We start from the raw sequence: 67,517 nt of genomic DNA on the forward strand, positions 1-67,517 counted from the left end.
TTTGATTTAGTTGTGGATTGGATTTATAATATGAGGATTATTAGTTCCAATTTCGGTTGATATATATTGGTATATCTTTTTCGTAGATATATATGTATATATAACTATTGGTTCCGTTATATATATATATATATATATATATATATATTTGTGTGTATATATATATTTCGAATATATATCCAATAATATTTTATATATATTTCGTGTGTATATATATATAAATATTATTTTAGAGATATTAAATCGATTTTGGTTTATTATCACCAACAATAGTAACTGGTAAATAGTACATGTAATATACACAATTTAATAGATATTTGACATGCACTTACATTTAAAATTTGTGCTCCATTTTTTGGGTTGATACATAGGCTTACACTAACTTTATAGAGGAAACGATAGAATTGTCACATGTTGAATTAGAACACGGCCTATTGGATTACTAAATTATAGAATTTTGATGTGTGAAATGATTATAAATTGAATTTGATTAAATTGAATAAGATTAGGAATATATAGAGACATTAGATGTGGAGGAGCTCTTATGTAAAAATAGAGTTAAATCTCAGTTATTGATTTTGTCCAAATCAACCGTCTATAATGAAGATTTTTTTTTTTTTAAAAAAAGAAGTTAAAAATGCAATTGTATTATGATAATTTATGCCCCTCCATAATATGTCAATTATCAATATCACCCTTGAATTATTGGTGGTGCAAATGTTGTCCATCAAGTTTCAAAATGGTACATATAGTGCCCTCCCGTAATGTAAATGTTAGTTGCCCCTCATTTTCAAAATGATACATATATTGTCCTCCCGTACGTTACATGAGGGGCAATATATGTACTGTTTTGAAAATTGAGGGGCAACATTTACACTACTAATAATTCAGGGGTAACATTGATAATTGGTATATTATGGAGGGGCATAAATTACAATTTTCCCTTTAGTGTTTATCTTCTAGTGCATATTTTCTTTTTTCTTTAGGTGCATTATTTTTTTTTCTTTGATTGCATATTGTTCCTTTTTCGAGTGCATGGTGTTCACAACTTACATACTGAATATTCAAAATTTGAATTATCATTCAATATGTAAATTGTGTATTTTGGATTTGAATCTACCTGGCAAATGGACCCGGGTCCATGGTATAACCGTTGATCTAATGATGCATTGGATAAAAATAAAGAATTAGAAAGAAAATGAATTGAAAGTAAGAATTCAAATTTTATTATCAAAATCTACTATATCTACTATACTAATAAGAGCCCAAGAGAGTTAGGCCTATAATGGGTAGAAAAAATGGCGGTCAATTTTTTTAATCAAATGAATGGCTCAGATTGATCAGATTTTAATTTTTCCTTAAGATTTCCTAATTTATTCTTAATGAATATGATTATCCGTTAACTTTTCCGTTAAATATTATCTTTTCCGTTAATTTCTGTTAGTTCACCGTTAACTTACTCATTAATTTCAATGCGAAAAGTCTTAGGTTCGAACTCCATCCCAACCAAAGTTGGCATAATTAGTACTCTATTTTACTCTTATTAACTTAATTAATAATTTAGTGATACAAAAAAAAAATACATATTCATTTCTTTAATTTAGAATTATATGTCTACAATGTCTTTATTCAACAAAAAATATTCATTATCAATAAATTAAATAAGAGAAATAATTTCATTAGTTATATTGTCTTTATTTTTCTCCAATAAATTTTTTTTTACATTCAAATTCATCAATTGATTATATTCGCTATATTGTCCCTACAATGTCTTTATTAAAAAAATATATAATATTCATTATCAATAAATTAATTAAAAGAAATAATTTTATTAGTTATATTGTCTTTATTTTTCTCCAATGTAAAAATTATTTAAATTCAAATTCATTAATTGATTGATTATATTCACTACATTGTCTATTAGCTTTTTGTGCACTATTTTTTAATTAAATATAAAAGTTATAATACAAAATAATGTTATATATTTATTCACCAAGTATTTTATACCATGAAAAAATTTAAAAAATATATAATTAATAAAGTCAATCATATTAACTACTTGAGGAATTTGTTAACAAAGAGAGTATTCAAATCACGCAACAAATTGAAGTGAGAACTACCTCACAATGTCCTTGTTTAACAATCAGCAATTAGCGGTTAGCGTTAGCGGATTATATTTGCGGATTTGACCAGCGAATTATATCAACGGTTGGTAAAAAGAAATTTGAAAAAATTAACTGTTTAGATTAACATGTAAAATGACCTAAGGGTATAATAATAATAATAATAATAATAATAATAATAATAATAATAATAATAATAATAATAATAATAATAATAATAATAATAATAATAATAATAATTGTTTTAAAAAAATAAAAATATAAAATTAAGCCAATCATATTAACTACTTGGGGGATATATTGACAAAAAGTGTATTCAAATCACACAACAAATTGAAGTGGGAAACTACCACGCAATGTCCTTGTTTGGCAATCAACAGTTAGCTCTTCAATATTAATATATATTTAATATTTTATGCCCTAATTTTTATTTATCTCCCTTATGTCCCGTATTTGGTTTCAACCATACCTATACAATTATTTTATTGACAATTATAATTAATCTTTGAACAAATTACACTTTGGGTCCTGTGAGTATTAGGGTACTGGCAATTTGAGTACAGGACTTTCAAAACTCTCAATTTAAACCTTTATCTATTCATTTTTTGGCAGTTTTGGTCCTCCGGACCAAATTGCCGGCCAAAATTGGCCGGAAAATTTTTTAATCGTTCGAATTGTTTTTGGGTGAGGGTAAAAACGTCATTTGTTACTGTATTTATTTGGGGACCACCTCGTGTTGGGCTAAAAAACGGTCACCAGAGGGAGATTGTCTTCGACGGCTGCTCGACGGTTTCCTCGACGGCGTATTTATTACTCCACCTTCCGACCGGTTTCCTCGACGGCGTCTGCACTCCTACTCGACCTCCTCCGCTTGCAATCAATGGCTAATTCGTATTCATCATCTTCCTCTTCTAATCATGGCAACGAGTTTTATGAATTTGGGGAAAGGTTTCCAATTGTCCATTGTAGGTGTGGTGAGCAACTGAAGATACGCACTTCATGGACAGCTGAGAACCCAGGTCGTAGATTTTGGCAATGCGTGGGTGGTAATGTAAGTTAATTACTTTTGAAAGTCTAATTTTTGTGTATACCTACGAAATGCTCAATTTGGGTTTTTTTTTGTGTTGTTTAAATTAGTTTCAAACCCTAATTTATGAACATCAAATTTCTAGATATTTTCTGTTTTAGGAATTACTTTAATCACAGTTTTGTTTTGCATTTTGTTTATTATTGCAGAGGAAGGTGGGATGTGGTTTTATTGATTGGTATGATACTCCAATGTGCTATCGTTCAAAGCGAATAATTCCAGGATTGCTAAAACGCATCAACCGACAAGATGAAGAGATACGAAAATTGAATTCGAAACTTAGAAGTGAACAAGGTTTGAAGTCCATGAACAAGGTGTTAGTAGTCTTGATTGTGTTATTTGTAGCAGTAGTTGGTAGTAGGGTTTGGTAATGTATGTAGTTTGGTTGGTTTTGGAAATGTATGAATTGTGGTTGGTTTTGTTCATGTATGAATTGTGGTTGGTTTTGGTCATTAAGGAATTAGTCTTGGTTTTTGGATATATATGTTACTGAATGAATTCCAGGCTTTTGGTCCTGCATTACCATTCATGTATGAATTGTGGTTGGATATGTATGTTGGACAAACTTATGGAAATCACATGCTGCATTACCATTCACAAAAAAGCAGTGTACATTGATTAGTTTGATACAAAACAGCTAACACAACAAAAACACAGTTTAAACAAAACAACAAAAACCATTAAGACCTTAACTTATCCATCATGTTTCAAAACACAATCATAAGGCAACATAACAAGCACCTAGTTGGCAATCACTCAAGGTCAATTGGTTCACCCTTATTTCCAAAGAACTTGGATTTGAAGGTGGTCTTGCTCCTGGTATAATAGGGTTTTTTCCTATTGGAGGGCCTCAATTTCCTTTTGCCCTTACTGTCCTTGGATTGGCTTTGGTCCTGCTCATCTAGCTGCTGTGCTGCTGGTAGGTCATCTAGCTCCTGCTGCTGCTGGTCACCAGAGGGAAAGTGGTCTTCTGTCTCAGCTACACCCTCATGAGGCTGGTTGTGCCCTGAAGGAAGGTGGATGGGGATTTGTCTTGCACTATAGATGAATCTTTTTTTTGGCTTCAACTGGGAAAAAACAAAGAAACATGATAAGTAAACTCAGGCATAATACACCAAAACTAGGAAATGTAGTTGAATATCTAATGAGAGGCCACAAAGTAAACCTTTTTATTTGGATTTGTAGGACATTTCCTTGCATTGTGGCCAGGTTGCCTGCACAGTCCACAATGTAACTGAATGTGTTGTCTGGACACATACTTTCCATCTATTGTCAATTCAGCAGCTGACCTTGCCCTTTGCTTTTTGGGCCTCCCAACCTGCAAATCAATTTAGTCAAGATAAAGTGAATAGAATAAGAACACATTAATGACTAGGCAAAGCATATATACCTTGGCAGTATACAAAGGAGGCAATGGTGGGGTTCTGTCACATTGTGGCCAATCATTTGGACCTGTCATAGGGTTGATACAACCACCATATACCTTCAAGTAGGTCTCTTTGGAGTAGCAGGGATGGACATAGTCAGTAACTGAACCCTTTCCATGCTTTTTCCATATAGCACAAATGGCATGTTTGCATGGAATGCCAGTTAGGTCCCAAACCCTACAGGAACACTTTTTTGCTTCCAGATCAACCTCTTGTTGATCCCCATATAAATGGCTTACTTCAAACTTATGGAAATCACATTGTGTTGCATGGTATGTTGATGCATCCTTCTCAATTTTCTTAAGCTTTCTCACAATTGCAGGACATAGCAAGGCTTTCCACTCTGCAGCTTTTTGTCTTTTCTCAAAGAACTTGCCCATCAACATTTTCCTTAGTATTTCAAGACATTCAATAATGGGTTTGTCCCTTGCATCCCTTATAGATCCATTCCATGACTCACAGATGTTATTGACCAACATGTCACAATGAGACTGTGTAGAAAAGTGAGATCTAGACCACTCTGTTGGACTCTTATCACCAAGCCATTGGTATGCATCTTCATCTAAGCCCCTAAGTTTACTTAATTCAACATTGAATGCATTCAAAGTGGTTGCCCTAGCACAAGCCCACAGGCAGTCCTTAAGGGCCTTTCCTTGGAAACCTGCCACCTTCATATTTGCATGAAGGTGCCTCACACAGAATCTATTCTCCACACCAGGTAGCTCACTCTCAAATGCAGGAATCAACCCTTTCTGTTTATCACTAATGAAGCAATATTCATCCTCAACACCTCTAGTTATTTCCAAATCAGTTTTCAGAAGTTGTAGAAACCATGTCCAAGATTCCTTTTTCTCCCCTTCCACAATAGCATATGCTAGTGGAAATATACTATCATTGCCATCAATACTAACAGCTGTTAGTAGCATCCCACCAGTTTCAGTTCTAAGGTGACACCCATCTAAACCTATTATTCTTCTACAGTGCTTGAATCCTTGCTTGCTAGCTTCCCAACACACATACATTCTCAAAAACCTGGAATTGCCACTTTCATCAGTTAGGTCACTGAGTTTTACAGGACAGGTTGTCTTGGGGTTTGTTCTTTCTATTTCTGCCTTATAACTCCATATCTTCTTAAAGGTATCTTCCACTTTACCTTGCCTTAGCTTCTTTGCCTTCCAAATAGCCCTATAGGCCTGTGAATTGCTAACATAAAAACCCTCCTGACTGCACACCTTATCCTTGAACTTCCTCATCATCCAATCAGGATGGTCTTGCAATTCAGTTAACCACCTTTTAGCCACCACAGAAGACTTAACCATACCATTTTCCCATACCCAACTACAGTCTTCATGTTCATCTGTCATATTCAAAATCCTCCATGTCATTGAACCAAGTACTTTCCTCAACCCTATTCTCCAAGGACACCCCTCCTGTGTACATTTAACAATTACCCTCTCCTTGTCATTTTTCAGAGTTTTAATCTCTTTGCCATTATTGAAAGCATAATTTTGCACAGCCTCTCTAAACTGTTGTTTAGATGCAAAAGTCATTCCTAACCTAAACTGTGGGTCCTTCATGTCTGTTGCAGCTCTAAATATAGGCCACTTACCCTCAACATCACTATCAGAATCAACAATTGACTCCTCATCTGAAAACTTAATTTCCACCTCATCATTGGTCTTAACTTTTTTTGTTTTCCTATTTTCCACAAAAGCATCATCCACAGCTCTAGCTTCTGCATTTGCAGCCTTCTGCTTTTCTGCCACCTTCTGCTGTTCTCCAACCTGCTCTTCTACCTTCAAACACTCTACCTCAATTGCATTTTCCCAATCACTTTCTGTCTCCAGTACTTCCATATCAGCATCAACCAAGTCCACCTCATCCATTGTTTCAACCCAAAACTCCAACATATTGCCTGGGTTGTCCTCATTCAATATTGTTATTACATCCATGTCAGATTGCAGCAACTTCAAACCATCATTGGAAAGGCAATATATTAGTGCTCCTACTTCACTATACCCTAAATTTTTAATCATATCCTTCAACATTTGTAAACAAATTTCCCTAGCTTCCATTCTGTCATAAACCTCTACATCACCACCCATATATTTAACCTCACCTACCCTATTTATTACTCCATTATGGAAAAGGCAAACAGAAAAAGGACCAACTCCATCCCCTGTAAAGAAACCATTTACACATACAATAGTCAACATACTGGACCCCACAGACCACAAAGCAATAAAGGTATACAGAAATTGCTCCAACTCCCAGTTTATGCACATGGAATCTTGACAAAAGTATTAGTATAGTGGTGGTGCCCACACAACACAACACAACACAACACAACACAATAATACTTGCAGAAACTTAGTGGTGGTCCCCGCAGAACAAAACAACACTACATAACCCTATTCTATGCATATATAAAGCCCAGGACAAAACCCTAGATATGCAGAAACTTGCATTCAACTCCACACACACAAAAAATAGGCAACCCAAACAACAAATACGCTCAGACACTTTCAATTTCTTCACATTTAAACTCCGAAAAAAAAATTTCTTACGTAGTTGTAGACCCATTCCAGTCGCAGATGATGAAGCTCGCCCTCTCCAAACCCAGAAGATGATGTCCACAATCGAAGCTCCAGACCACTTCACACAATCGCTGCTCCAGTAGTGGAAGATGAAGTTCTTTGGATTTTCCCCCCAAATTCGTTGCTTTCCCCCCAAATTGCAAGTGGTGTTGTTGACTAAAAGACCGGAAGGTGTTTTCCCCCCAAATACAATAACAAATGACGTTTTTACCCTCACCCAAAAACAATTCGAACGATTAAAAAATTTTCCGGCCAATTTTGGCCGGCAATTTGGTCCGGAGGACCAAAACTGCCAAAAAATGAATAGATAAAGGTTTAAATTGAGAGTTTTGAAAGTCCTGTACTCAAATTGCCAGTACCCTAATACTCACAGGACCCAAAGTGTAATTTGTTCTTAATCTTTTCTATATTATCTTGCATCTGTAAACTTAGATTACCTATTTAAATATGCAAATTCAACATTCAATTATCTATGCATGAACAATTCCAATATAATCTTGTCTTTGATATACTTTAAAGTACTTATTTAAAAAAAAAAAAAAACATTGGACATTATTCCAATCGCGCAATGAGCGTAAAAAACTAGTAATATAATAAACCACAAATTATAATAATTAACTTGTTATTATTACTCACAGTTTCATGTACAACACCCAACGCCCTAGCTACACCTTCCGTCCTCTGATCTCGGTCATTCTCACCACTCCATTCAGTTGCACTTGTTCTCATTTATGCGCGCCCATATATATACATTTTACTTGCACTTAGATGTACTATATAAAATTGTTACTTACACTTATAACACAATTTACTCCATTCGTTCCTGTTAAAAGTTCGTTAACATCTGTAGCACTAAGAGAGAAGATTGAGGCAGTAAGTATTAAAATGTCTAATTGAGTTATAAACTAACATGTTTGGTAGGTTGGTGATGATGAATTATTTAAGATGCACAAATTAAAGAGAATATAATTTATATTATAAAATTGAATAATTTTTATGGACGGGGAAAATAGAAATGTTGTCTTACGCTAAGAATGGGGTTGGAATAAGTACTTCTATAATTCTTCCAAAAGGCTGAATCCCAACCCTAAGAGCCCCCCACTAAGTACTTCCATAATTGGTAATATATTATGTAACTTGACTACTTTTAGTACATTATGTGCCTATATATACAATTAACATATATATATATATATATATATATATATATATATATATATATATTATGTCCATGCAGTTAACTTATATATTATCTCCTTAGCTTCCATTCAACGCGTTCCTTGCTTTCTTAATCGACAAATTCTAATGCTCTTTTTCCACTTTGTTGTGTAAATGGGTGTGACTATAGATAAAGATACACAAAGTAGTCGCAGTTCACAACTTTACAACCCATAATACGCATAGAATGAAATAAGATGGGGTAAAATATAGCCAAATAGAGGTGTTATTATAACAATACTTAGTGGAGTAGAAAGTATTTTCTGAATTACTATAAAAATTTCTTGTGTCTTATTTTTACTATTACTCATTTGTTATTTGAAAACTAACCTTATATTTACACAATTACACACAATCACGTTAAAATAACAAAACAATTGCTACGATTTTTTTAGACAAGCTTAAGACTTCCGCTGCAAGGAAAGATAGTTTCATAGCTTAGATTTCATAAACTCAAGCTTACTTAGAGTTGTTTTTAAAAATTTAAAAACGGTTCAAAATCTATTCAAACCCCTTCAAGACCAACAATATAATCAGGGCCGGATTTTGGGCTGTGTACAGCACAGGGCCCCAAATTTTAGAGGGCCCAATATTTAATTTTTTACTTAGCTAGTTAATATTAAAAAACATAAAAATTACAATTAATTGTAAAATATTACATTGGGGAATGGTAAAAACATATGACTATTGTGTTTCCTTTGGGAGGGCAAAGGTTCAATTCTTGCTTGTGACATCTTTTATTTTTTAAAAAAAATCCTTTTATTATTATTAGAAAAAAATTAGGCTTTTGATAGGGCCTCATTTATTTTAAGAACGGGGCCACACAAAACTAAAAACCGGCCTCCTGAATATAATTTAGGAAAAAAGGGGTGAGATTGTGGTCCCCTAAGTCATAGTGCAATTGAGCATCTAAATAAAACATCCTTCATTCGAACCCCCTAAATCAGTTAAAATGTTAATAAAGTCCTAAATTAATCCGACCTATTTGGTTAGTGCTTATCGTGCTACACGTATCTGATTTTATTTTTTTAAAAAAAAATATAAGATATAAAATTAAAAGAAAATATTTAACAAAAATCATAGATTAAAAAAAAAACAAACTAATTCCCTTTTATTCAAATTACATATTTCTTTTTATTTGCAAACACAAACAAAACTGTAGTAATATTCATACTATTAATTTATTTCTCACATTTTCATTGTCATTCTCTAAACGTTCAAAATTGAGCACAAATTTCCATTTTCAAAAAGCCTATATACATATCTTTTTGTTGTATTTGGAGAACAAATTAATCATCGAAAATGTGAATTTGACATCTCTAAAAGATTCCAGCATAATGTTTTACTGTCAAAAGTCAATTACACATGAATGAGTAGAGTTTGTTTTCTATGAATACTGTCATAATTTCATTTTCGAGTTCTTTTTGCTCCCTAGTATTACCTACAAAAATAAAATAAACTAAACTTTCAATTACATGATATATAGACTCTCATTATTGTTGCATTGTAAGCTTCCACCATTATTACATTTCTCATATAGTAAAAATATGAATTAATCTCATTTGTCTATCACAATGAGTAAATCCCAATTATAGTGGGGTTATATTGAGTCTAACTAATTTTCCCGCCATTCACTAATTACTGCATATAAACGTGTTCACCGATATGCATTCACGAAATATTAGAAAACACACACTCAATTGTTCTGTACGTCTGTCTAGGAAAATACGGATCAGAGTACGTATTAGAAAGACTTTATTGATCAATGGATGTTGAAAGTGCATTTAGGGTTAGGTTGGGCATCAAGAAAGAGCAGGATATGGTGGGGTTGATCGAAGCTGCGGTCAACGTTGCGGCTTTGATTGATCCTGAAAAGCTTAAGAAGCACAGAAGCAGAATCATGAAATTGTTGTTTGATGAGAATCCAGGAAATGCCGCAGCTCATGAATTATTGAAGGTTACTTCTCCGCCTGCAAAGCACACATCCCATTCCCCAGAAAGAATCAAGAAATTAGGGTTCAAGAAATCTGTAGAAAAAGAGTTGTCATCTCAGGTTACTGCTCCTCCAGTGCCGCCATTAAAGATGGTGGGTCGTCAAGATAAGTCGATGGAAGCCACAAAGAAGATGTTAGGGCGCAAGAACCCTAAAGAAGAAGAAGAAGCGGAAAAGATGGCGGCCAAGAAGAGGAAGATAGATTTCCCTGAACCAAAGAAGCATTGCGACAGTCGCAGTAAGGCCAAGCTTCCCGGCGGCCATGTCCGACAACGTACGGCTACTTTCCAGAATGAATTGAAGGCCCAACATAGTAAGCCGAAGCCAATCTCCAAATATTAATATTATAGCCACTGAAACTAAACTATGTAATCTAAGAACTACGTGTGGCTTGATCCCAGAATTCAAGAATATCAAAACCTGGGTACGTAGGCAGCCTTGATAGATTATTACAAGGTTCAGCTGCGATTTTTAATCATTTTTTATACCCTCATGTCCATGTAGGCTGATTTATTCTTTTATATTATTATTAATATTCACCTTTCTTAATTATATTATCTCTATCCATTAAATTCCCAAATTCCTCTCCCTATTTTTCGAGAATGATATAAAATATCTCCACACTTCCATAGCCGAGCTTGTGAACTTCTATGAACAACATAGGGTTTGCAAGGTTGATGGAAAAGTAGGTCGATCAATTAGGAAAATCATGCATATCGTTTTCTGTTGTAATGGAATATCTTTTAGTTGTAACTATGGTAGTAATGGAGTGAAATGATTTGTGAATTGAATGAGATTAAGAATGAGACTTATGAAAATGTAAAAATTTATAAACATCACACCAAATACTATAATATCAATTTGAATTGTGATATATATGAAGAAATTAAAACGTATAACAATTAATTACAATCCGTATCTATATGAACAAATAGAAATTTCTCTTACATACATTAAACTTGGAAATTGGTTTTCTCACCGCGTAAGTTTTAACGGGTTTTGCACCAAATCAAATAATAAAAAATTTGGTTAGGTACAGTTTCATTAAAAACAATTTACTTCTTCCCGAGGGTATTAAAAGTATTGATCAAATGTTGATTTTTCAATGATATAATAAATTACTAATGTATATATTTAAACACCCAAATATAAACGTTCTCGGCGAACTTGAATGAAGAAAAACAGTACACTCTGAAATTTATAGAAGTGTTGACAAAATTTTAGAAAAGTAGAAAGAGATCACAAAATTTTAAAAAGAGTAGAAAGAGTTACCTAGGGTGAAAAGTGAAAACCAAAAACAATAGAAAGAATCAAATTTGGTTTAATTACATTTCTCTTCAAATATTATCGTTGTATCAAACGGGCTGTAAGTACTAAACTCAAATGGATCCTAGAATCTGAGCGACTAAAAGCTCTGAAATCTTAATATGTCTGATAATTTATATTAAGATTTTAAATGTTAAAAAGCACCAACAATGGCAATTAGAGAATTTATAGCCTGCAGCTGCTTGCGAGTTCTATTTTCAGTTTTACCATAACCAAAAAAAACACACACACACACACAATTAAGGATGCATGCCATATACCTAAAAATAATGCTATTTTGGGATTCATTAAGTTGACTCCTTTGATGTTGTGTTTTATGCTTTACATTATTATTGAGATGATCATAAGGATGGATAATACGGGCATAAACTTTCAAGTTGATGGATACACGGTTAAACTACCTAAAATTCAGTCAAACACTTAAACCCCTCCATAACCCCCACATAAATACCCCATTTACTAGTTACTACCTCACTATTACACCTTCACTATCTATTAAATATCCTATATATCAAACTAACATAAAACTTCTGAAAACCATTAGCTATATATCCAACTAGTAATTCACCCGCGCGATGCACGGAAAAAAATTATGTTATTATAAATATAAATAAAAAATAGAAAAACTAAAATATTTTAAATTATTTAATATAATAATATTTTTTAGCTTCCATTGGTCAAGTATTTATTATTTTTATAGAATACAAAATTAAAATTAAAATTAAAATTAAAATTAAAATTTTGTATGGTTAATATAATCTCTAATTATGTGCATATTCAAATAAACTTATAGAGATAATTTACATAATTACATTGATTTATTCTTAATTGTATTTCATCTATATTATAATTTTCACAATACAAATAATAACTAAGATAATTACATTTGGAAAGCAAATTTCAAATTTTGTATGTGTAAATTTAAACTCTAATTGAACACATTTTTTATATGATTATATAATATATAGCTATTTTATTTTTCAAAAGTATATTTTTTATATGATTATATAATATATAGCTATTTTATTTTTTAAATGTTGTGCTTTTTTTTAAATTTTTTTTTATAATAAAGTATGGTGTTGCATTAATTGTAACATTAATTATTTTCCAAACCATATAGCTTTATTATATAAGGGATTAAACCTCATTATCACTCATAAATTCTATTAAATACTTATTTACTACCCCCATTGACTCACCCAATGGATACTTCTTATCTTATCTTCCTTCTTCTCCTCCCAAGATACTTCTAATCTTATCTTATTACTATAAAAGAAGGGAGGAGCAAAAGGAAAAGGGACCATCTTCACTCTTCCTCACATTAGGAGAAGACTCTATCACTCTTCCACATTATTCTTCTTCACATGAGATCACTCTTCCTCACCACTCTTCGACTCTTATGAATGGTGCACTCCATCACTCTTCCTCACACAAGAAGGCTCCATCTTCATTTTTCCATTCTCTCAACAAGAAGATTCTCTTTCTATGTACAACTATATCTTTATTCCTACACAAACATGTAAAAATTAAACAATCACTCGTGACAAAATAAAAGTAAATTATGTCCAGCGAGACTAGCTCCGTTAGTATAACCAATCACCTTAGAGTCTTGCTTCAGCGGCGGTGTAGGAATTTGAATCCCACTAAGAACCTGGGCAGTCATTAAAGACCTTGACTAATCAGAGGAGATGAAGACCCTTTGTGAGTAGAGTGTACATATAGGGGTGTGGTGGCTCAAAATTTACCTCCTCCAATGACTCTTGATAGAGGTTCTAGGAATTTAGGATTAGTTTAGCATAATATGATATATTCAATGTATTAAAGTAAAATAAAATAAAATATACTTAATTACATTTTTTGTCATAGATTTATAGGCCAGTGGACTGTCAACTTTTAGTCTTTTAATTTTTTATTAGAACATCCTTATTTGGTCCTAGACTCCTAGTATTATTGTGGCATGACCATTTTTAGTTTTTCATCAACAAAATCGTTGAAATGTCGTTAAATATAAAGACATTTCAATCTTTTTATACAAAATAAGTTGAACCACTATATATATATATATATATATATATATATATATATATATATATATATATATATATATATTTTAAATCCATAATTAAAGACCGAAATGCCATTATATTTAACGATATTTAAACTGTTTTGTTGATAAATGACAAAAAATGGTTATGCCACAATAATACTATGATCAGAAGTGAATATTCTGATTAAAAAAAAAAGAGAGAGAGAGAGACTTAAAGTAAACAATTGTTATGTCGTGGAACCGTGTCCATCTTGCAAGGTGGACATGGTTCTATGTTCATAATTACTAAACTATATGTTCATAATTATAAAACTCTATGTTCATAATTTTTGAACTTCATATTCACAATTATTGAACTCTATATTCACAATTACTGAACTCTATGTTCATAATTATAGAACTCTATATTCATAATTTTTGAACTCTATATTTACAATTATGATAGTTTTAGAACCGTGTCCACCTTACAGGAGTAAGAGCATAATTTGCCTAAAGTAAACTGTCACCAATAAATTTAGGACAAAAATGAAATTAACTCAATAAAATAAAATAAAAGTGTTATAAAAAAAATAAAATAAAAGTGAATTATGGAGTGAAAGTCAATAGTTATGCTGTGCAACCGAATGTACCATGCGCATGGTACATACGATGCAAAACGACGTCGTTTTGACTAAAAACGCGCGTCTCACTTTAAAAAAAAAAAATTTAAGTTCGATTCTCGGCAATAGCATTATTGTGGATATATAGTTATAAATTTGTGGATATATAGTTATGAATTTATGGATATTTAGTTCATTCATTGTGGATATTTAGTTCATCCATTGTAGATATTTACTTCATTCATTCACTGTGGATATATAGTTATGAATTTATGGATATATAGTTCATTCATTGTGGATATTTAGTTCATTCATTGTAGATATTTACTTCATTCATTCACTGTGGATATATAGTTATGAATTTATGGATATTTAGTTCATTCATTGTGGATATTTAGTTCATTCATTGTGGATTTTTACTTCATTCATTCATTCATTGTGGATTTTTACTTCATTCATTCACTGTGGATATATAGTTATGAATTTGTAGATATATAGTTATGAATTTCTGGATATATAATTATAAATTTCTGGATATATAAAAATGCTATTGCCGGAAATCGAACCTGATTTCTTCTTTAAGTGGGACGCGCGTTTTTTTAACCAAAACGGCACCGGTTAGCATAGCATAATTTGCGAGTGAAAGTGGTGTGGGCCGTGGAAGCAAGAATGCGACAGATTAGCCCAAACATGACACGAAATGCAAATTCTGAGTTTCTACTTTTATTAGTCTACACTTTGATGCTTTTGGTCAAATATCATTCTTCTGCTCCCTACATTCAAATCAAACGGTCCAAAATACTCATTCGTCCTTTTTGAAACTAAACTTAGAAAAACAAAGAAAATGAAAAAGTATTACTCGATGCTCAATAATCCAAAAAAAAAAAAAAAAAAAAAAATTCCACCATGACCATACTAGTTGAGTAGTTGTGTTAGACCCTACATACTTAAAGTCAGTATTTTAACATTAATGAGTGTAAGTCCTCAAGAATATTTGTTGAAGTTTATAAGTTTTTACGAGTTGTAATTTTTAAATTTAATATATTAATACAATGTTTATTGTCATTTTTTTTCAAATTGAATGAACCACTTTTCTTTTTTTTTTTTTTTTTAAAAGGATTTTCTGTTTATTGTTTAACAATTATTGTCTATTTCTTAAAATGCAAAAATTAAAGAGAATATAATTTATTAAATTGCATATTTTTTTTGGACGGAGAAAATAGAAATGTTGTCTTACGCTAAGAATGGGGTTGGAATAAGTACTTCCATAATTGGTAATGGGATGGATATGTGCAATGTGCTTCCTTTATTGCAATTGATAACACAAAAAGGTCCAAAATTGCTATCATTGCAGCATCAATTCGGTCTTGGAATGACCTTCAAGATTAGACGGAAGCATCGCCAATAAAGTCCCCAAATTGACAGGAACGTTAACTCCGTTAAAGTGTAGCTATTAGTATCAACTATCACGATATAGTCTTATAGCTTGCATTTGTATATTTAATGATTTATAAAGATGTTTTACATAGAGATTATGGGTCCTATAGAGAGAAGGGACTCGGGTGGCCGCTAGCTAAGCCTGACTGCTTTACTTGGAGTACTTGAGGCGACGCGGTGCGTAGGCCGTATAGTACGATGATCTTATGACAGAGTCCGGTCTTTCTCTCCTAGCACAAAGGGCGTGCTAGATTTTGGATGGAGGAGAATGTCAAGCACAATTAGCTAGCTTGCTATAAATGGGTAGGGACAATAATAGTGTCAAGGCTAGTTTTGCCATAAACATTAAGATCTGGGCGAGTTAGGTACGCCCACCCAATTAAGTTCGAGAAACTTGTTGCTAGTTTTGGAAGCAATTCAAATGGCACAATTGGTTAGGAGCTATTTTCATTTCCTTGATGGCTGATGAGCCCATGGCAAGGCAAATCTAATTAGACAATGTGTAAGGATAAGGCTAGTCCGCATGATAAAAGAGACCCTGAGGGCCTGGGACTCCGCACGAGCATTGGGTACTGAGCTGAACTCTAAGGCCATCTCCAAAACTGCAAATATTAGCACCATCCCACCATCGCAGCAAAACAGACTTCTCCAACGTGCATCATCTCAGCGGCAAAACGCCAAAAATTTTGGCGTTCATGACAGTGCCGCGCCATATATTTAATTCCCGATTTGCCCTTGCTTTAATTTGTTAATTCCTTTTGCTTTATTTTGTTTTTTATGGATGGAATAGAGAAATGTAAAGGTTTTAAAGTAATTTTAAAGGTGAGACACATAGTACAGGATAATTTGACACCCCAGTATTGACTATTGAGAGAAGAAAGACCGAAAGAGGGAAAGAAAATAACATTTGGATGGTAGTGAAAATGATAATTAAGCCAAACCCAACTCCCAACACCACACCAACGGGCAATCCAAATTCTTGCAAACATCCACTGTGCAATGCCTTCTTCCCATGGACTTTAGCAAATAAAACCTTTAAATTAGCTGTAAAATATTTGTTTCCATAAAAGCAATTCTAATCTCGACAACAACGTAGTACTATTTTGGATAAGAAAATCCGATCGATTTGCCCCCTTTTACTCCATAATCAATACTACTGTGATTACGTACTGTCAACGTACGTTCTCACTTCTCACCATCTCAGAATCAAAAATATATTTTAATCTGGGCATGCTTATTGCCAATCCCAAGAGTTCATCAATATATGAGTATGAATGAATTAAACTATTAAAGTCTATATAGTACAGTTGAACCAGAAAATCCAGAAATGAATTATGGATGAATTTAATGCAGGCAGGCAGCGGAATCTCTCATTCTCTCCCCAGTTCTACCTAATCCTCTACCAAAATATTGACTTAATCCACTTTTCCCACTTGAGTTGTTCAACATCTTAAACCGAATTCAATCCGCGTTTCAAAGTCTTAACGGAGAAGCTAAATAAAGATGGGAAAATGGGATTTGGAGGATAATGATAATGGAACTAATTTGTTTCTTAAATTTTTATCTCCTTAACGTTACGATTACATGCGTGTAATCCGTTTCCGCTAGGCAGTTCACTTCCGAGAAATAAATAAAAATCAAAATCCGGAAATATGGAAGCGGAAAATTTGAAAACGAAAAAGGAAAATCAATCCTCGCCTCCAGTTAGGTTAGTCTTCGAAACCGGTTTTCTTCCAAATCGCGTTGCGGACTCTACTCAGGTCTCTGCCTTTGAGGGTGCGCCCGATGCCCTCGTGCACCGAGAAGGAGGCGATTCGAGTCCTCGCCAACTGCTGCGCCACGAACTCGTGCGGCGGGACCCGATCGCCACCGTCGCCGCCGCCGTCCTCCTCCTCGTCGTCGAAATCATCGTCGCAGTCCCTCCGCCGGTTCTCCCTGTACTCGTCCTTCAGTATCTTCGACCAGTCCGGCACGTTCACCGGCAGGGACCCCGGCGCCGCTCCGACCACGCGCGTGCCGCTCACGGCCGACGGTTTCCTCGCGCGAGAACTCGGAATCGCCTTCCGGCGCTCCGGAGAGGCGGAGTGAGCCGCGTTCCACACCTCCGACTCCTCAAATTCAAACACGGAGTCGCCACCGATCGGCGCCTCGCGGTCAGTCGACAGGAACCGGTAGTTATTCCTCGGGAAATAGCTCCTCGATGCAGCCATTGCAGAATCACACGCCAATCGATTCTTATAAACAGAGATAAATAGAGATTGAGATCATATACTTTTACACGAATAAACGCTGTTCTTCTTCCTACAGATACAATGAATTCTCTAACCCTCTCTCTGAACCCCTATATCTGTAGCCTACCATACTAACTATGCCTGAGCCTTGAGGTGTGATCTGCTTTTATAGATCTTTCAATGGATAAGTTTCCTTTCTCTCTCTTCCCCAATATACATTTGTCATTTCTCACTCTTATCTGTGCAAAAAACTTCGACTAGACGAAATCACTATTGTATCCCTCAAATATTAGCAGTCATTTCATACAGGGCCCACTTTCATTTACCCAATAGCGGATCTGGACCGTCAATTTTTGTTTCCTTTAATTTTGTCAAACAAGCCAATCTCAATCAACTTAGTTTCACAATTAGTTGATAGACACAAAATTTTAAGTTTGACTCTTATGTATGTACTAGTTTTTTATACGCATTGCGCGATTGGAATAATGCCCAATGCTCTTTTTAAAATAAGTACTTTAAAGTATATTATCCAATGCTTTTTTTTAAAATAAGTACTTTAAAGTATATTAAGGCAAGATTATATTGAAATTGTTCATGCATAGATAATTGAATGTTGAATTTGCGTATTTAAATAGGTAATTCTTCTCCCAAAGGTTGAGTCCCCAACCCCAAGGGCCCCCCCACACTCCGACCCGACAGAGCATTGTGGGAAGTTGTAAATCACGGTGACTCAATGGTTCAGCAGACATGGCCAAATGCTGGTACGCACAAGGAATCTGCCCACTTTGGACATAACTCACGCATTGCCGCCGCCGAGGTTCAAACCTCGGTCTCTTCTCCCAAATACTACCCACTAAACCATTGAGCTAAGTCTGTGCAGGTTAAATAGGTAATTCTAAGTTTACAAATGCAAGATAATATAGTCAATATTGATTATAATTATCAATAAAATAATTGTATAGGTATGGTTGAAACCAAATACGGGACATAAGGGAGAACAAATAAAAATTAGGGCATAAAATATGAAATATATACTAATATTGTTTGAGGAGATTCCGACATTAGGATTTGTGGTTAAGTTCTATTAAGACTTTAATATTAGAATTAGATTAATGGTGTAGTTATAATTCTATATTAGACTTTAATATTAGAATTAGACTAACGGTGAATTAACGGAAAAGTTAAATGGATAATCATATAATTAAGGATAAATTAGAAAATCTTAAAAGAAAAAAATTAAAACCTGAACAATATGAACCATTCATTTGATTTAATAATTTGGCGGTCATTTTTTCTACCCAATGTTAACAATTAAATAAATTCGCTGGTCAAATCCGCTAACGTTAACTGCTAACTGCTGATTGTCAAACAAGGACATTGCGAGGTAGTTCTCACTTCAATTTGTTGTGTGATTTGAATACTCTCTTTGTCACAAAATCTCTCAAGTAGTTAATATGGTTGGCTTTATTATTTATATATTTTTTTAATTTTTTCATGGTATTAATAAAATACTTGGTAAATAAATATATAGCATTATTTTATGTTATAACTTTGATATTTAATTAGAAAAATAGTGCACAAAAAAAATAATAGATAATGTAGTGAATATAATCTATTAATGAATTTGAATGTAAAAATTTTTACATTTGAGAAAAATAAAGACAATATAACTAATGAAAATATTTCTTTTAATTAATTTATTGATAATTAATAATTTGTTTTTCACTGAATAAAGACATTGTAAGGACAATGTATCGAATATAATCAATTAATAAATTTGAATATAAAGAATTTTTATATTGAAGAAAAATAAAGACAATATAACTAATAAAATTATTTATCTTATTTAATTTATTAATAATGAATAATTTTTTTTTTGAATAAAGACATTGTGAACACATAATTCTAAATTAAAGAAATGCATATGTATTATTTTTTGTTGTAACTACTAAATTATTATTTATATAATTTAATAAGAGTAAAATAGAGTACTAATTATGCCAACTTTGATTGGGATGAGGTTCGAACCTAAGACCCTGTTTTTTTTTTTTTATTGAAATCAATGAGTAAGTTAACGATGAACTAACGGCAATTCTTAAAATTTTAACGGAATTAGTAATGGTGTGTGGGTATTTTAGGAAATTTTAGTGTGAAATTTAAATCTGATCAATCTTTTAATCAATCTGAGCCATTTATTTGATTAAAATCTGTGACCGCCATTTTTTCTACCCATTATAGGCCTAACTCTCTTGGGCTCTTATTAGTATAGTAGATATATATAAAAAAAATATTATATAGACTCTTTTTTCTTACTTCAAACTTCTATCATCTCACACAAATTTTTGACGTAGACATTTTTCATGAACCCACATAATTTTTTTTTGAATGCTACTAGCTCTATTACAGGCTCGAACTCACAATCTTCCAAATGGAAGTCCAACCCGGATACCATTAGACCACATAGTCCTGGTCATGAACCCACATAATTAAAAATATCATATCATTATTTGTCACATTATAAAATAAAAGTGAGGGAGTAGAATTTGTACTACATGTAATATAACTCATATATATGTGTGTGTGGGGGTGGGGGAGGGGGCAGAGGGGGTTCGATTTCCATGATAACAATGCCCCAAGTAAAAATTTGAGGACAAAAATTCATAAATATTACAAACCCTTCATTTTTTTTTTCATGATTTCCTATTCATCAATTTTGTAAATTAATGATTTAGATTTGTCAACAGATTCTCACCTAATGAGTCCTTCTAACATGAGAACACATTTGAATCGTCCATCAAAGAGATTTTAATGGATCATATTTTTCTTTATTTTTGATATCATTATTTCTATAATTTATTTACGTTGGTGAAATTGTAATTGTACGTGTGTGCATTTATAATTGTATTAATTTTGAATGCATATCTTTTGCTTCATAACATAAGTTAAAAAAAAAAAACAAAAAACAAAAAACAAAAACCTCAAGCAACATATATTAATCCAGTAAAGACGAAATATAACTGGGCGCAGAAGAATTCCACACTCTAAGGATAAAAGAATACCCCATCGCTCGTACATGCACATGAGCTATATGATTCGCTGAACTCTTGACATAGCGAACCACAACGTTCCCGATATCAAAAGCAAGTGAATGCCACTTCTTAACAACAAGTCTAACATAAGATAAATATTAACATAAATTAAGAATTAAAACTAGTACATGAATTTAGACAACCTGCTTAATCATTGCGTTCTTTGATATATTTGTGCATTTTATTATTGTGCAGATCTTAACATTGTTGGTGCAAATTTACATCACTATTTTTATGCGGCTCACTGACCGCACGAAAAGACACAGGCGCATTTGAACTTTATATATATATATATATATATATATATATATATATATATATATATATATATATATATATATATATATATATATATATATATATATATATATATATATATAGAATTAGGTTCTGGTGCGGTTAGAGTGCCTGGGTGCAGTTGTGCAGTTTAATCTGGATCATTCATCTCGCTTAAATCAACGTCCATAATTGTCAAAATTTTTATTAAAAAAAAACGCGGTGGCAATTTTATAATTTTTGCATGTAGGTCAAAATTATGGTGAGCGGATCTGTGATTAATGTGCGTGGGGTTTGTGCTTAATGTGCGTGAGGTTGTGCTTAATGTGTGTGGGGTTTGTACTTAATGTGCGTGAGGTTGTGCAGACGCTATTATTTGTGTAGACGCTACTCATTTGTGTAGACGCTATCATTTGTGTAGACGCTGTGTAGGCGCTATCTTCTTCCCGACACGCGTTTTTTTTTAATTTTTATTGATTTGAGCCGTTGATCTAAATTTGATCAACAGCTCAGATCTAACCGCACAACCGCACGGGAAGCTATACCCGCACCAGAACCCTTCCCTATATATATATATATATATATATATATATATATATATATATATATATATATATATATCATGAATTGAAAATGGGAATGGTGACTTTTATTCACTATATGCGGAAAGCTATATACTAAGATGCGTTACATATTTAATTACTCTTAGGGTCACATTTGTATGACATCGTCTCACAGATTCTTATTCGTAGATGAGTCGAGCCAATTTAGAAATATAATGTTTATATTTAAAAATGTAATACTAATCAGAAATAAAGTGTTTATATTATTAATAAGGGAAAGTGTAATGCTTAAAAAAACATAACAATTTTTACATTTTATGTAAGTATTACACTTTTCATCAAAAATATTATACTTTCTATAATAACTAATGTTGACAAGTGTTTGTTACTTATAAGAGAAAATGTAACACTTATGAAGAAAAAATTAATACTTTTAAACCAAAATGTAAAAGTATTCCATTTTTATTCAAAAATATTACACTTTCAAATACAAGTTATAAAAACTTTATTCTTCATTAATATTATATTTTTAAGTATAAATATTAAATTTTCATCTTGACCCAACCTATTTTACAAACAAAGATATGTGAAATGATCTCACATAAACTTTTGCTTACTCTTTTTATAAAAAGTATTTTCAATATTTGATCTAATATATTTAGGGTGTGTTTGGTTGGTGAGTTTTGCCCATAGGAATGGGTATGAAAGTGATTGTTGTTGTTTGGTTGATAGGTTTTTAGAACACTACTATGGGTTTCGAATACCCCATCAATTGAAAAACTCATACCCAAATACAATAAGGGTTTCATTCCCTTATTTATTTTCAAGCACTACTATTACTAATCATTTCCATTCCACCCTACTACCAAACATGTTAAATATTTTCACCAAAACCCATTACCATTACCAAGTATTTGATACTCATTCCGATTCCGATTCCTATGTGCGAACCAAACACACCCTTAGACTCTGTCAAGCACTTTGTGCTCAAATGACACCTCTTGATTTTCTATATTTAGACTTGTTAATAAACACATTTTATAGTAAAATTTATTGATTTTCGTTTTGTTTATACATTTAACAGAAATAAAAAAGAAAAAAAATAAAATTATGATATCCTAAGGACCTAAACATAGAGTTAGAGATGGGTGTGACACCGATCCGAATGTGTTTAGGCAACTGTTTGGCAAATCCGACATTCCTACGTGTGTAGACATCCGTGATCCACGTGTCGAAACGAGAAGTAAGTTGAAAGAAGGAAGTAACGACAAAAGAGGGATTGAATGAAGTTCCAAAAGGAGGGGCATTTCGGGAAGCGGAATTTGTTAGTTAGTGAGTTGTGGGAAAGGTGTTGAAATTTGTCAGGATGTGGCGGATTCACCTGGGGTAGAATGGTCCAAAAGTTGAGCCGTTCATGGCTACGCAACACGTGTTGGAGACGTTTTGGATGCGCTCCACGTGGCGTTAAGCTGGCCCAGTAAACGAACCAAGCGTGAACGCACGTGAATCCGGACCCATTCCTATTTTGTTGTATCTATGCATTTTGCTCTTGCCAGCTAGCCGCCTATCGTTCTATTTTGTACCTCCCACACAAGACTCATTTTTCAATCAAATCTTCTCACCGATTTTTATCTATAAGACGAATTGAATTTGTTGGTTTCTAGATTTTTGAAAAGTTTATCGGGAATCTAACACAATCGAAAAAGTTGATGAATCACAGAAGAAATATGAAGAAATTAACAAGTTGATTTGCCAGAAAATAGTGTACAGTATATTAGGAAGAGTGTGTTTTTACCATGTCTTTGAAGGGCTATTTATAGGCGTTCGAGCTTGAGTGAGGGTCAAACTTTAAGAAATACATTTATGGCTTTCATTATAGCATATGAGTGCCTCTTAATGCGGTTAACGTTGCTCTTCCGTTATCTTCCTTGGAACGGTATGCTACTTCATTATTTATGGAAGGCATTGAATAGTTCCCAACGGTCTTTTGAGCATCTTGCTTATAGATTCCTCTATTGCCGACTCCTTGTACTACTCGGTCTCGATCACCCTCTTTGTCGAGTCATTGAGTCAGCCGGTCCATTTATGAAAGGCCTTCTTCCTATTTTCGCTGGTGACTTCTACTACTGGCCCAATTATTGGCCCGGACCATTTTGGTCCCCATCCGATCTTCTAGGCCCATGGCCCATTCTAGGCTCATATTCCAAAAGGATTAAAATTGAAAGGTCACACTTATTTGAGACACCGAAATTCTTAACCATAAAACGGTCGAACCAATTGAGTTAATATGCAAATGTAATATTTATATTAATAAATGCAATACTAATTATGAATAATATTTATTCCTAACCAGTAATACTAATTTATATTTAAATACCATCTAAATTGTTATACTTGAAAAAGTTTCCAAAACGCATCTGGGCTTGAGAGAAATATAAATGACACTTATTATTTTTTTAGAATTACCGACTCTGTTACTATGTAGTATATGTTCATTCATATTTTGTTCATTTATAGAAACACAAAAAGAGTCAGTATCTCACTGTGGTTCGAACTTTTGATCTCTCATTTGGGAGAAGCACAGCTATGCCTCTTGACTACAAGATCTTTGACAAATGACACTTTTTATTAGTTGACCCGTTAATTGCTAAATTATTGTGGGGTATTATTATTATTGTTGTTGTTGTTGTTGTTATAAGAAACTAAGGATTATCTCCAGTATGTCTATATCTTCTTTTTTTTTTTTTTTTTTTTTTGGGTGATAAGGAAACCTATAGCTATTTGAGGTTGTACGCTGGGTAAGTCCCATATTGTGATTCTAGTCAATAAAAAATCACAAAAAGACAAATCAACTTAAATTGTTCATAATTGACTAATTCAAATTAAGATGACCAATATATCACTTTTATTAAGAATCGAACTTATAATTTTGTAATTGCGCAATATATCTTTTTCTGATATCTCTAGATTGGAGGTGATATAAACTTTATAATGTAACTTCGTGACTTGAGTCGTTGACTTGGCATCGTTTTTGCATGTATAAATTCATTGTTGTAAAGCTTGGTAGTGCATTTATTTTGAATAAATATAAAAATGTAAAATATACTTAATTAGACATGTATAAATTTTAATACATTCTGCATAGTAAACTTATAAAGTCTCTATTATTTTAATTGCTCAAATTCAACCTTGGATGTCTTGATCAAAATGAATGTGATTGAAGCGTTATGTCATCACAGCATAACATTTAATAATTACCAGCTAGGCAAAGATAATGTTGAAAAGATAAATAGTGTACGCAACGTATAGAAGAGATAGCGATCGGATTGACATTATATTGTGTGAAGAATTTTAACGTTTGGTGCTACATTATTGGTGTCATCTTAATCCCATCCGTTATTTTCCATCGGTCCCTCCTCGTCGCGGTCAGCGGAAAACAACATAGCACAAATTGACCGAAGGCGACTTAATAAGCAAGTAGATATATGTGGTCATGCATTATTATTGCATTGTATTGTATTGCCATTTTCATTCTTTCCAAAATGTTGAACCCCCAACTCTAAGGGCCTCCACACCCCGGTCCGACAGAACATTTGAGAAGATATAAATCATGGTAACTCAACTGAACATAAACTACAGAAGCTAGACCTTTGCTTACTGCGCACAAGGAGTCCCTCTCACTTTGATAGGTTGCTCCCACACTGTCGCTGGTGAAACTCGATTCCTAGTCATTCTTTTCAACTTTCAACACTCTGACCAGTTGAGCTGCCCATACGGACTATATTGCCATTTTCATATTTCACTGGCTGCCACGATCGGCTACGAGTATAGAAACAAACAAATTCCAAATGCGATTAAAGAAGAAGAGAAAGCAAGTATTTCGAGAAATAACAAAAAGAAAAGTTCAACAAGTAACAGAGACCCGCAATTCTAGTCCTCAACATTGGAGAAGTCTACGTTATCATTTAGTAGAAGTAAAAGTTATTAGGCACGGTAACGGTCCCATGAAAACAAAAACTTCTGAACTCTAGAAGGGATATTATCAATTGTTATACAGTGGATCATGGACTACACAATACTATGTCGATCATAGTCGTTAAATGAAATTATTGTAAACTTAAAATCATACTTTAGTGTTGTTGTATTGAAATTAATGTGTTAAAAATGAAACTAAAAAACAAAAACTTATTCAATAATGTATATTGTCAAATGAAACTGTAGTATAATTAAAATGATACTTTAGTGTTGCTATAATTAAACTAGCGTGTGGAAAATGAAACTAAAATTCAGAGTCATACAATAACATATATTGTCAAATAAACTTAAAGTGTAATTAAAATAATACTTTAGTGTTGCTATAATTAAACTAGTGTGTGGAAAATGAAACTAAAATCCAGAGTCACACAATAATATATATTATCAAATGAACTTACAGTGTAATTAAAATAATACGTCAACATTACTATAAAAAAACTAGCGTGTATGAAAAATAAAACTAAAAATAGAGCTCATGCAATAATATATATTGTCAAATAAAAATATAGTATAATTAAAATGATACTTTGATATTAATATAATGAAACTAGTGTATGTAAAAAATAAAAATAAAATGAGTGTAATTACAATGATACCTACTTCATAGTTCATATATGGACCACAGTAAAATTTGCCGGATATTATTTGTCCAATCTGTGTAACCAAACAAGGCCTTAGAAATTTATAGCAGCCCAGTTAAATCAAAATCAATGGGCTTATACGTTCAATGAATAATGAGTGCTTTTAAAGCCCAATCACTTAAGCCCATTAAGAGCAAGTATAACATTGCAGACGGAAGCTCTGCAAAACCCTACTTTTATAACTGCCAAACTCTTCATTTTTTTCTTCACCCAACCCTAGCAATTCTTCGACGCAAAAATGCCGCCGAAGTTCGATCCCACTCAGGTCGTTGAGGTGTTCGTGAGAGTCACCGGCGGCGAGGTCGGAGCCGCGAGTTCTCTCGCTCCGAAGATCGGTCCGCTCGGTCTCTCCCCCAAGAAGATTGGTGAGGACATTGCCAAGGAAACCGCCAAGGATTGGAAGGGCCTCCGCGTCACCGTCAAGCTCACCGTTCAGAACCGTCAGGCCAAGGTGGCGGTCGTCCCCTCCGCCGCCGCCCTTGTCATCAAGGCCCTCAAGGAGCCGGAGCGTGACCGGAAGAAGACGAAGAACATCAAACACAACGGCAACATTTCCTTGGATGACGTCATCGAGATTGCTAAGATCATGAGCCCTCGCTCCATGGCCAAGGACCTGACCGGCACCGTGAAGGAGATCCTAGGGACCTGCGTATCGGTTGGATGCACCGTCGACGGCAAGGACCCGAAGGATTTGCAACAGGAAATTGCTGATGGAGACGTTGAGATCCCTCAGGACTGAGTGAAGAAGAAGTAGGAAGCTTGAGAGGTCAAGCCCTAATTTTTCATGATATACTAGAAACCTTTTTTTTAAAGTTAAATTTTGTGATTTCATTATCGAGGATTGTTTTGATTTTTGTTATCAAAACGCTTAATTTTGATTCATAATATGATCTGGTTGATGCTTATAGAAATTGTGCTTTTCATTATACATCGTATTCAACAAGCTCCATATCTTAACTTTAATTCTGTGTTCAATGAAAATGTGCCTTGCTTGTGCTGCATTGAATTGAAATGGCAGTATTGATCAGGATGATTCCCAATTAGTCCATCTGATAAATAATCCAAATTGAGTTTTAGTCAGCTTTACTTTTTGCTTATATTCTTCCTGTGTTCAAAACAATGTTGTAAAAATCCGCCTAGGTGTTAGTCGCCTTTAGGCCGGGCCTATTTCAGCCCTAGACGGTTTTTAGGCGCGAGTTGGGTGCCTAACTCTGCCTAGTTGGCGCTCAACTAGGCTGAGTCGGTACCAAACTCGGCGGAGTGGATGATATATTTGACCAACGAGTAGCACTTTCTGCAACATTGGTTCAAAATGTATGAACTAATGTGATTTTTAGATACAGTTGAAGAAGCAATGTGTTGCAGTACTTAATCTTTTTAGGTTTCTGCAGAGTGTTCTGTTAGGTTTCCAAGTATGTATCCACTTCATGCCATGCATATCTATTGGTGTGCTTCTTTTGTTGAGATTTATTATGAACACACAAAATATGAGATTTGTTAAAATTTAATGGCTGACTTTGTTTTTGGACCATGGTCCACACAGCTGTGTGAACCATAACAACCGAACGAACAGTACCAAGGTTGTGAATATAAAGGGTCGAAGCTATACTATGGTCCACAGAGCTTTGTGAACTATGGTCTGAAAACGGCGCCTTTAATTCTAAAGATCCGTAATGTTTTGCATATTGTGTTTATATTAAAATAAAACTGTCTCACATATTGAGTGTATATTGTCAAATAAAATTGTAGTTGAATAGAAATGAGACTGTAATTGTGTTGTAATGAAATTCTGTTGTATATAAACTGAAACTGAATATTAGTTTACATATTTGAGTTTATATTGTTCAATGAAACTGTAATTATATTGAAATGATATTGTAGTTGTGTTGTAATGAAACTAATGAAACTGAATAATAGTTTCACAACATATTTGAGTGTATATTATCTAATGAAATTGTAGTTATATCGAAATGATACTGTAGTTGTGTTGTAATGAAATTACAGTATATATAAAATGAAGCTGAATAGTAATTTCACATATTTGGGTGTATATTATCCAATGAAACAATAGTTGAATTAGAATTATATTTGGGTGTATATTATCCAATGAAATAATAGTTGAATTAGAATTATATTTGGGTGTATGTTATCCAATGAAATATATAATTTAATGGTGTTATAATAAAATTACAGTATGTATAAATTGAAATTTAATAACACGTAAAATGAGTATCTTTTTTTTCCTTTTTTTTTTTTTTTTTAATAAAGAAATGACACCGTTTTCGACCATGGTATAATTTGCCACGAAGTTGTCCTTAGTTGAAATCTGGGCCGGGCCAGCCCTGGTAATTATATATAGACATACACTGGTTATTAAACAAAATTGTGGGTTTTGTGTTCTGGCCGTAAATGGTTTGAACAGTTTGTTGTTTGAGTTTCCAAAACTAAAACAAATTAAGAGGAAATGAATGAGGACGACCATTATATTGAGAGCCATGGTTCACCTAGACAATGGTCCAAAATGACATTGTTTCAACGTAGGTTAACAACCATTCAATTTCTTTGTTACACACTATATTCGTTATTCCAAAAGGCTGAACCCCAACCTTAAGGATCTTCCACACCCCGGCCCGACAGAGCATTTGGGAGGAGTATTCGTGATGCTCCATATTGTCATTACTTGATTTTTAAATTTTAATGTTGCCAAGCTAAAGGCAACCGTAAACTATGTTTTTAATCAATTCTTCCATATAATTTCATATTCTTAAAAAGTAAGAATTGATCCCAATCATCCATTAGGGTTCATTAATGGTTGAAGACACGGGCTAACAACATTTGATTTCTCAAAATGGAGGGTGCGGATGAGTTAGGTGTGTTCAAATGAGATCTATCTCTGTAAAAAGTCAGGATTGGTTTCAGCCACTTCATCTTGATTTATCAATGATTGAAGATTTTAGTAAAAAAATTAATAATAATAAAGCTAACCATGCTATTTTTCCATCACTTTTCAACAACCCACAACTATTGATCTATATAAATGAAGGATTGTTGGACCGACTAGTCTGATCGACTTGTCATAACTAAGATCAAGTTTTGTTTCGCTCAAAACTACATTGTGAAACAATTTTTTTTTTTTCCTTAAGGAAAAGTCAGGCCTGTTTATCTTCTCCATAAATGGCTGCATTTCAATGCATTTTCTTCGGCTTAGAGACGCTTAGTGCCTAGCCGGCCACCTAAACTGATTTTTACCATACTAGTCATAGTTTATTCACTATTGTGCCATGCTGTATCATTGAATGACCCATCCTGCAAAGCTGTTAAAAGAGGCAATTCACATATGATCTTGGTCTAGAAATCAATGTACTTGGACCACATAGTTAACAATATGGGCTCTGTTTTAGGGTTTGAAAAAGGAACATTGAACTTGATGGGCTCAGCTACTGAAAATGGATAATCTGCAGTTACAATCTCTCCTCTAGTCTGGCAGCTTCATTTTCTGGAATGATTTGGCACTTTGTTAGGTAAGCTGTCAAGTCCTTCCCCTACCCCCAAGTAGCCATATCATGGATACCCTCAACCACAAGTATACAATTGAATGATTGAGATAGGTTTTGTGGATCTCTCATTCTCACCTAAATTATACAGCAGCTCAGACATTCCAAATTACTCCAAATATTATATTAAATCTCAAATTTAATCCGACTATAAATATTATCACTATAAGTACATACATGACTTTTATTTTTCCATTATTGTTGGTCCTTTCAATAATAAATCTAGTGAAATCATATTGAGTTTTGCCGCCATTGACCTAGTGGCACAAAGTGGTTCTCCCATATTGAAGGTCATGGGTTCGTCCCTTAGTGAGGGCGATATTGACTCTTTGTGCTTCAGTAGGTTGAGAAAGTAGTTATGAAGAGATACTGCATTGTAAGAGAGCCAGAAATACTCAAAAGAAAAAAAAAATAGATAATTGGATCATGACACTTGTATCTTAAAGCTACCGGTTCGATTCTTGTCACACTAGCTCAATTGAATCTATAATAATAATATTAGGTGAATTGAAAGGTGAATAACACCATTAAAATTAAAATTATTGAATGGATGGGATTGAAAGAATAAAATGAGGAATGTAGACAGGTGGTCATATAATAACTGGATGGTCGGCTGCCCAGTAATGCTGCTCTTGCTTTGCTCACATATATATGGTCGGTTTGTTCAATATATAAATGTTCCTTTCGTGTATTACATTTTCCTATGTACAAACAAGTATTATTTTTTACTATATTTAAGACATAGGTGACAAGTATTTGTACTATATATAATTTATATTGTTAGTTTAATCGCAATAAATACGACCATATAATCTGCATTGGCTTACCAAGTTGACTAGACATTCAAAAACCAAACACTCAAGATTCACAACTTTGATTCACTAGAAATATCGACTTCCATATTCTAAGTGCATAAATTTAAAATTTAAGGTGCATTATTTTCTAGCTTAAGGTGCATCAGTTTGAAACTTAAGGTGCAAAAGTTCGAAGACTTAAGGTGGATCAATTCAAGTCTTAAGGTGCATAAGTTCGAAGGCTTAGAGTGCATAAGTTCGAGACTTAAGGTGCATTAGTTCAGAGGTTAAAGGGCATAATTGTTTCATTTTGAGTCGTGCATCCAATTGTCAGAAAGAGTGTTTTTTTTTTTTAAAAAAAAAAATTCTAAAAAAAATTCTTTCATGAGTCGTTTAACGGCTCAGATCTCACCTTATTTTTTCACCTGGAACACCCTTCGCACGTGAAACATCCCATATATATATATGAATTCACTGCTGTAATTATGTTTCGTTGTACAGCTCGTATTAAGGGAATGCACTGCTGTAATTATGGGGATGCACCACAGCTAACATTACGTTGCACGGCTAACAATGTAATACGTATGGCCACTATTGTTTCATAGTGCACCGCATTTTTTCTCACGTTGCACTGATGTGAAACAGTGTGCACAGCATCAATTACGTGGATGCACATGGCTGTGGGGAAAATACTCTTCGTACTCCGCTAGAAGTTTCTATAGTTGCGTAGAAGAAGCCAAGGTTGGAAGTCTTTTTGGTTTAGAAAACCTCTAAAATCATCTTCAATAGTGGGAATTTTGATGTAATTTTTGAGGAGTTTTTGTAAGTGTGATTAGAAAAGAGAAAATGGGAGTAGAAAAAAAATAAAATCAAATCAAAAGCTGAAAAAAAAAAATTAGATTGATTTATGCGCCCAGGCACGCGCCAACTTGGGCGCGAGAGTTACGCCTCACGCACGCTCTCCCTTCAAATTGTAGGACCCACATTCTCAAAATTTGGGATATTTGCAGGAGCAATCCATTTCATCTCTCTTCTCCCTCTCTCTCTTCCACCTCACTCTTCCTTCCTAAAAAACTGATCCAAAATTCCTCCAGAATCCCCTTTTGGGATGCTATAAGGTGGTAAAAAATATTAAAAATTTTACTAATCTCCATATATTTTTTTGGACATTCAGAAAAAGTTATTGATAATCAACAATTTCTAACCATAAATGACCCAATCATCATCAACTTATTAGTCTTGAATAAGTAAAGATCAATCTAGTAAATTGCTTGAGATCAACTTTAATATTAGTAAGATCAACATTTTATTCCATGCGCAGCACAATCAAGTTAGTGCTTCATTATATTAATTATTATTTCCAAGTTCATTTATGCTATTGTAATGCTCATGTGTTGGGTGGAATGCTTCAGCCATATACCTAAATCTTTTCTCAAAAGGTTAAATCTCCAATTCTAAGGGCTTCTCACACCCTGACTCGACAGAACATTTGAAAAGCTGTAAATCACGGTGATTCAATGGTCTCAATAGACAAAGCTAAATGTCAGTGCACACAACAAATTTTTTAAACGTAATTTTCATACTGTTACTGTTAAAGTTCAAACTTTGATCTCTTCTCCCAAATAATCCCGCACTGCCCACTACCACATATCCAAATCGGACAACCTGGTTAGAGAGGGAGAGAAACCTTGAATCTTGTTGGAACAAACTGTCTAATGATAATGCAAAAGAATATCCAATCAGACAACAACAAGAATACATCATGTTACCCATGCATAGTGTGGGCTAGTATTGAGCTTTTAGGTGCATTTTCCAGATAATTTTATCTGGCAACAATCATCATGCCAACGATAAGACAACATTGAGGCCACAAAACTTTCTTTTTCTTTTTTTAACTCTATATTTTATTTGTAACATTTAATAAAGAGAAAAATTAAATGGCGCGTGACATCACTTTTTGCTTCCCCTTTCATTTTTTTCTTTTTAAATTTAATTGTATATTTGATTTAATTAATATTGGATAAGGTTTGAAAATAGAATATATAAGGCGTGATAATATTAACAAATCCAAAGCAAACGCTGAATTATCGCTTTCCTGCCTGTTTGGATTCGCATATTTAAAGAATATACAATTCTCGAATTAACCACAGCCACTCACTAATCATAATCTATAACAATAAATAATTAAATAATTATATGTAACTCAATGATATAGTAAATTTTTAACCACAATACAAAATGTGTTGACCTAATTCATTGCTATTATTGGATAGGTTTGGAGAAGACCCTTCAGCTCAGTAAGACTTTAGGCCTCGAGCAGTTCAAGTTAACAATTTTGAATTGGTTTTTTTTGTGGCCAAGATTGGAGTCGAGTGGAGTATAATTATTAAAAATTGTGGTTTGTGAATGTGAAAATTCAGCCACATTTATAAAAATTGCATTTAAGAAAGTTGTACTATACGCTTATGGTCATGGAAGTTAGTCCTTATTTATGGGAAGTTTAGACGATTTGTCAAATTTGTATAATATAAACTTTTCGAAATTTAATTTCCTTTGGAATTGGAAGCTTGGCTTGTACATATAAACTATAAAACTCTTGAAGAAATGATGAAAAAGGACAAGTAACCAATTCTTACACAATAAATTTACTCTATTTTTATCGTTCTCAATCATTCTTAATCGGTTCTTTCTTGCATCTTTTGCATTATCTTGCAAGTTTATGTTAGTTCGCCAATTTTGATTTCTAGACAATATTTGTTTTCATATACATTTACAAAAATTCTGTCTATTTTTTAAATTTTTCTTTAATTCATTTTTTAAATTATTGTCTTTTTTTTTTTTTTGTTTTTTTTTCTTTTTTTTTTTTTTTTTGTTTTGTTTTTTTGCATTTTATACTTATATGCTGAATTTTTTTTCTCATAGAAAAATATTAAATTACAAAATACCTTATATTCTTGAATCTTGAGTAGTCTATTTATGAATTTCCATACACCACCACCATATCACTATACAATTTGAATAATTATTCAATTATTCGGACTAATAATATTATCATCTTTTCTAGCCGTTATTCAAATAATAAGTAATAATAATTGGCAGCACACCAACCAAAAATCAACATCAATATCATCTGTAATTCGACATGTTTTCAGTTCATAGATGATTCTAGTGACTAGAGTTCATATATAGTTTCCTGCCTCCCAAGCCTTCCCATTTTTCTATTATTATTATTATTATTATTATTATTATTATTATTATTATTATTATTATTATTATTATTATTATTTGAAATACTCGTGATTTTATTTTATACTTTCTCAATCTTTTTTAGTACAGTCTAAAAACTCAATGTCCTCACCATCAAAATTCAATCCTTTAACAACATATTTAAAATGGTAAAAGATATACCATTACACTACAAAATAGTTGGCATTATTATAAAAATTTAGTTGCAAGTGAATGGGAAATTAAACTGATTATTGACCGAACTATTTTGATAATAAATATAGCAAGTTAGTTTCCACTCTTAAATTTTGTACTTGACATCAACTTCATTTAAATCCGAAGTACAATATATATATATATTTATGTTTGGGAGACAAAGAACCTATGGAATTAACAAGAATTGTGGATGTTGTCCACATAGACTTAATTCACTGGTTCAATATATAGATAATATTTAGGACAAAAGACCAAAGTTAAAAACTCGGTAGTAGTAGTGTGGGGATTATGCTCACTGGCATTTGGTCTTGGGGTTTGAGAATTCAACATTTTAGGACAAAAATTGTAGATATTGCCCCGAAAAGGGCTGCCAACATCTTTTTTTTTTTTTTTTTTGCTCAAACCCGCCATATAAACTATTTTAGTGCGGCTTACCTCTTTTGTATGGTTTGAAAAAATTAAATAAAAATGCACCAAACTTCATTGTTACAACAAGAATATGTGAATTTCAAATTAAAATTTTGATATGAATTTAAATCTTATAAATTTTTGTCCACAGAGACACTGATCCTGATGAGTCATGATATATCATACTCGAGGCAACCCCAGCACTTGAATTCCGACCAAAAGCAAACAATTCAATGTAATGAAATAGAAACGATAAGTATTGAAGCTAATTATATTGTTGATTCAACAACCTCACTCTTCTTTCAAAAACTTTATTTCGCACTACAGCTAACATAACCGTTACTTATATGTGTCAATCCAGCCTGGCCTGTTTCTTCATTTTGTAGCTTATCATCATCATCATCATCATCTATTATAATATTATTATTAATCATTTCATCAAATTTCAACTAATTATATGTAATGTAACACAATTAAACCCGACCATTGAACTCCCAATAAATAAATAAATAAATAAATATATATATACTGGTTCAAATGAGGACAGAGCTTCCCGTGCTCTCGGTGTGAATTGCATCATTAGGTATTGATGGATTTAATTACCCGGGGTAGACCCGAATCACTATATCCGGATAAGAATATGAATAATAAATAAATAGATAACACGATGTCGCAAAGACCGTGAGACCGTATATTATATTAAACGCCGTAGAATTGGCTATTACAATAGTATTTTAGGACAAAGTATGCAAGTAGAATAGATCGTGTCTTAATGAGACAAGGTGGGGGGGTTTTTATACAACCCCACCCCTAACTGCCACCCCCTAAGGCGGGGGGGGGGGGGGGGTGGTTGGATCCGTGTTGACCGGGCCTCCTTGACTGGGTCTAGGTCGGCGGACGACCTCTTCGTGGTCGACCCCTCGTGGACGACCTCTCCCGGACGACATCTCCAAGCCGGGTCGGCGGACTGCTGGCCGAAATCTCCAAGGGCCGAGGCCCCGTGGGTCGGGGCTCCGGGTCTTGCTCCGATCGTAATATATCCATCAGGTATGTATAAATGCATCACAGTGTTTGAAAATGCACCAGAATAATATGTACAAATAATGCACCACACATAATGGTGCATTTTTGGACACTTTGTGATACATGTATGCCTATTTAATGGTGCGTGACCGCACAACCGCATGAGAAGCATTGTTCGCACAAAACCTGATCATATATATATATATATATATATATATGTGTGTGTGTGTGTGTGTGTGTGTGTGTGTGTGTGTGTGTGTGTGTGTGTGTGTGTGTATTAGTACTACTACCTCTATGACTCTATCATGGATCGAGTCTCACCCGCGACAGTGTGGGAGTAACTTTTCAAAGTGAGGAGGCCGGGCTCATTGTGCGCAGTAAGCAAAGGTCTAGTCTCTATAGTTAATGTTCAGTTGAGTTACCATGATTTATTACATCCTCCCATATGCTCTGTCGGGTAAGGGTGTGGGGGCCTTTAAGTTTGGGGTTCAACATTTTAGAAAGAATGTAGTATCTATCCAAACATACAAGAGAGTAAATCATGTGGCTTTCCTCGGAGAGCTATATAGGTGTCATCAAGTTATAAACTATTTGGTAATGACATTATATATGTTACTCAATGAGTTTCATAAATAAAGATAACATAAACATATATAGAAGGAGGAGAGAGAGCCGTTGTAGAGAAATGGTGGGGGCTATGCAAGCTAAGAAATTACATAAATAATTTGTGTTGGACGGCTTAAACTTTTCTTTTAATTATATATAATAATTTAATTAATCAGACAACTGTGCATCAATGATTAACGCCCCTCTTTAGTCTCCACTCCCACTTTCATAAATACCTACCACCCTTTCTCCTCACCACTCATCCTCAGCTCATCACTCTCGCAAATACCCCTTCTCTAGCTTAATTAGCTTAGCAGCAATGACTAAGGATGTGGAGGCCGTGCCGGAGCAGCCGGCGGAGTTCTCCGCCAAGGACTACCACGATCCGCCGCCCAGTCCCTTGATCGACTTCGACGAGCTCACCAAGTGGTCCTTCTACCGCGCCGTCATCGCCGAGTTCATCGCCACCCTTCTCTTCCTCTACGTCACCGTCTTAACAGTCATTGGCTACAAGCACCAGACCGACCCCAAAGCCGGCGGCCAGGACTGCGGCGGCGTTGGTATCCTTGGCATCGCCTGGGCCTTCGGCGGCATGATCTTCATCCTCGTTTACTGCACCGCCGGTATTTCTGGTAAGCTAAGGCATATACACACAAACTATTACTCCATCGGTTCCATTTTATCTGTCTACGTTACACCAACTTTTTATTGCTTTAATTGTACATTTACTTTTAAGTTTTAAATATATAATATTTCTATAATAATGGCCCTGTTTGGTAAAAAATTAATTTATAGATCAATTTTAGTTGATTTGACCACTATTAATTGTTTGATTTAATTAAAATATCAATATAAATGTTTGGTTAATTAGCTTTTTGCAACTCTAAAAGGCTAAAATTCATAAAGCTACTCCAACCAACTTTTTCAATTAACTTTTTGAGAAAAGAAATTATATCAAATAGCTATCAGCTATCAGCTATTTACCAAATAATTTTTTACAATCAACTAATGTTATTAACTATTTAAACCCTCTAATTAACACAATCAGCTAACAACCGAACAATAATTTTACCAAACATGGCCAATATCTAGTTAATGAAATTTAACACATAAAATGAAACAGATAATTTTTTTTTTATATTAAACTTTTAGTAAAGATGAAACACATGGTTGAAACGTGCAGGAGGGCACATAAACCCGGCCGTGACTTTCGGGCTGTTTTTGGCAAGAAAGGTGACGTTGCCCAGGGCTGTGCTGTACATGATAGCACAGTGTTTGGGTGCCATCTGTGGTGTAGGGTTGGTGAAGGCTTTCCAGAAGTCATTCTACAACCGGTACGGCGGAGGGGCTAATGAGATGGCAGCTGGTTACAATAAGGGTACTGGTTTGGGTGCAGAGATAATCGGTACTTTCGTCTTGGTCTACACCGTCTTCTCAGCCACCGACCCCAAAAGAAACGCAAGAGACTCTCATGTCCCTGTAAGTACATATATAATTATTCAATTTTTCTTTATATATTATGTGAATATAGCACACTAATTCTCGTATTTTGTTAATACTGTCTTGATTGAACTTGTAATACACTATAAGTTAAAATAGCTAGGTTTCTATGGGGTTAGTAGGATGGCAATTCAACAAGGATAAGATCATGGGATTTACAAATTAAATGGTCTGTAACCCACTAGGTGATGCTTAATGGTTGGACACCACTAATTAGGATAACAAATCATTTAATCTCCTTATTCCAAATTTTCCAAAGTTTATACAATATGTTACTAGGAATAATGTATAAGGGGAAAAAAACAAGAATAAAGTGATCTAATCTAGTGACTTGGCCTCCCTGTAGCGATAAGGACGTATATAGTTAAATAATAAAATAATTGTGGTCCTGTGAGTTCTTATGTCTTAATCAGAGTAATTAATTGAGTAGTTAACCTAATTAACCCCATCTTTCAAACACACCATATAAAATTAGTCAGGATCTTAACGGTGTTATAAATCTATATAGTCTAATAGCACGAAATGATTCTTTGTGCTTTAATATATTAAAAAGTAGTTATAAACAGATACTACATTGTAACAGAGTCAATAATACTAAAAAAAAAAAATCATAATAATATTCAATATTATTAATATCGGTGTTGATCAGTATATTATAAAATTTTTATTTAATTAATTTGATGAAAGAATATATATATGGTTGGTAATAATTAAAGAATTGATGTGAAATGAAGGTGTTGGCCCCACTTCCCATTGGATTTGCGGTGTTCATGGTCCACCTTGCCACTATCCCCATCACCGGAACCGGCATAAACCCGGCTAGGAGTTTCGGAGCAGCGGTGATTTTTAACGACGACAAGGCCTGGGATGAGCACTGGATCTTCTGGGTGGGACCCTTCGTCGGAGCTCTGGCAGCCGCCGTCTACCACCAGTACATCCTAAGAGGCTCCGCCATCAAGGCACTCGGATCCTTCCGGAGCAACGCCTAATAATTATTTGTCTGCGTTTTCAGAACTGTAGATAAACCAAGAAGCTAAGAACAAAAACATATCCCGTTTGGGGATAATTCTGTCCCGCTTGCACTCATTTTCCATTTCCATCACTTGAATTCCGTGTTTGGTTTGGCTGTATCTATGTGTTTGGTTCGCCTTTTTTTTTTTTTTTTTTTTTAAATCATCTCCCTATCCTATTTATCTTCTTGTGTATTATCGTTGTTCCCTCGTAAATTAAGTAATTTTTTTTTCCTTTTATCTCCGTAATTATTTTATTGAGTTAATACCCAAAATCGTCCTCGACTATTGTGGTTTTTCTCAATTTCGTCTTAAACGACTTTAGTGACCTAATATCGTCCCAGACTTTTGTGTTTCGCTCAATTTAGTCCTCAATTTGTTATTCCGTCAAATTGGTGTTAAATAAAAGGACAATTCAGTAATGTCAATATTGATCTCTCTTTACTTTCAACTTGTAAAGTGCGAAATTCCTTTTTCTTGTACGAATTACACCCAGAATTACTCCTGGACCTGCAAATCAAATTTTATATTCGTTGTTTTAGGAGTAATTCGTAAAAAAAAAAAAAAAGATTTCGCAGTTCACATGTCTATGAGTAAAGAGATGCCAATATTAAAATTACTGAATTGTCTATTTATTTAACACCAAATGGACAGAATAACAAATGAGGGACTAAATTGAGCAAAAACACAAAAGTCTGGACTAAATTGAGCGAAACACAAAAGTCTAGGACGATATTAGGTCACCAAAGTCGTTTAGGACGAAATTGAGAAAAACCCCTATAGTCGAGGACGATTTTAGGTATTAACTCTTATTTTATTGGATTGTTTGTTATATTTATTGTTGCTTGATTTTATTTATTTATTTTATTTTCAAACTACGACTAATCAATATATAATATCTCATTAGAGAATGAACGTTGAGAATAAAATTAAAAGAATATACATATATATATATATATATATATATATATATATATATATATATATATATATATATTACTCTTATTAAACTAAATAAAGTAGTAGTTATAACAAAAAATAATACATATCTATTTAATTAATTTTGAATTAGATGTCTATAATGCTTTTATTTAAAAAAAATTATTCATTATAAAAAATTTAAAAATAGATATAATTTCATTAGTTATATTATCTTTATTTTCTACAATTCAAAGATTCATTACCTTCAAATTTATCAATTTATTATATTCACTGCATTGTCCATTGTCTTCTTTTTACATTATCTTGTAATTAAATATCAAAGTTATAATACAAAATACATTATATATATTTATTTACCAAGTATTTATACAAATATAATAAATATTAATATTTTGTTCAATACTTTCACATGATAACCTACGACACATCTCACAATGTATTAAACATGTAGGGGAAAACTACCACTACCAAATATCGATTAGAAAATTCAATAAATATTATCTTGCATTTATATATTTTGAATTACCGATTTAAATAAACAAATTCAATATTTATTTACATATGCATGAACATCTCCGATATAATATTGAGTTGATATACTTTGAAATACTTATTTAAAAATAATCATTGGGCATTATCCCATTCGCGCAAAGCGCGTAAAAAAACTAGTATATATATATAGACTCGCGATCAGGTGTGAACGGCACGCCCAGAAGAGAATTGCGAACTCTCCAGTGCACGTCAGGTGTCCAGATCTAGGTGCACCTATAGTTATACGTAGGTACTATAGGTGCACTCGATCAATGAATGTTAACAAGGCAAAATTACATGCACTTGTAAGTGATTTTATTTGCATTTTTTACTTGCATAGGTGCATCAACTACTTGCACGTATAACACATTTATCTGCAACGAAGGGCACGTGACACGCGCTGGATAGTTCGCAGTTCGCATTTGGGTGACCGTTCGCACCAGATCGTGACCATATATATATATATATATATATATATATATATATATATATATATATATATATATATATATATATATATATATATAGAGAGAGAGAGAGAGAGAGAGAGAGAGAGAGAGAGAGAGGAACAAATGAGAACAAGTCTTTATAAGCAAAATAAGAATCAATTTCAGTTTTACATCTAAAAAAATCGGACAGATCATATCAATTTTTTTTAAAATAAATGCTGTGACTTTTTTGTAATTATAAAAAACTTTACTATGTAATCTAATAATGTATATTGTATTTTGTATTTGAACATTATTATGGGTGTTTGATATTTTGTCACATTTTTAACATTATTTAAACTTCGTCCCGCTTCAAGATAATTTTCTGGGTCCACCCCTGCGTAGTAATAAGCGTTTGAATTTATATCTTGATACCTATGCAACGGACTCAACCTACTACGTGTGTGATTCTACAATGATACAATCTATGCGACAAGTCTAACCATAATGTTGACAATAATCAAACTCGTAACTTTTAAATACCATAATCATATATTCTACTACTTATTCAGTCATTTTTTGGGATTGTATATTGTTAGGTGGGTGCATGGTAGTATGTCCCAGTCACCGGTGATCGAGGAACATTTGTACATTGTAAAATTTAAACTAAAGGCACTAACGATTGATTGTCGGAATGGTAAGTATTCAAGTCTTGGAGGTCGTCAATCTCATGTACTAAGAGCATCTCCAACTTATCTATCTTTAAAACACCAAATTTTTTCAGTAAATGTCATATCAGAAAGAATATTCTCAGCATATTCTCACACCAAATTTTATTCATCTCCAACCCATTTACACCAAAGTACTAAATTTTTACACTAAAATAATTCAATTTTTCAATTATTAATTCGAATTTAATTAGTTTAATATAACTTGTGATGTAAATAATAATTTTTATTAACATTAATATTTTTATAACATTAATTATTTTAAAAAATCAAATTTAACAATATTTTAAAAAATTTAATTTATTCCACAATAATAATATATAGCATACAACATCTAGTACATTAAATTACTTATGTCGTATGTATTTTAACTTTTATTATGTTCTATGTTTGATGTATTTGAAATTTTAATTAATATATATTCAATATTAGTCTTGTTTCGATGGTCTCAATGAGATCTTTAAAATGGTATAAATTTTATTTAATTATACAAACTTTAAATATAAGTATTTAACAAAATAAAAATTACATATAAAATAAATAAAGGATACAATTGTAATTAGAAAAAGAAACAAGGGTAAAATGGTCCATTTTCTACCCTTTTTCATTTGCCGTGAATGACCAGTGTTGGTGCAGCACTGTTCATTAACGCCAAACCTTTTGGCGTTATGGAGTTTTGTAGACTCACATTGGAGTTGCAAAAATGGCAATATGGGGTCAAAATTTGAAGATTTAATTTGATGCGCATTGGAGATGCTCTAACATAATTAATAGTGAATTGTGTTTAACACACATAATAATGCTTAACTAAATTAATATTCAAGCGTTCTTATCCTCTTGTTTTGTTTAATAAATTTCTTTTTATACTTTTTGATTTTAAAATATGTGAATTGATTAACTTACATACCACTGTCTTGTTTACATTATTTTTCAAAACTCTGAAAGGTAAAGATTTAATATTCATTGAGTAATGTTTTTATGATTTTTATTAGCATTATTTATAAATTTAATATGACCTTTTAGGTTAGTGTTTAAGATAAAATAAGATGACCTTAAAAAGGGTCTAGCAAAGTCTCAGCTGTCACAATTGCAAAAAAGAGATTTGGAGCGTTTGGTAAATAGTTGTTAGCTAATTGAGTTAGTGAGTTTGACTAGTTGATAACATTAGTTGATTGTAGAAAAATGTTTGATAAATTAATTATTAACTTAGCTTGTTACATGCAAAATAACTTTCTTAAAAAATTGATTGAAAAGACTGATTTGAACAACTTTTTAAATTTATCACAAAAAATTAATTAATTAAACACTTAACATTTTTTTTTCCTGCAAAATAATTTTTTTTGCAGGAGAAAAAAACCACACAAAAACACAGCTTTTCATTTGTTAACAAACCACCTTGCCATTTTTTTTTTTTTCTGCAGAAACCTGTCAAAAATCATAAATGTGGTTAATAAGTAGAATGACCATGAATGAAGTGCCAGGTGATAAGATTAAATATTACTCTTTTAGGTGAACATTCGAGAGGAGATAAGATGACCCAAATTGGCTTTTGTGGAGATGGTTCTCGAAAGTGTTGTAGTGATTATGATGGATTAATTTACACTTAATTATTTTAATGTCTTTTGTGTTTAATTTAATTAATGATTAATGATTTCAATGAAGAAGGTACTAGAATAAATGCATTGAGAACATGGTAGGTCAACACTCTCGAATACATGCTTCTAGTTAAAGATAATGTTCCTTAAAATACATTGGCCCACACATCATCTGCCTTGTCTGCTCCACTTCATCATCTCTTCCCACCCATTGTTTTCAATCTCGGTTGGTGAGGCTTTACCTGTTTCACTCATAATTATTGCTTTTCATTTTTTCCATTAAATAATTATGGAATATTGATGTCTACCATTTTTTTTTTCTTGTCTTTGGATATATATGAAGAGAGACAAATTTAAAGTGTGCATTAATGGGAGTTTAAGTTGTCATACTCCAAAAAAAAAAAATGTTTAAATTGTAATTTTTTTTTTTTTTTGAGATGACGAGAAAAACTTGTGATTATTACTGTATCAAATGAGAGGTTATAAGTTTGAGTCTTAATGGAACGTTATTTGATGGGGATATGGGACCATAGGGGTCCATTTTATTGGGAAAGTATTGGCCCAAGTGGGGATGGTGAAAGAAGGAGGTTGGCTCAAGTCTTGTTGGGCTAGGAAGACAAGCACGCATGGTGGGCCGGGGTGAAGAACATGGACAGGAAGGGGGGAGGAAGTAGGTGCGGGAGGTAGGTACGGCGTGAGGGGTGAGGTCGGGGAAAGTAGGTACGGCATGAGGGGGGAAGTAGGGAGGAGGTAGGCGCTGGAGGTAGGTACGGCGTGAAGGGGGAGGTAGGGAGGAGGTAGGTGCTGGAGGTAGGTACGGCGTGAGGGGGGAGGTAGGTGCGAGAGGTAGGAACGACGTGAGGGGGGAGGTAGGTACGGCGTGAGGGGGGAGGTAGGTAGGGCATGAGGGGGGTAGGTACGGCGTGAGGGGGGGAGGTAGGTGCGGCGTGCATGGTGGAGGATGTTAGTCAGCGTGCGCGGTGTGGATGCGGGAGTCGCGGGGATAGTGGTGACGTGACATGCATGGCGACAAACAAGCGGAGTGAGGGAGGAACAACGTGGGACACGCGGACGCCAGAGGAGGAGGGAGGTTTGCTATAAATAGGGGCCCTGGATCTTTGGCTAAGGGCAACTCAGACACGACAGGCACTACAGTCTAGTGGTCTTGATCTCATACTCTCAATTCAGTCACCTGCGTTCGATTCCTACCACTAGCATAGTTAGCTATAGTCCATCCTAAGGGCCTTGTTCTTTATATTTGGGCCGCCATTCTGGGCCTGTACCTCGGGCTTTTGTACGTATTGTTCTGGGCCTAGCGCCGTACCCCCCGTCCTATGTTCCTATACCCGGTTTATGGTGGACCCGGTCCCAATAAAACCATCATTGGCACCGTCTGTGGGGACCGCTACGATTAGCCCGTGTTTGTAGTCTCTACCATCCTAGCAAGATTCCGAGGTACGTTGAAATGGTCGGCCCATCAGGCGAGTACCCACCCGATCCCCCACGCAGTGGAGGTGGACGAAACACCGGCCGCGGTTTGTCGGAGGCGCTCGCCTCAGTTCGTGCCGAAGAGGGAGACGAGAGGGCAGTGAGCGAGCCCACGTTATCCACGCTGGGCAACCCCCATTGGGCCCGCTCGTGGTGCCACGTGGTCAGGAGTCACGAAGGGGTGGCGCCCGCGACGAACGTCTAGATGAAGCCGAGAGCGAAAGCGCATATCGCCCCCCAGGGACGGCGGTCCGGGTCAAACCCCCGACGGAGTGGCTGAACGCGATGAACAACAAGATAGATGAATTAGTGCGGTGAAAGGAGGTGCTAACGCCATGGTACCCAAGATTCCTTTCACCCCCAATATGATGAACGAACCCCTCCCCCCCAACTTTAAAGCCCCCAACATTAGGAGGTATGATAGGACAGGCGACCCCCAGGAGCACGTCTTGACATAACAGGCGGCCATGATGCTCATAGGGTCGTCAGACGCCCTGATGTGTCGCGCATTTTTCTCCACGCTGCCGGGAGGGGCGCAACGATGGTTCACAAGCTTGAAGGGAGGCTCGTTAAATTCATTCCAGGACCTGACCGCTAGGTTTATCGCCCATTTCATGAGGGGAAGAAGGTGCAGGAAGCACTTCATGCACCTTGCCAGTGTCAAGCAGGGAAGAGATGAAACTCTTACTGAATTCCTTTCGCGGTGGAGGGAGGAAGAAGCCGAGGTCGAAGATCTGGACGACGGATCGGCGATGGCCATGTTTGTTGCGGCGCTCCGCGCCGGGGACTTATACAAGAACCTGCAGTGCAAAACTCCGAGGTCGTACATGGCATTGATGATGAAAGCAGATCGCTATGCCGAGGCGAAGGAGGATTATCACCTGAAGTATCTAGAGGAGGATGAGGGTGATAAGATGCCACGGCTCGAAGGGCCGCCAAAAAACTAAGAGAGGAACCAACTGCCCGTCCGGAGGCTTGGATGGAATAATAAGGTAGCTTGCTTAGCTTTACCACTTTACAGTACATCATGCGAATAATAATATCAGTACTCTTTTCTTAAACATGCGCTCAAATGTGCTCTGCATGCTTGGCCCACGACCACCTCAACTGTGTGCTCCTATGTGCTCTTACGTGCTATGCATGCTGGCCCTACGGCCATGGCGGATGGGGCATGTAGGTTATCGCAACCCACATGCGCGGACTTGCCCCCGGCAAGCCGCATGGCGTTGGCGGAAGGGGCATGTGGGTTATCGCAACCCACATGCGCGGACTTTCCCCCGGCAAGCCGCATGGCGTTGGCGGATGGGGCATGTGGGTTATCGCAACCCACATGCGCGGACTTGCCCCCAGCAAGCCGCCTGGCGTTGGCGGATCGGGCATGTGGGTTATCGCAACCCACATGCGCGGACTTGCCCCCTGATGTAGCAAAAATAAGATGTGAGCTCGGGTGTGAAATATCGTCCTCAGGGGATTGGGGGATATGGCACGCAATATGCAATCACAATAAACTAGGCACTAGCATAAGGAAATCAACAAGAAGCTAAGCAAACTACAAGTTTAAGGAAATGATAAGACTAACACATATACACAAAGATAAACACAAAATAAAGAAATAGGACTCAAGCTAGGGAGCATTATCATCTAGATGCTTTAACAACCTAAGGGATTAGGGAGAACTAGTAACCAAGGAATCAAGCGGGAATGCACGTAGGTATCCTAGTCTACGAACCATTCTCATGATTAATAAACAAGGATTAGAACAAGGAATTGCCCCACTTTCGTGGTGAATCAATTCCAAGTCCATTAAGCACACAAAGCATCTAAAGCCCCCAATTTCCCCTATTTTCGTAGGAAGAAATCGGGTCTATGCAAGGGGTGGCTTGGATTCATCACCCAACTCTCGTTGAGGCAAGGAATCCTCCAAAAACAAGCTAATGAAAGTGTACATCAAACATTAACAAGATATAAATACAAAACCTTCACAAACACATGAACCCTAGGTTGGAGTTCTTCCCCTTTTTGCAATAATCACAAATCAAGCATCAAGATAGATAATACAACCCTAACTCAAGTCCATAAACTAACTACTCATGATTAAATAGCATTAAGAACACAAAAGCATAAGTAACAAACATAAATCTTGCAAAAGAAAGAGATAAAAGGAAGGAAAGCTTCTCTATTGAAAATGGATGGTGGAATCTTGAAATGTTTGAAATCCAAGCTTCAAATCCAAGATTACAAGCTTCAAAAGTGTTAAGAAACATAAATCTAAGCCTAATCTAACCTAAAAATATGAAAGGAAGTGAAAGGAAATGTCTATGGTTGGAACAAGGTCCAAAACCATGGAAAAAGAGCTCAATTCGAGCTTAAATAGGGGCAGAGCAGGTAGGGACGCCCTCAGGGATGGGCGTACGCTAGGGGGTACGCCACCTGCTTCATTCTTGAGCTGATGGATGGGCGTACGCAAGGGCGTCCCATTTTTGGTGCATTTCCAGTGAACACTGGAATGGTCGTACTGGCATGCGTACGGGCGTACGGCAGGGCGTACGCCACCTGGTTCCTTTTTCAGATCTCGGATGGGATGAGGGATGGGCGTACGCGAGGCAGTACGAGGCTCCTGGAAACAGAATTCTGTGCACTTGTCTTGACTTCTAGGCTATTTTCCTCCTCTAAAACCATTTTATTGGCACTTATGGTCTTCAACAAAGTTGTACCCCTTTAAGTTGGCTTTCTAATGGTGCAATAATCACCCCATTTGGAAATTCCTAGGCCGAGATATGGTCAAAACACCGAACAGTGTCCGAAATGAGCAAAAATTACAATGTCTTGATCTTCTGCTCCTCTTTTGTTTTGGTTTGCCCAAATGACTAAGACCATTGAATACACCACTCTTAGGTTTCCTTGGAAGTGTTTTGCCCATCAACTTAGCTTCTCCTTGGCTACCATGGACTCTAAATGTATCCATAATGCTCCACTTGACTCCAATATCCACCAAAATGCATGATATTACTCATCTTTGATTCCAATGCTTTCCAAACCAAACTCCTTGCAAAATAACACAATTTAGTCCCAATCTCATGAAATTTGGAATGATCTATATGCAAAATGGCTTAGAGAAATGGGGGAAAATATAGACAAATAAACACTTATCACCCCCGGCAAGCCGCATGGAGTTGGCGGATGGGGCATGTGGGTTATCGCAACCCACATGCGCGGACTTGCCCCCGGCAAGCCGCCTGGCGTTGGCGGATGGGGCATGTGGGTTAACGCAACCCACATGCGCGGACTTGCCCCCGGCAAGCCGCATGGCGTTGGCGGATGGGGCATGTGGGTTATCGCAACCCACGTGCGCGGACTTGCCGGCAAGCCGCATGGCGTTGGCGGATGGGGCATGTTGGTTATCGCAACCCACATGCGCGGACTTGCCCCCGGCAAGCCGCATGGCGTTGGCGGATGGGGCATGTGGGTTATCGCAACCCACATGCGCGGACTTGCTCTCGGCAAGCCGCATGACGTTGGCGGATGGGGCATGTGGGTTATCGCAACCCACATGCGCGGACTTGCCCCCGGCAAGCCGCATGGCGTTAGCGGATGGGGCATGTGGGTTATCGCAACCCACATGCGCGGACTTGCCCCCGGCAAGCCGCCTGGCGTTGGCGGATGTGGCATGTGGGTTAACGCAACCCACATGCGCGGACTTGCCCCCGGCAAGCCGCATGGCGTTGGCGGATGGGGCATGTGGGTTATCGCAACCCACATGCGCGGACTTGCCGGCAAGCCGCATGGCGTTGGCGGATGGGGCATGTTGGTTATCGCAACCCACATGCGCGGACTTGCCCCCGGCAAGCCGCATGGCGTTGGCGGATGGGGCATGTGGGTTATCGCAACCCACATGCACGGACTTGCTCCCGGCAAGCCGCATGGCGTTGGCGGATGGGGCATGTGGGTTATCGCAACCCACATGCGCGGACTTGCCCCCGGCAAGCCGCATGGCGTTGGCGGATGGGGCATGTGGGTTATCGCAACCCACATGCGCGGACTTGCCCCTGACAAGTCGCCTGGCGTTGGCGGATGGGGCATGTGGGTTATCGCAACCCACATGCGCGGACTTGCCCCCGGCAAGCCGCATGGCGTTGGCGGATAGGCCGTGGGTTATCGCAACCCACATGCGCGGACTTGCCCCCGGCAAGCCGCCTGGCGTTGGCGGATGGGGCATGTGGGTTATCGCAACCCACATGCGCGGACTTGCCCCCGGCATGCCGCCTGGCGTTGGCGCATGGTGAGTCGGGGCATGACGCATGACCTGTTCCCGCAGTCTCAGGGCAAGGCCCTTGCCTATCCTGACGCATTTGTCTGGTCGACTTGGGTCACAACCCGCACTGCCCCTACAACCATCAGTTACCTTAGTTGACAAAAAAAAAAAAAAAGTGTCCCATGCAGGTGCAGCATGGAGAAATTAACAGACTCTGGACAAAGCAGCAGGGGAGAAAAGTGTAGAACAACAAAACATTTAAAAGAAGTCGAGTACTGACTAGAAAGGAAGATATCTAATGCAAGAAGTGTGTCCAGAAAACCGGATCCTGAAGGCGAGGAGATGAAGCAAGTAATGAGTCCATGGTCATCGGGGCCTAGCGCGGTGGTGACAACGAATTCTACTTCCTTTAGGCATCAAGATACCTAAAAGAAGTGGGGGACTTACTTGTGATGGGGATATCATGAAAGCTTGGAAACTAGAGGTTGAGTTTGGGAAAAAAAGGAGGTGGTGATACAGAATTCTACTTCCTTTATGCATCGAGATACGTAAAAGAAGTGGGGGACTTGTGATGGGGATATCATGAAAGCTTTGGAACTAGAGGTTGAGTTTGAGAAAGAAAGGAGGTGGTTGTACCAAATTCTACTTCCTTCAGGCATCTAGATGCCTAAAAGAAGTGGGGGACTTGTGATGGGGATATGGGACCCTAGGGGTCCATTTTATTGGGAAAGTATTGGCCCAAGTGGGGATGGTGAAAGAAGGAGGTTGACCCAAGTCTTGTTGGGCTAGGAAGACAAGCACGCATGGTGGGCCGGGGTGAAGAACATGGACAGGAAGGGGGGAGGAAGTAGGTGCGGGAGGTAGGTACGGCGTGAGGGGGGAGGTAGGAGCATGTAGGTACGGCATGAGGGGGGAGGTAGGTACGGCGTGAGGGGGGAGGTAGGTACGACGTGAGGGGGGAGGTAGGGAAGAGGTAGGTGCTGGAGGTAGGTACGACGTGAGGGGGCAGGTAGGGGGGAGGTAGGTGCGAGAGGTAGGAACGGCGTGAGGGGGGAGGTAGGTACGGCGTGAGGGGGGAGGTAGGTAGGGCATGAGGGGGGTAGGTACGGCGTGAGGGGGGAGGTAGGCACGGCGTGAGGGGGGGAGGTAGGTGCGGCGTGCATGGTGGAGGATGTTAGTCAGCGTGCGCGGTGTGGATGCGGGAGTCGCGGGGATAGTGGCAACGTGACATGCATGGCGACAAACAAGCGGAGTGGGGGAGGAACAACGTGGGACACGCGGACGCCAGAGGAGGAGGGAGGTTTGCTATAAATAGGGGCCCTGGATCTTTGGCTAAGGGCAACTCAGACACGACAGGCACTAGAATCTAGTGGTCTTGATCTCATACTCTCAATTCAGTCACCTGGGTTCGATTCTTACCAGTAGAATAGTTAGCTATAACCCATCCTAAGGGCCTTGTTCTTTATATTTGGGCCGCCATTCCGGGCCTGTACCTCGGGCTTTTGTACGTATTGTTCTGGGCCTAGCGCCGTACCCCCCGTCCTATGTTCCTATATCCGGTTTATGGTGGACCCGGTCCCAATAAAACCATCATTATTGACTCTTTGTTCTTCAGTAGGCCGATTGAAAAAGTAGCTCTAAATAGATATTACATTATAATAGTATCAGTACTATTTAAAAAAAATAAATAAATAAAACTCACTCGTGTAATAAATATATAATTACAAAAATAATTATTTTTCATTTATAAATCATTATTTTTCTTTTATAAATCATTAGCAGATAAGATAAGATTGGATCTACACTCTAAAGCGGCCGGATAGAGTTAAAGTGATCACATAAACCAAACAAATCCAAATTGAAACTGATTAAAATCAGTCGTTATATCGTGTGTAACGCGGTAAAAACGGCGCCGTATCTTTAAGTAAAAAATGGTACGCTGTTATCGTTAATGAAGTGTGTATTTTTTGTGTATTAAGTATCAACTGAAATTATAGTGTATCTAAACTGACACTGCCTCACGTATTATTTTTATATTATCAAGTGAAACTGCAATTGTAATGAAATGAAACTGTAGTTGTATTGAAATGAAACTGCAGTGTATACAAAATGAAACTGAATAACAATTTCACATATTTGAGTGTATATTACCCAACGAACTGTAGTTATATCAAAATGATACAGTAGTTGTGTTGAAATGAAACTACAGTGTATATAAAATGAAACTGAATAAACATTTTACATATTTGAGTGTATATTGTGCAATGAAACTGTAATTATATCAAAATGATCATGTAGTTGTGTTTTAATGAAACTATAGTGTATATAAAATAAAATTAAATAACATTTTCACATATTTGAGTGTATAAATATCGAATGAAACTATAGTTATATCGAAATGAAACTATAGTTGTGTTGAACTGAAACTGCAATGTATACAAAATGAAACTGAATAATAGAGTTACTTTTTGTGGAACAATGCAGAACGACGAGAAAGAAACACATTTGTATAACAGAATATCAACATAATACTATAATAAGTATTTGTGATTTTTCTTTCCAAAAGTTTGAACCCAACTCTGGTCCTTCACACCCCAGCCCGACAGAGTATCTGGAAGGATGTAAATTATGGTAACTCAACTGAACATGAACTACAAAAATTATATATATATATATATATATATATATATATATATATATATATATATATATATATATATATATATATATATATATATATATATTTATTTATTTATTTATTTATTTATTTATTTATTTAAATACTCATGATTCTTGATAAGGTAGTATATATTCTATACTTTCTCAAACATTTTCAGCACAAAGAATCTAAGTTCCCACCACCGGTATTTGAACCTATGACCACCCTTTTGGAGTAGTAACCGAAATGTCATCACACTACATGATAGTTGGCAAAAAAAATAAAAATAACTTAGAGTTTAGTGTACTGAAAACTATTATAACAACATAAGTGGTCAAAGTACCTATGAGATCCCTATATTATAGTGTTTTGTTTAATTTAGTCCTTGTATTTTTATTTTGTTTAATTTAGTCCATGTACTTTATAAAGCGGTACAATTAAGGACAATAGTTAACGTTGTTAATTCAATATATTTATATTCCAGAGTTAATAACATCTGAGGTCCTCCGAGTATAGTAGTTTTGTCACGTTTAGTCTTAAACTTTCAAATTGACCACATGTGGACCATGTGGTCCTTCGACTTTCAAATTGTTACCATATGTGGTCCAAGTTAATCATCCATGGTCCTTGGACTATTAATTTTAACCAACCACAGTTCTTTCAAGAGGACCATGGCTGGTTAAATTTTGAAAGTTGAAGGACTATGGGTGGTTAACTTGGACCATGAATGGTTAAATTTAAAAGTCGAAGGATCATAGATAATCAATTTGAAAGTTTATGATAAACATGACAAAATCACTATACTCAGAAGACCCCATGTGGCGTTAAATATTTAAAAATAATTATTTTTATCACCAATATATTATATTAATATGTCTAAAATAAATAATTATAGTCATGCTCCCAATGAGATTTGATCACTTGATGTCATCGTGCTTGTAATTATTTATTTTTGACATATTAATGTAATATATTGGTTGTAAAAATAATTAATTTTATATATTTATAAAATAATATATGAGTTGGAATATAAATATCATGATGTGTTAGTGATGATCCTAGCGTCACATAAGCTAACGGTAATATTAACACGTTTACTATTATCCTTAATTACACCACTTTTTAAAATACATGAACTAAATTGAACAAGATAAATATACAAGAAGTAAATTAAACAAAACACCATAATACAAAGACTTCAGGTACTTTGACTTAACGTAATTAGAAGAATAACTCTTAAAAAGAAAAAAAAAAGAAAAAAAAAAAGAAAAAAGAGGAAGGAATGTAATTAGTTGAAGTTAGTCTGTGTTGTAATGGGTCAGGAAATCCCCATTTCAATTATCTGATCATAAAGTTGGCCTATAAGGATGGGCTGATGAATGAGCCCAAATAAACCTTTAGTCTTATAGCCCAAGACACAAACTATTATAAAGGCCCTGGCCAGATATTTTCAGTGGAACCATAAATACTCCGTAATTTACAATTATTATTGTGTGGACCATGGTTCATATAAGTTGTATGGACCATATTTGTATACAGTAAAATAATGTATATTTAGTAAAAAAATAATGTACATTCAGCACAAAAATAATGTACATTATAATCAGGGGATGTACATTATTTTTGTACTGAGTGTACATTATATTATATAATGTACATACAATACAAAAATAATATACATTTAATATATTAAAAAATGTACATTTTATTATGGTCCACATAACACTATGTAGACCATGATCCACACAATAATTTGCCCGTAATTTATACTTCCGGTCTATACAATAAAATGATTATATTTTTAGATACAAAGGAAAAAATATCAAACACCAAAGCAAACAAATACAAAAATAATGGTCATGTTTCATCCGCGCAATCAGTGAATATCATTTCGTGGGGAATAAAAAACATTAAGTGAAAATAGGATTAGATCTGAGCTGTTGATCTAATTAGATTAATTGTCCATAGTGAAAGTAAATTTTAAAATAAAAACAAGTTTAGTTTCCTGGGATTTTTTTTTTTTCTTTTGAAAGCTATTGACTCTATTACATTGTAGTTTCCTGGGAGTTAATTTTTTAAATCACAAGATTTAAAGTTATGCTTAATGAAATAATTTTGAAGATCAAATTCAACCATTACTAATACTTAATAAATAATTCTTCAAATTGCAGTAAAAAGATCAAATTCAGCCATTACTAATACCTATTGAAATAAGTCTCACATTGAATTCACAACCAAGTTATGCATCTTGTAGTGCAAAGACAACATTTTAAAGTAATGCACCAATTGGTTTAAATTTATGCACTTAAGTTCTAAAGTTATGCACTCATTAGTCTAAATTTATGCACCTTAAGTTCTAAGTTATGCACTCAAAGAAAGAACAACATGCACTTGAAAAAGAAATAATATGCACCCAATTAAAGAAAATAATGCACCTAAAGAAAAAAAAAAAAAAGAAGTAAATATGCACTAGAAGATAAACACTAGATTACCATAATGCCATTGCATTTTAAACTTTTAAAAATAAAAAAAAATTTCTTCATTATGTACTGTTGATTTGGACAAGATCAATCGTTGAGATTTAACTTTTTTTTTTTTTTTTTTTTTTTTACATAAGAGCTCCTCCGCATCTGATCTCTCTATCTCTCCTAAAACCTAAACCCTATACCCATTATGAGCAGGTCAAAAATTAATTCCTTTATTGAAGTATTTTTGGTAGAAATTGTTGAAAAAATTAGCTTAAAATGACATATTAAGTGGCTATTTTGTGGTACAATTATCAGTGGGGTCCGAGCTCGCGTGCGCCGGCACCTGCGGGCACGAATGTCGTCCGGAAATTGGCTGGCCGCAGTTATGCCAAACTTCGGTATCATTTTCCATCTGTTATAGACACTTGGTTCGGCCAAAACCGAACCGAGAGCACCTACTCTCGTGTGTAGCACGAGAGGTTGTGGTGCACCGAGAGCACAACTCTCGTGCATCTGTGACCACGAGAGCAGTGCACTCTCGGGTTGCACCACAGTGCACGCGAGAGAGCACAACTCTCGTGCATCTGTGACCACGAGAGCAGTGCACTCTCGGGTTGCACCACAGTGCACGCGAGAGATGTACTCTCGTGTTGCTGGTCCGTGTGCTCTCGTGTGAACCTGCACCCCAACGGTCTGAAACCCGAAAGTTCAGCCTGTTGTACAGATTAAACTCATCTGTTACGGAATTAATACTGTTTTAATTCCAATTTTAAATTCTGAGTTTAATCCTACTTAGTGGGTGACCGTTACAGGTGTTACACAATTGGTTTTAATCCCAATTTACTGCCATGTTGAATGCTATCCCTTCCAACGAGCCCTATATAAAGAAGAGGTTGGGCAGAAGCATTTTATACACACAGTGAGAAAAACGAAGGAATTCCAGTATAGTTTTCAGCTTCAAAACTTCTGCTTCTACTCTCTTCTTTCCCCAGCTGTGTTCCAGCTTTGTTTTGTTCGCCGGGCTCTTTGTTTAGGTGCTTAAACAAAGAGTCGTAGCACGTTTTATCCTGGGAAACCTAGGCTACAACGCTCCTAGCACGTGTGGGAGGTAGCAAATAAGGTTTTAAGGAAAAGAACCTTGTGTTCGAACTCGTGCTAAAGCCTTTACCCCAAACACTCAACCTTTTCCTTCCTAGTTTCTGTTTTCCCATATAATATTAATCTTTCCGTAGGATTATTATTATTTTGGGATTTTACAACCATATTACCCAACAGAAATTTTTCTGATGTTTTTGGTAGAAAATAATATGGTACAAATTTGACAAATATGTAGTGACACAAAATTGTCTTGACATATATTTTGGATGCGTTAATTATTGTGACTATGAAATTAAGAGTGCAGTGATTATTGTGACAATGAATGTGATAGTGTTAGTATACACGTTTTGTGGTTTATATATTACAAATTTTCACAAGAACCAAGTACTATTCCTACGGTAACAAAAAGTTCTATTAACAATTTAACATAAACTGAATGGTAGCTAGAGTGCAGATAGGAAAAGTAAAAATAATAATAAAAAGCATGGCCAAAAAACTAAGCACAAAAAAGTAAACCATTTCAAAGCAATGGTCATAAAAAGTAAACCATATTAGAGCATTTCATCTTCAAATCATTTCAGTGCTCAATTACTACCACTCTGAGGGAATAAAAATTTTATTTGTAATGAAATAGATAAGTAATAGAATTAAAAATATATACCATTATGGTTCTGTAGAATGAATAAATTTTATGAATTATTGTATTATGGATTCACTTATTTCACTAACAAACATACAACGAAACAACAATAACAACAATAACAACAACAATAATAATAATAATAATAATAATAATAATAATAATAATAATAATAAATTTAAACTCGTGTGCTAATGGAGTTACAAATTTGGCTATCTCTCCTTTTAGCAAGGGCAGATCCAAATATTTTTTGAGTGGAGTCGGATATGCAAATTCAAAAATATTCAGGACAGTCCTTGTACTTGAGATTCCGTGACTACCTTGATTAGATAAATCCTAAAAGTAAATTTTCATATATGAATTTAAATAACAATTTGTTAATTGCTATCACTTTTGCTCCATATAATACCATCATTAATTCAATAGCAATGTTACTGAACATCATATATTCATATACATATATAAACACAATACACCGCAAACAACCCAGATACATAGTTACACATCAACACTAATTTGTACAGACTCTTGAACCATATCAATTATCAAAGCACGATAGCATATGGCAATAATGTGATTAGTAAACTGCTTTTTACCTTACTTTTAGTTGATTAGATAGACAGATTACAGATACATGGATTAATACTAATTTAAGAGTCTTAAATTTATGTCAATTATGTGGAAATCTTGCAGTCTTAGATTAAGAATTGTTTATGCATTTACCCAAAGTTCAATTCATACTGCTTTGCAACTTCGAGATGTAAACCTGCTATATACATAAACTGATAAACACAGTCATACAGACAATATATACATTATACATACAAATATATAATATGAAAATCCTAGGTTGAAGATTAAAGAATTAGGGATTTATCAATTAAAATTTAATAATAATATAAAAGAATAAATCAGCCTACATGGATGTGATGGTATAAAAAATGATTAAAAATCGCAGCTGAACCTTGTAATAATCTATCAAGGGTACCCAAGTTTTGATATTTTTAAATTCTGAGATCAAGCCACACGTAGTTCTTAAATTACATAGATTAGTTTGGCATTTGGCCGGATACAATATCAATATTTGGACTTTGGCTTACTATGTTAGGCCTTCAATTCATTATACTCTTGATAGTTGCATTCAGTCGTCGGACATAGCTGCCGGGAAGCTTGGCCTTACTGTGATTTTTAGGTTCAGGAAAATCTATCTTTCTCTTCTTGGCCGTCTTCTTTTCCGCTTCTTCTTCAGGGTACTTGCGTCTTAACATCTTCTTTGTAGCTTCAATTGACTTATCTTGACGACCCACCATCATTAATGGCGGCACGGGAGGAGGAGACAACTCTTCTTTTACAGTTTTCTTGAACCCTAGTTTCTTGATTTCCGGGGAATGGGAAGTGTTCTTTGTAGGCGTAGAAGTAACCTTGAAGAATTCATCATCCTCGTCGTCGTCGGAATCGAAACACAGCTCGTCTTCAGAAAACAAGTCTTGAGTTGCATTTCCTGGATCCTCATCAAACAACAACTTCACGATTCTACTTCTATGTTTCTTCAGCTTTTGAGGGACACTCAAAGCCGCAACGCTCACCGCAGCTTCGATCAATTCCACCATATCCTGCTCTTTCTTGATGCCGAACATAACCCTAAACGTATTTTCGACATCCATTGATCAACAAAGTCGGGATTATTCAGTGTAGGGTTTTCTAATACTTCGATCCCTATTTTCCCAGTGAGTGTTTTCTTCCGACTTGTGAATGTCGATGAGCATATTTATATGCAGTAATAGTGAATGGCGGGAAAATTAGTTACAGGCAATCCAACTATAATTGGGATTTAGTCATTGTGATAAAAAAAAAATGAGATTAATTCATTTTTTTTATAATGAGAAATGTAATAGTAGTGGAAAGCCACAAAGGCAACAATGCAAATTTTATTTTATGGACCATGGTAGGTCCACACGTTTGTGTGAAGCATAAATAAAAAGTACATTTTTAATATATTAAAAGTATATTATTTGTGTACATAAAATACATTATTCGAAAATACATGATTTTTTATATATTATTAAATAATGTACATTCAGTACACAAATAATGTACTTTTAATATATTAAAAATGTATATTACATTCATGATCTACACAACTATGTGGACCACAGTGCACACAATAATTTGCCGCAACAATGAGAGTCTATATATATTATGTAATTGCAAGTTTAATTTAGTTTATTTCGATATGCAATATTAAGGAGTAGAATGAACTCAAAAATGAAACTGCGACACATGCATAAAAAGCAAACTCTACCCATTCATGTACAATCGACTTCAGACTAAAACATCATATTTGAATCTTCTAAAAGTGTCAAATTCACATTATCGATGATTAATTTGTTCTCTAAATACAACAAGATGATATGTATAAAGGTTTTTAGAAAATGAAAATTTGCGCTCAGTTTTGAACATTTGGAGAATGACAATGAAAATGTGAGAAATAAATTAAGATTACGAATAGTAAAGTTTGGTTTGGGTTTGCAAATAAAAAGAAATATGTAATTTGTATAAAAGGGAAATCTTATTAATTTGGATTTTTTTTTATCTATAATGTTTGTTAAATATTTTTTTTTTCATTTTATTTAGAAAATCATGTTCTTAGTTAAATTTTATTTTTTTTTACCAAGTGGCTTGTAGTTCACTAGTATTGAGTTGCTCTCCTAAGTGGGAGGTGTAAGGTTCGAACCTCAGAATTTTTAAGATTTTAATAATTCAAAAGGTTTTTTTTTTAAAAAAAATTAAAAAGTAAAAAACTTATCTTTACATTTTTTTTTTTAAAAAAAGAGACACGTGTCAGCACGAGAAGCACCAACTTACCAAATAGGTTGATTTGGGATTCAATTGTACATTTTAACTAGTTTAGGGGGTTCGAATGAAGGTTGTTTTACTTAGATGCTTAATTGCACTATCGTTATGACTTAGGGGATCAATTTTACCTTTTTTTCTAAATTATATTGTTGGTCCCTGATAAGTAAAAAGTCTAGAAGAAGGTCGGGGTTGAATAGATTTTTTAACAGTTTTTAAACTTATAAACATAACTCTAGGTGAGTTTGAGTTTATGAAATCAAAGCTAGGAATTAAACTATGTTTCCTTGCAGCGTAAGGCTTAAGCTTGCCTAAAAAATCGTAGCAAATGTTTTATTATTTTAATGTGATTGTGTGTAAATATGAGGTAGGTTAGTTTTCAAATAATAAATGAGTAATAAAAGTAAAAATAAGATACAAGAAATTTTATAGTGGTTCGACAAATACTTCTTATTCCGCTCTTCTCCTTAACCAAAGAAGATTCCACTAAGTATTGCTATGATAACACCTCTAAAGGGCAAAAAGAGCATTGGAATTTGTGGACTAAGGAGCTAAGGAACGCGTTGGATGGAAGTTAAGTAGATAATAAGTAAGTTGCATGTTCATAATATGTTAATTGTAATAGGCACATACTGAAGGTAGTTACGTTAAGGTATATAATATATTGACTGCATCTACACAATCTATACTATATATAAAAACAAAATCCTGCAATTTTAACTTCCCGCCCAATTCCTAAAAAATCTCTCTTCCTAATAAAATATATCGATTTCTACTTTTCTATTCGTACAAAAATTCTGGGTTAAAATTCTATTCTAATATTATAAAATACTGTAATATAATTCCTATTGTAATCTATATAAAAATCTATACATCTATACTATCTATACTATATATAAAAACAAAATCCCGCAATTTTAACTTCCCGCCCAATTCCTAAAAAATCTCTCTTCCTAATAAAATATATTGATTTCTACTTTCCTATTCGTACAAAAATTCTGGGTTAAAATTCTATTCTAATATTATAAAATACTGTAATATAATTCCTATTGTAATCTATATATCTATCTATACATCTATACTATATATATAAAAACAAAATCATGCAATTTTAACTTTCCGCCCAATTCCTAAAAAATCTCCCTTCCTAATAAAATATATTGATTTATACTTTTCTATTCGTTCAAAAATTCTGCGTTAAAATTATATTCTAATATTATAAAACACTGTAATATAATTCCTATTGTAGTCTATATATTTATCTATACATCTATATCTATACTATATATAAAAACAAAATCCTGCAATTTTAAATTTCCGTCCAATTCCTAAAAAATCTTCCTTCCAAATAAAATATATTAATTTCTACTTTCCTATAAATTCTGGGTTAAAATTCTATTCAAATATTATAAAATACTGTAATATAATTCCTATTGTAATCTATATATCTATCTATGCATCTATACTGTATATAAAAACAAAATCCTGCAATTTTAACATCCCGCCCATTTCCTAAAAAATCTCTCTTCCTAATAAAATATATTGATTTCTACTTTCCTATTCGTACAAAAATTCCGTGTTAAAATTCTATTCTAATATTATAAAATACTGTAATATAATTCCTATTGTAATCTATATATCAATCTCTACATCTATATCTATACTATATATAAAAACAAAATCCAGCAATTTTAACTTCCCGCCCAATTCCTAAAAAATCTCCCTTCCTAATAAAATATATTGATTTCTACTATCCTATTCGTACAAAAATTCTGCGTTAAAATTCTATTCTAATATTATAAAATACTGTAATATAATTCCTATTGTAATCTATATATATATATATATATATATATATATATATATATATATATATATATATACATCTATACTATATATAAAAACAAAATCCTGCAATTTTAACTTCCCGCCCAATTCCTAAAAAATCTGTCTTCCTAATAAAATATATCGATTTCTACTTTTCTATTCGTACAAAAATTCTGGGTTAAAATTCTAATATAATATTATAAAATACTGTAATATAATTCCTATTGTAATCTATATATCAATATATACATCTATACTATCTATACTATATATAAAAACAAAATCCCGCAATTTTAACTTCCCGCCCAATTCCTAAAAAATCTCCTTCCTAATAAAATATATTGATTTCTACTTTCCTATTCGTACAAAAATTATGGGTTAAAATTCTATTCTAATATTATAAAATACTGTAATATAATTCCTATTGTAATCTATATATCAATCTATACATCTATACTATCTATACTATATATAAAAACAAAATCCTGCAATTTTAACTTTCCGCCCAATTCCTAAAAAATCTCCCTTCCTAATAAAATATATTGATTTCTACTTTCCTATTCGTACAAAAATTTTGCGTTAAAATTCTATTCTAATATTATAAAATACTGTAATATAAGTCCTATTGTAATCTATATATCTACCTATACATCTATACTCTATACTATATATCAAAACAAAATCCTGCAATTTTAACTTCCCGCCCAATTCCTAAAAAATCTCTCTTCCTAATAAAATATATCAATTTCTACTTTTCTATTCGTACAAAAATTCTGGGTTTAAATTCTATTCTAATATTATAAAATACTGTAATATAATTCCTATTGTAATCTATATATCAATCTATACGTCTATACTATCTATACTATATATAAAAACAAAATCCTGCAAATTTAACTTCCCGCCCAATTCTTAAAAAATCTCTGTACCTAATAAAATATATTGATTTCTACTTTCCTATTTGTACAAAAATTCTGCGTTAAAATTCTATTCTAATATTATAAAATACTGTAATATAATTCCTATTGTAATCTATATATCTATCTATACATCTATACTATATATAAAAACAAAATCCTTCAATTTTAACTTTTCACCCAATTCCTAAAAAATCTCCCTTTCTAATAAAATATATTGATTTCTACTTTCCTATTCGTACAAAAATTCTGGGATAAAATTCTATTCTAATATTATAATATTCTCTAATATAATTCCTATTGTAATCTATCTATCTATACATCTATACTTCTATCTATACTATATATAAAAACAAAATCCTGCAATTTTAACTTCCTGCCCAATTCCTAAAAAATCTCCCTTCCTAATAAAATATATTGATTTCTACTTTCCTATTCGTACAAAAATTCTGGGTTAAAATTATATTCTAATATTATAAAATACTGTAATATAATTCCTATTGTAATCTATATATCTATATATACATCTATACTATATATAAAAACAAAATCCTGCAATTTTAACTTCCCGCCCAATTCCTAAAAAATCTCCCTTCATAATAAAATATATTGATTTCTACTTTCCTATTCGTACAAAAATTTTGCGTTAAAATTTTATTCTAATATTATTAAATACTGTGATATAATTCCTATTGTAATCTATATATCTATATATACATCTATACTATATATAAAAACAAAATTCTGCAATTTTAACTTCTCGCCCAATTCCTAAAAAATCTCTCTTCCTAATAAAATATATCGATTTCTACTTTCCTATTCGTACAAAAATTCTGGGTTAAAATTCTATTCTAATATTATAAAATACTGTAATATAATTCCTATTGTAATCTATATATCTATCTATACATCTATACTTCTATACTATATATAAAAACAAAATTCTGCAATTTTAACTTCCCGTCCAATTCCAAAAAAATCTCCCTAATAAAATATATTGATTTCTACTTTCCTATTCGTACAAAAATTCTGGGTTAAAATTCTATTCTAATATTATAAAATACTGTAATATAATTCCTATTGTAATCTATATATCTATCTATACATCTATACTATATATATAAAAACAAAATCATGCAATTTTAACTTTCCGCCCAATTCCTAAAAAATCTCCCTTCCTAATAAAATATATTGATTTATACTTTCCTATAAATTCTGGGTTAAAATTTTTTTCTAATATTATAAAATACTGTAATATAATTCCTATTGTAATCTATCTATCTATCTATACATCTATACTTCTATACCATATATAAAAACAAAATCCTGCAATTTTTACTTCCCGCCCAATTCCTAAAAAATCTCTCTTCCTTATAAAATATATTGATTTCTACTTTTCTATTGGTACAAAAATTCTGGGTTAAAAACAAAAACAACACATATACATTTTGGGTTAATATTTTTCAAACCCCCGTAATAATAAATAATAATTTTTTTATCGCGCCGCTGGCCGCGGCTAGGAAGTCCGGAATCGGCCTCCTCCGCGGTTGCTTCGCTGGCTGAACCGGCGATTAATTTTTTTTTTATAGGTTGTAAAGTGTCAAATGTTCGGCAAGGCATAACTTTTGACTCGGTTGTCCGCTTTGGACAAATGTGTTTTTGAAATCGCGTATTTTTTTGAGATCTATCCACCGCAAACCGCCTACGGCGGTTTGGCCCACTAATTTCTAAAAAAAAATTCTTTATTAAATATTTTCTAAGAAAAAACTATCAGAACCTTATCTTTTATTAATGAATTTTTAAATTTTTTAATTAAAAAATGTCCTGTGTATTATTTAATAATCTCTCTTTATAATGGGTTAAATTATTTAATTATGGAAAATTAGAGAATAATTAATGATGGTAATAGAAATCCTAGAAGAATATAGAATTGAAGAATATTTAATTATTGTTACATTATTATTGTGACTCACGGAATACAATACAAGGATATTTAATTATTGTTATATTATTATTGTGCCTCACGGCCATTATATACTAACAGAACTTGAAAAGAAACTAATAATAATAATATAAGTGGTAATAATAATATCTAAAAGTAATTAAGTGTTAATAATAATAGTAAGAATATTAACGTAAGAATTATGATATAGAATAAATCGTAATAATTAATAACTATTGTCTATGATTAAATTTGGAATTTTCAAGAGATAAGCGATCTCTGGTGAAATTAACTCTTAAATAATTATATATCGATTTAAATATTCTTAATATATTACAACAATTCCATTACGTGCATTGCACGGGTGAAAATACTAGTTTGAATATAATTTGGCTTATGCATCAATTTAAATAATTAAGCTTCTTCTCATCTTGATAATAAAATAAGTTATTCTCTTGCCGGTCAGTGTCACAATATACGATTTATTTAGTTCACATGTACTTAAAAGAGTAAATACTCAAAATCGTCCCTCAACTATAGCTAAATTCACAAATTGGTCCTTGACTTTTAATTTTAACCAATTAAGTCCTTAACTTTGCAATTTTAACACGATTTGGTCCTTCGAACACTTCTGCATTAACGCTGGCGCCCGCGCCGTCATCGACGATCTCCAGAAATACCCGCAGCTCTCACCGGAGCACATGGAGGCCTCCAGGATGACGCTGCACCGGTTCGGAAACACGTTGTCTTCTTCACTCTGGTACGAACTCAACTACATTGAATCCAAAGATAGGATGAAGAAAGGCGACAGGATTTGGCAGATTGCTTTCGGTGGTGGATTCAAATGTAACAGTGCGGTCTGAAAATGCAACTGGAACCTTAAAAAATCGACAATGGACCATGAAATTACATATATATCCTCAAAAATCACAATCAACAAACGGTCAAATAGACGGAGAACCAAATCGTGTTAAAATTGCAAAGTTAAGGACTTAATTGGTTAAAATTGAAAGTCAAGGACCAATTTGTGAATTTAGCTATAGTCGAGGGACCATTTTGGGTATTTACTCTACTTAAAATAATAGATGCGGGTTTCACTCGTCACTAAAAAAATATATGATAACGAGGAATATTAATTCTCCCACCAAATGATGAACCATTGAGTCATCACCGTAATTTACTCATCCCTTATCTTGTTAAATTGGGTTGGGGTGTGGGGTCCTGGGGATGAAAAAATTTCGTATTTTATGGATAAGAATTTATGATAATGTCTATATTTTAGATGTTAACAAAAAATAAATAAATTCAGTATATTCGATAATATCATACCATATCCAGACATCACCAAATGGATATTAACAACAAATCAACAATTGGGACATGCAACCCGAACCAAGTTGGTCTATTGATTTGTAACCACAATGTTATAAATTTGGTTTCCAATTGGAACGGCCTATTCGTCTTATTGGTTTGAGCCGATCAATATAATTATGGGTAACGAACCTATGTTTATTTATCTCCTTGCAGTCATTTGTTGGCTATGGTCATAAAATGGAGCTTACTTAGTACAGTGCGTGCACGGTCTAGGGTGGTGGCTAAGGTTTCCTTGTGACTCAAAATTTTGAAAAATTAACAACAATTGAATTATGATATACATACATACAACTAGAATTAGGAGGTCAAATTGCTGGTTTCATGAAATTAAATTATTTTATCAAGAAATAAAGTATAGTGATGGATGCAGACAATAAAATGCAAGAGAAACTGTGTTCATCATCATCACATACACTCTTATAACAACTGATGAATAAATAAAGTTTAATTTATTTGATACAAAATCACATATGATCTGAACCAGCCATTTTAATTATCTTTACTACATCAATCTTCTTTGCATATACAGTGTACTTTGGCTTCTCATTTTGGTTAATTGCATATACAACCTCTTCAGACTCGCAACATGGACCAACAATATTAATTGCAGGTTAATTTGCAGCATGTAATTAAGATCAAGGAACTTACACACACACTGCAACTTTTGAGTACTATATGAGATACACTACAACAGAAGAGGGTGCTACATTACATATTGAGTCTATATTATATCCCTCACATTACTTCTCACAATAAACTTATTAGGATGCCACCTGGTACTGGACTTTGCTTTTCACCAACCCCTACCCAACAAAACTGAAGCAAGAAGTTGGGTTAAGATAAAATGCTCAGGCTTTCAAAGCTCAGTGCCAATTTGAAAAAATGAAATGGCAATCAGAGCAGCACAAAACATGAATGTTTTGAGGAGCAAGCGCCTCATGAACAAACGAAATTTTTAGATAATATAATTAAGAAAAGTGAATATTAATAATAATAATATAAAAGAATAAATCTGCCTACATGGATGTGAGGGTATAAAAAATGATTAAAAATCGCAGCTGAACCTTGTAATAATCTATTAAGGCCGCCTACCTACCCAGGTTTTGATATTCTTGAATTCTGGGATCAAGCCACACTTAGTTCTTAAATTACATAGTTTAGTTTGGCACTTTGGCTGGATACAATATCAATATTTGGACTTTGGGTTCGGCTTACTATGTTAGGCCTTCAATTCATTATACTCTTGATAGTTGCATTCAGTCGTCGGACATAGCCGCCGGAAAGCTTGGCCTTACTGTGATTGTGGCAATGCTTTTCAGGTTCAGGGAAATCTATCTTTCTCTTCTTGGCCGTCTTCTTTTCCGCTTCTTCTTCAGGGTACTTGCGCCTTAACATCTTCTTTGTGGCTTCCATTGACTTATCTTGATGACCCACCATCAATAATGGAGGAGGAGACAACTCTTCTTTTACAGTTTTCTTGAACCCTAGTTTCTTGATTTCCCGGGAATGCGATGTGTTCTTTGCAGGCGTAGAAGTAACCTTCACTAATTCATCTTCTTGAGGGTACTTGCGCCCTAACATCTTCTTTGTGGCTTCCATTGACTTATCTTGACGACCCACGATCATTAATGGCGGCGTTGGAGGAGGAGCAGCAGCAACCTTCTTGAACCCTAGTTTCTTGATTTCTGGGGAATGGGAAGTGTTCTTTGCAGGCGTAGAAGTACCCTTCAATAATTCATCATCGTCGTCGGAGTCGAAACACAACTCGTCTTCGGAAAAGAAGTCGTCAGTTGAATTGGCTGGATCCTCATCAAACAACAACTTCACGATTCTGCTTCTATGCTTCTTAAGCTTGTGAGGGACAATCAAAGCCGCAACGTTCACCGCAGCTTCGATCAACTCCACCATATCTTGCTCTTTCTCGATGCCGAACGTAGCCCTAAACGCACTTTCAATATCCATTGATCGAGAAAGGAAGGATTATTGAGTGTTTTCGGACAGACACAGAGCGCTTCTAATATTTCCTTCCCCGACTTGAACACATTTATATGCAGTAATAGTGAATGCCGTGAACACTTATATATATATATATATATATATATATATATATAATGAATAAGGGAAAATTGGTTAGACTCAATCCCATTATAATTGGGATTTAGTGATTGTGATAGATAAATGGGATTAATTCATATTTTTAGACAAATGGGAGTTTGCTTGACTCGCGGTTTATCTCATTTTTCAAAAGGTTAAATCTTCAATCTAAGGGCCCCCCATACCCCGGTCTAACTCACGGTTTATCTCTGTAATGACTCTAGTTGTGAGGTTATATGGCCTATGGGCTTATAATTAGTCCGCCAAAATTGGATCACTTGAGTTTAAAAAAATGTAATTTGTACGTATAAAAGAAATTTCTTATTAGTTTGAATTTTTCTTATTAATATTTGATGTTTGTTAAATATTTTTTCCATTTTATGTAGAAAATAATATTCTATGTTATTGTTAATGAAATGTTTTAAAATTAAAAGAGATTAAAATCAATATACAAGTGACATACCTAAGTACCACATCTAACAAAAACTACAGCTACAAGAAGTTTGACTCTTACTCCATATAAATACAGCCAATTCCAAACGAAACTAGCATAGGTTTGAGTGAAAACATGTTGATAGCTAAAGAGTTGGCGTATGACAAGGAATCGTTGAAGACAAAGCATGAAACATTTGTAACACAATTGACCGACGAGCAAA

The 67,517-nt window shown here is 34.4% G+C and overlaps 5 protein-coding genes across 5 annotated transcripts; 3 read left to right on the forward strand and 2 right to left on the reverse strand.

Annotated features, from left to right (window-relative positions):
• Positions 1 to 3,003: 3,003 nt before the first annotated feature.
• LOC109192855 lies at positions 3,004 to 3,581 on the forward strand. The gene is made up of 2 exons (XM_019343556.1): positions 3,004 to 3,174; positions 3,360 to 3,581. The coding sequence occupies exons 1-2, from the start codon at positions 3,004 to 3,006 to the stop codon at positions 3,579 to 3,581; spliced, it is 393 nt and encodes a 130-aa protein (XP_019199101.1).
• A 381-nt stretch (positions 3,582 to 3,962) lies between these two features.
• On the reverse strand, positions 3,963 to 6,742 carry LOC109192856. The gene is made up of 3 exons (XM_019343557.1): positions 4,601 to 6,742; positions 4,376 to 4,528; positions 3,963 to 4,277 (listed from the first exon to the last, which is right to left on the reverse strand). Exons 1-3 carry the CDS (start codon positions 6,740 to 6,742, stop codon positions 3,963 to 3,965), a joined length of 2,610 nt encoding a protein of 869 aa, XP_019199102.1.
• A 10,638-nt stretch (positions 6,743 to 17,380) lies between these two features.
• LOC109193147 lies at positions 17,381 to 18,334 on the reverse strand. Its single transcript, XM_019343982.1, has one exon. It carries the CDS (start codon positions 18,062 to 18,064, stop codon positions 17,564 to 17,566), a length of 501 nt encoding a protein of 166 aa, XP_019199527.1. The 5' UTR covers positions 18,065 to 18,334; the 3' UTR covers positions 17,381 to 17,563.
• Positions 18,335 to 26,877: 8,543 nt separating this feature from the next.
• On the forward strand, positions 26,878 to 27,600 carry LOC109193063 (60S ribosomal protein L12). Its single transcript, XM_019343857.1, has one exon. It carries the CDS (start codon positions 26,928 to 26,930, stop codon positions 27,426 to 27,428), a length of 501 nt encoding a protein of 166 aa, XP_019199402.1. The 5' UTR covers positions 26,878 to 26,927; the 3' UTR covers positions 27,429 to 27,600.
• Positions 27,601 to 36,772: 9,172 nt separating this feature from the next.
• On the forward strand, positions 36,773 to 39,263 carry LOC109193062 (aquaporin PIP2-7-like). Its single transcript, XM_019343855.1, has 3 exons — positions 36,773 to 37,147; positions 37,699 to 37,994; positions 38,750 to 39,263. The coding sequence occupies exons 1-3, from the start codon at positions 36,835 to 36,837 to the stop codon at positions 39,002 to 39,004; spliced, it is 864 nt and encodes a 287-aa protein (XP_019199400.1). The 5' UTR covers positions 36,773 to 36,834; the 3' UTR covers positions 39,005 to 39,263.
• Positions 39,264 to 67,517: the final 28,254 nt, after the last annotated feature.

This window comes from Ipomoea nil, unplaced genomic scaffold (assembly GCF_001879475.1).
Source record: "Ipomoea nil cultivar Tokyo-kokei standard unplaced genomic scaffold, Asagao_1.1 scaffold1834, whole genome shotgun sequence".
In the NCBI taxonomy this organism is placed as follows: Eukaryota; Viridiplantae; Streptophyta; class Magnoliopsida; order Solanales; family Convolvulaceae; genus Ipomoea; species Ipomoea nil.

What these genes read in the sequence shown, in the direction of transcription:
- LOC109192855 (XM_019343556.1), top strand. Translation starts at nt 3,004, where the DNA reads ATGGCTAATTCGTATTCATCATCTTCCTCTTCTAATCATGGCAACGAG. An exon ending in GGCAATGCGTGGGTGGTAAT is followed by an intron (nt 3,175 to 3,359) that starts GTAAGTTAATTA and finishes TTATTATTGCAG; the next exon opens with AGGAAGGTGGGATGTGGTTT.
- LOC109192856 (XM_019343557.1), bottom strand. Translation starts at nt 6,742, where the DNA reads ATGGGTGGTGATGTAGAGGTTTATGACAGAATGGAAGCTAGGGAAATT. An exon ending in CTCCTTTGTATACTGCCAAG is followed by an intron (nt 4,529 to 4,600) that starts GTATATATGCTT and finishes ATTGATTTGCAG; the next exon opens with GTTGGGAGGCCCAAAAAGCA. An exon ending in CTACAAATCCAAATAAAAAG is followed by an intron (nt 4,278 to 4,375) that starts GTTTACTTTGTG and finishes GTTTTTTCCCAG; the next exon opens with TTGAAGCCAAAAAAAAGATT.
- LOC109193147 (XM_019343982.1), bottom strand. Translation starts at nt 18,064, where the DNA reads ATGGCTGCATCGAGGAGCTATTTCCCGAGGAATAACTACCGGTTCCTG.
- LOC109193063 (XM_019343857.1), top strand. Translation starts at nt 26,928, where the DNA reads ATGCCGCCGAAGTTCGATCCCACTCAGGTCGTTGAGGTGTTCGTGAGA.
- LOC109193062 (XM_019343855.1), top strand. Translation starts at nt 36,835, where the DNA reads ATGACTAAGGATGTGGAGGCCGTGCCGGAGCAGCCGGCGGAGTTCTCC. An exon ending in CTGCACCGCCGGTATTTCTG is followed by an intron (nt 37,148 to 37,698) that starts GTAAGCTAAGGC and finishes TGAAACGTGCAG; the next exon opens with GAGGGCACATAAACCCGGCC. An exon ending in CAAGAGACTCTCATGTCCCT is followed by an intron (nt 37,995 to 38,749) that starts GTAAGTACATAT and finishes TGTGAAATGAAG; the next exon opens with GTGTTGGCCCCACTTCCCAT.